The 72,089-nt window shown below is 41.2% G+C and overlaps 1 protein-coding gene across 1 annotated transcript; it reads right to left on the bottom strand.

Moving 5' to 3' along the window:
- Positions 1 to 36,424: 36,424 nt before the first annotated feature.
- LOC129829337 (probable C->U-editing enzyme APOBEC-2) lies at positions 36,425 to 53,142 on the bottom strand. The gene is made up of 4 exons (XM_055891006.1): positions 52,733 to 53,142; positions 40,638 to 40,818; positions 39,608 to 39,778; positions 36,425 to 36,604 (listed from the first exon to the last, which is right to left on the bottom strand). Exons 1-4 carry the CDS (start codon positions 53,071 to 53,073, stop codon positions 36,425 to 36,427), a joined length of 873 nt encoding a protein of 290 aa, XP_055746981.1. The 5' UTR covers positions 53,074 to 53,142.
- Between the last annotated feature and the right edge of the window lie 18,947 nt (positions 53,143 to 72,089).

Below are 72,089 nucleotides of genomic sequence, written 5' to 3'. Positions count from 1 at the left end.
AACGCCAGGGTTGTGGGTTCATTCCCCACGGGGGGACCAGGATGAATATGTATGAACTTTCCAATTTGTAAGTCGCTCTGGATAAGAGCGTCTGCTAAATGACTTAAATGTTAAATGTAAATGTAATCGGACTGCTAACACGCTCCTCAGGGCGAATGCAGTGCATACTACGTCAAACCAACAGCTCTCCCTCTTCACTCTCCTCCAATTTGTCCAATAACTCCTCGACAGTCTCTGACTCACCCCTCAACTTCGCCGACTGCTCCATGTGGCCCCCCCCCCCAAAAAAAATTGGGGGTTTCTGTGGCCTACCTCCCCGACGTCGTTGCTGTCCTCTCATGCTCCAAGGCGACTCCCGCCAAGGAAGGCGATCCTGTCCTGCCAGGATTTCCTCCCAAGTCCAGGATCCCTTCCCATCCAGGATCTCTTCCCAAGTCCAGGATACTTCCTCCTCCTGGGCACGCTGCTTGGTCCTTTGTTGGTGGGATCTTCTGTCACGTTCGTCGTAAGGATGAGACCAAGGCGCAGCGTGCTTAGAGTTCCACATCATTTTAATAAACTGAAACTCACCTAACAAGACAACAAAGAACAACTGAAACATGATGCTACTGATGTGCACTAAGGTAACTATACGTAGACAAGATCCCACAACACAAACAAGGAAAATGGCTACCTAAATATGATCCCCAATCAGAGACAACGATAAACAGCTGTCTCTGATTGGGAACCATATCAGGCCAACATAGACATACAAAACCCCTAGACATACAACACCACTAGACATACAAAAACCCTAGACATACAAAACGCCTAGACATACAAAACTAGCGTACCCACCCTAGTTACACCCTGACCTGACCAAAATATATAGAAAAACAGATCTAACGTCAGGGCGTGACATTACTTCAACTCTATGGCCTATTTATTGCCTTACCTCCCTTATCCTACCTCATTTGCACACACTGTATATTGACTTGTTCTATTGTATTATTGACTGTACGCTTGTTTATTCCATGTGTAACTCTGTGTTATTGTTTGTGTTGCACTGCTTTGCTTTATCTTGGCCAGGTCGCAGTTGTAAATGAGAACTTGTTCTCAACTAGCATACCTGGTTAAATAAAGGTGAAATACATTTTTTTAAATAAACTCGCTCACCGAGTCAGCATTTACGTCAATGTTATTGTCTGAGGCTACCCGGAACATATCCCAGTCCACCTTATCGAAGCAATCTTGATCCGATTGGTCAGACCAGCGTTGGATAGACCTAAGCACAGGCGCTTCCTGTTTTAGTTTCTGCCTATAGGAAGGGAGCAAGAAGATGGAGTCATGGACGGATTTGCCTGAAAGAGGGCGGGGGAGGGCCTTGTGTGGATCACAGAAGTTTGAAAAGCAACGATCAAGCGTGTTACTCACTTGTGTACTGCAATCGATATGCTGATAGAATTTAGGTAGCCTTGTTTTTAAATTAGCTTTGTCCCCAGCTACAATTAATGCAGCCTCAGGATATATGGTTTCCAGTTTGCTTAAAGTCCAGTGAAGTTTGTTGATGGTCGTCTTGGTATCCCCTTGCGGGAGGATATACACGGATGTGATGATATACCCAGCTGTGACGATAACCGAGGAGAGTTATCTTGGGAGATATTACGGTCTGCATTTGATTGTGATGAATTCTAGGTCAGGTGAACAAAAGGGCTTGAGTTCTTGTATGTTGTTACAATTACACCATGAGTCGTTAATCATGAAACACACACCCCCGCCCTTCTTACCAGAGAGATGTTTATTCCTGTCGGTGCGATGCACTGAAAATCCCGTTGGCTGTACGGACTCTGACAGCATGTCTCCAGCTAGCCATGTTTCCTTGAAACAGAGTATGTTACAATCCCGGATATCTCTTTGGAAAACAACTCTTGCCCTGATTTCGTCGACTTTGTTAACGAGGAACTGGACATTAGCGAGTAATATACTCAGAAGCGGTGTGTCTTTATCTGTATATACCTCTGTGTGTTTGTTTGGGTTGGGGTCTATATGCCTGTTGGGGGGGGTTTGGGGTTAGAACGAAGTCAAAGGAGGGGTCTATATGCCTGTTGGGGGGGGGTTTGGGGTTAGAACGAAGTCAAAGGAGGGGTCTATATGCCTGTTGGGGGGGGTTTGGGGTTAGAACGAAGTCAAAGGAGGGGTCTATATGCCTGTTGGGGGGGGGTTTGGGGTTAGAACGAAGTCAAAGGAGGGGTCTATATGCCTGTTGGGGGGGGTTTGGGGTTAGAACGAAGTCAAAGGAGGGGTCTATATGCCTGTTGGGGGGGTTTGGGGTTAGAACGAAGTCAAAGGAGGGGTCTATATGCCTGTTGGGGGGGGTTTGGGGTTAGAACGAAGTCAAAGGAGGGGTCTATATGTGTGTGTGTGTGTGTGTGTGTGTGTGTGTGTGTGTGTGTGTGTGTGTGTGTGTGTGTGTGTGTGTGTGTGTGTGTGTGTGTGTGTGTGTGTGTGAGGGGGGTTAGGACGAAGGAGCGGTCTATATGCCTGTGTGTGGGGGGGGGGGGTGTTGGAATGAAGGAGGGGTCTATATGCCTGGGGTGGGGGATTAGAATGAAGGAGGGGTCTATATGCCTGGGGGGGGGGGGATTAGAATGAAGGAGGGGTCTATATGCCTGGGGGGGGGGGGATTAGAATGAAGGAGGGGTCTATATGTCTGGGGCGGGGGGTTGGAATGAAGGAGGGGTCTATATGCCTGTGTGTGTGTGGGGGGGGGGGGTTGGAATAAAGGAGGGGTCTATATGCCTGGGGGGGGGGGGGGGGGGGGATTAGAATGAAGGAGGGGTCTATATGCCTGGGGGGGGGATTAGAATGAAGGAGGGGTCTATATGCCTGGGGCGGGGGGTTGGAATGAAGGAGGGGTCTATATGCCTGGGGGGGGGGGGATTAGAATGAAGGAGGGGTCTATATGCCTGGGGGGGGGGGATTAGAATGAAGGAGGGGTCTATATGCCTGGGGGGGGGGATTAGATTGAAGGAGGGGTCTATATGCCTGGGGCGGGGGGTTGGAATGAAGGAGGGGTCTATATGCCTGTGACGCTATGATTATCACCCTATAATTATGACCCTTCGATTTTCACCCTATGAATCTGGTCTCTTGTCCTCTGGTCTCTTTCCCTCTCAGTCTCTTTCCCTCTCAGTCTCTTTCCCTCTCAGTCTCTTTTCCTCTGGTCTCTTGTCCTCTCAGTCTCTTTCCCTCTCAGTCTCTTTCCCTCTCAGTCTCTTTCCCTCTCAGTCTCTTTCCTTCTGGTCTCTTGTCCTATCCCTCTGGTCTCTTTCCCTCTCAGTCTCTTTCCCTCTCAGTCTCTTTCCCTCTCAGTCTCTTTCCCTCTCAGTCTATTTTCCTCTGGTCTCTTGTCCTCTCAGTCTCTTTCCCTCTCAGTCTCTTTTTCTCTGGTCTCTTTTCCTCTGGTCTCTTGTCCTCTCAGTCTCTTTTCCTCTCAGTCTCTTTCCCTCTCAGTCTCTTTTCCTCTGGTCTCTTGTCCTCTCAGTCTCTTTCCCTCTCAGTCTATTTCCCTCTCAGTCTCTTTCCCTCTCAGTCTCTTTTCCTCTGGTCTCTTGTCCTCTGGTCTCTTGTCCTCTGGTCTCTTGTCCTCTGGTCTCTTGTCCTCTGGTCTCTTGTCCTCTCAGTCTCTTTTCCTCTGGTCTCTTTACCTCTGGTCTCTTGTCCTCTGGTCTCTTGTCCTCTCCCTCTGGTCTCTTGTCCTCTGGTCTCTTGTTCTCTCCCTCTGGTCTCTTGTCCTCTGGTCTCTTGTCCTCTCCCTCTCAGTCTCTTTTCCTTTGGTCTCTTTCCCTCTCAGTCTCTTTCCCTCTGGTCTCTTTCCCTCTCAGTCTCTTTCCCTCTCAGTCTCTTTCCCTCTCAGTCTTTTTCCCTATCAGTCCTATGATTATGACCCTATAATTATGACTCTATGATTATGACCCTATAATTATGACCCTATGATTATGACCATCTGATTATGACCCTATGATTATGACCCTATGATTATGACCCTATAATTATGACCCTATGATTATGACCATGTGATTACTTCCGGACATTACTTCCGGACACACTTCCGGCGCCGAAAAGAGATGGCTGCCTCGCTTCGTGTTCCTTGGAAAATATGCAGTATTTTGTTTTTTTACGTGTTATTTCTTACATCGGTACCCCGGGTAATCTTAGGTTTCATTACATACAGTCGGGAGGAACTACTGAATATACGATTAACGTCAACTCATCATCGTTCCTACCAGGAATATGACTTTCCCGAAACGGATCCAGTGTTTTGCCTTCCACACAATACAATGGATCTGATCCCAGCCGGCGACCCTGTGCGACGCCGAAAAAGGGGAAAACATGGCGGTCTCGTGGTCAGGCTTCGGAGACGGGCACATCGCGCTCCACTCCCTAGCATACTACTCGCCAATGTCCAGTCTCTTGACAATAAGGTTGATGAAATCCGAGCACGGGTAGCATTCCAGAGAGACATCAGGGATTGCAACGTGCTCTGCTTCACGGAAACATGGCTAACTCAAGGGACGCTAACGGAGTCGGTGCAGCCAGCTGGTTTCTTCATGCATCGCGCCGACAGAAACAAACATCTTTCCGGTAAGAAGAGGGGCGGGGGGGTATGCCTTATGATTAACGAGAAGTGGTGTGATCATCATAACAACACACAAGAACTCAAGTCGTTCTGTTCACCTGATCTAGAACTCCTCACAATCAAATGTCGACCGCATTATCTACCAAGGGAATTCTCGTCAATCATAATCACAGCCGTATACATTCCCCCCCAAGCAGACACATCGATGGCCCTGAACGAACTTTATCTGACTCTTTGTAAACTGGAAACCACACACCCTGAGGCTGCATTCATCGTAGCTGGGGATTTTAACAAGGCTAATCTAAAAACAAAACTCCCTAAATTCTATCAGCATATCGATTGTGCTACCAGGGCTGGAAAAACACTAGACCATTGTTATACTAATTTCCGCGACGCTTATAAGGCCCTCCCCCGCCCCCCTTTCGGAAAAGCTGACCACGACTCCATTTTGTTGATTCCAGCCTACAAACAAAAACTCAAACAACAAGCTCCCGCGCTCAGGTCTGTTCAACGCTGGTCCGACCAATCTGAATCCACGCTTCAAGACTGCTTCGATCACGCAGATTGGAATATGTTCCGCATCGCGTCCAACAACAATATTGACGAATATGCTGATTCGGTGAGCGAGTTCATTAGGAAGTGCATTGACGATGTCGTACCCACAGCAACGATAAAAACATTCCCAAACCAGAAACCGTGGATTGACGGCAGCATTCGCGTGAAACTGAAAGCGCGAACCACTGCTTTTAACCAGGGCAAGGTGACCGGAAGCATGACCGAATACAAACAGTGTAGCTATTCTCTCCGCAAGGCAATCAAACAGGCCAAGTCTCAGTACAGAGACAAAATCGAGTCGAAATTCAACAGCTCAGACACAAGAGGTATGTGGCAGGGTCTACAGTCAATCACGGATTACAAAAAGAAAATCCGCCCCGTCGAGGACCAGGATGTCTTGCTCCCAGACAGGCTAAACAACTTTTTTGCCCGCTTTGAGGACAATACAGTGCCACTGACACGGCCCCCTACCAAAACCTGCGGGCTCTCCTTCACTGCAGCCGAGGTGAGTAAAACATTTAAACGTGTTAACCCTCGCAAGGCTGCAGGCCCAGACGGCATTCCCAGCCGCGTCCTCAGAGCATGCGCAGACCAGCTGGCTGGTGTGTTTACGGACATATTCAATCAATCCTTATCCCAGTCTGCTGTTCCCACATGCTTCAAGAGGGCCACCATTGTTCCTGTTCCCAAGAAAGCTAAGGTAACTGAGCTAAACGACTACCGCCCCGTAGCACTCACTTCCGTCATCATGAAGTGCTTTGAGAGACTAGTCAAGGACCATATCACCTCCACCCTACCGGACACCCTAGACCCACTCCAATTTGCTTACCGACCCAATAGGTCCACAGACGACGCAATCGCAACCACACTGCACACTGCCCTAACCCATCTGGACAAGAGGAATACCCATGTGAGAATGCTGTTCATCGATTACAGCTCAGCATTTAACACCATAGTACCCTCCAAACTCGTCATCAAGCTCGAGACCCTGGGTCTCGACCCCGCCCTGTGCAACTGGGTCCTGGACTTCCTGACGGGCCGCCCCCAGGTGGTGAGGGTAGGTAACAACATCTCCACCCCGCTGATCCTCAACACTGGGGCCCCACAAGGGTGCGTTCTGAGCCCTCTCCTGTACTCCCTGTTCACCCACGACTGCGTGGCCATGCACGCCTCCAACTCAATCATCAAGTTTGCGGATGACACTACAGTGGTAGGCTTGATCACCAACAACGACGAGACGGCCTACAGGGAGGAGGTGAGGGCCCTCGGAGTGTGGTGTCAGGAAAATAACCTCATACTCAACGTCAACAAAACAAAGGAGATGATTGTGGACTTCAGGAAACAGCAGAGGGAGCACCCCCCTATCCACATCGACGGGTCAGTAGTGGAGAAGGTGGAAAGTTTTAAGTTCCTCGGTGTACACATCACGGACAAACTGAACTGGTCCACCCACACAGACAGCGTTGTGAAGAAGGCGCAGCAGCGCCTCTTCAACCTCAGGAGGCTGAAGAAATTCGGCTTGTCACCAAAAGCACTCACAAACTTCTACAGATGCACAATCGAGAGCATCCTGTCGGGCTGTATCACCGCCTGGTACGGCAACTGCTCCGCCCACAACCGTAAGGCTCTCCAGAGGGTAGTGAGGTCTGCAGAACGCATCACCAGGGGCAAACTACCTGCCCTCCAGGACACCTACACCACCCGATGTCACAGGAAGGCCATAAAGATCATCAAGGACAACAACCACCCAAGCCACTGCCTGTTCACCCCGCTATCATCCAGAAGGCGAGGTCAGTACAGGTGCATCAAAGCAGGGACCGAGAGACTGAAAAACAGCTTCTATCTCAAGGCCATCAGACTGTTAAACAGCCACCACTAACATTTAGCGGCCGCTGCCAACATACTGACTCAACTCCAGCCACTTTAAAAATGGGAATTGATGGAAATTATGTAAAAATGTACCACTAGCCACTTTAAGCAATGCCACTTAATACAATGTTTACATACCCTACATTACCCATCTCATATGTATATATACTGTACTCTATATCATCTACTGCATCTTGCCATCTTTATGCAATACATGTACCACTAGCCACTTTAAACTATGCCACTTTATGTTTACATACCCTACAGTACTCATCTCATATGTATATACCGTACTCTATACCATCTACTGCATCTGCCATGCCGTTCTGTACCACCACTCATCCATATATCTTTATGTACATATTCTTTATCCCTTTACACTTGTGTGTGTGTGTAAGGTAGTAGTGTGGAATTGTTAGGTTAGATTACTGTTGGTTATTACTGCATTGTCGGAACTAGAAGCACAAGCATTTCGCTACACTCGCATTAACATCTGCTAACCATGTGTATGTGACTAATAAAATTAGATTTGATTTGATTTGATTTTATGACCCAATAATTATGACCATGTGATTATGACCTTATAATTAAGACCCTATGATTATGACCCTATAATTATGACCCGATGATTATGACCCTATGACCCTATGATTATGACACTATGATTGTGACCCTATGATTATGACTCTATGTTTATGACCATATGATTATGACCCTTTAATTATGACCCTATGATCCTATAATTATGACCTTGTGATTATGACCATATGATTACGACCCTATAATTATGACCCTATGGCCCTGTTATTATGACCATATGATTATGACCCTATAATTATGACCATATGATTATGACCCTATAATTATGACCATATGATTATGACCCTATAATTATGACCATATGAGCATGACCCTATGATTATGCCCCTATGCCCCTATGATTATGACCCTATGATTATGACCCTATGATTATGACCCTATCATTATGATCCTATGATTATGACCCTATCATTATGACCATATGATTATGCCCCTATGCCCCTATAATTATGACCCTATGATTATGACCCTATGAATTTGACCTTATGATTATGACCCTATGATTATGAACCTATAATTATGACCCTATGATTATGACCCTATGATTATGACCCTATGATTATGACCCTATAATTATGACCCTATGATTATGACCCTATGAATTTGACCTTATGATTATGACCCTATGATTATGACCCTATGATTATGACCCTATGATTATGACCCTATGATTATGACCCTATGATTATGACCCTATGATTATGACCCTATAATTATGACTCTATGTTTATGACCCTATAATTATGACCCTATGATTATGACCCTATGAATTTGACCTTATGATTATGACCCTATAATTATGACCCTATTACTTGTGACCCTGTGATTATGACCCTATGAATTTGACCTTATGATTATGACCCTACAATTTTGACCCTATGATTATGACCAGATGATTAGCACCCTATGACCCAATGATTATGACTATATTTATGACCCAATGAACCTATGATTATGACCTTATGATTATGGCCCTATGCTTATGACCCTATAATTATGACTCTATAATTATGACCCAATGATTATGACTCTATATTTATGACCCTATGAACCTATAATTATGACCCTATGATTATGACCATATGATTATGACCCTATAATTATGACCCTATGGCCCTATTATTATGATCCTATGATTATAACCATTTAATTATGACCCTATGATTATGACCCTATAATTATGACCCTATGATTATGAACCTATGATTATGACCCTATGATTATGACCCTATAATTATGACTCTATAATTATGACCCTTCGATTATGACCCTCCGATTATGACCATATAATTATGACCCTATGATTTTGACCCTATAATTATGACCATATGATTATGACCCTATTATTATGACGATATGATTAGGACCCTATGACCCTATGATTATGACCCTATGATTAAGACCCTACAACTATGACCCTTCAACTGTGACCCTATAATTATGACCCTATGATTATAGCCCTATAATTATGACTCTAGGATTTTGACCCTATAATTATGACCCTATAATTATGACCCTATGATTATGACCCTATGATTATAACCCTATAAGTATGACCCTATGATTATGACCTTATAATTATGACCATACGATTATGACCCTCCGATTATGACCCTATAATTATGACCATATGATTATGACCCTATAATTATGACCCTCCGATTATCACCCTATGATTATGACCCTATAATTATGACCCTATAATTATGACCCTATGATTATGACCCTATAATTATGACTCTATAATTATGACCCAATGATTATGACTCTATATTTATGACCCTATGAACCTATAATTATGACCCTATGATTATGACCTTGTGATTATGACCCTATGATTATGACCATATGATTATGACCCTATAATTATGACCCTATGGCCCTATTATTATGATCCTATGATTATAACCATTTAATTATGACCCTATGATTATGACCCTATAATTATGACCCTATGATTATGGCCCTATAATTATGACAATACGATTATGACCCTATAAATATGATCCTATGATTATGACCCTATAATTATAACCCTTCGATTATGACCCTCCGATTATGACCCTATAATTATGACCCTATGATTTTGACCCTATAATTATGACCATATGATTATGACCCTATTATTATGACGATATGATTAGGACCCTATGACCCTATGATTATGACCCTATGATTATGACCCTACAACTATGACCCTTCAACTGTGACCCTATAATTATAGCCCTATAATTATGACTCTAGGATTTTGACCCTATAACTATGAACCTATAATTATGACCCTATGATTATGACCTTGTGATTATGACCCTATAAGTATGACCATATGATTATGACCATATGATTGTGACCCTATAAGTATGACCTTATAATTATGACCATACGATTATGACCCTCCGATTATGACCCTATAATTATGACCATATGATTATGACCATATGATTGTGACCCTATAATTATGACCCTCCGATTATCACCCTATGATTATGACCCTATAATTATGACCCTCCGATTATCACCCTATAATTATGACTCTATGATTATGACCCTATAATTATGACCCTATAATTATGACCCTACAACTATGACCCTGTGATTATGCCCCTATGATTATGACCCTATTACTTGTGACCCTATGATTATGACCCTACAATTTTGACCCTATGATTATGACCAGATGATTAGCACCCTATGACCCAATGATTATGACTATATTTATGACCCTATGAACCTATGATTATGACCTTATGATTATGGCCCTATGATTATGACCCTATAATTATGACTCTATATTTATGACCCTATGACCCTATATTTATGACCCTATGAACCTATGATTATGACCTTATGATTATGGCCCTATGATTATGACCCTATCATTATGACTCTATATTTATGACCCTATGAATCTATAATTATGACCCTATGAACCTATGATTATGACCTTGTGATTATGACCCTATGATTATGACCCTATAATTATGACTCTATATTTATGACCCAATGACCCTATGATTATGACCCTATAATTATGGCCCTATAATTATGACAATACGATTATGACCCTCCGATTATGACCCTATAAATATGATCCTATGATTATGACCCTATAATTATGACCCTTCGATTATGACCCTCCGATTATGACCCTATAATTATGACCCTATGATTGTGACCCTATAATTATGACCATATGATTATGACCCTATGATTATGACCCTACAACTATGACCCTATAATTATGACCCTATGATTATAGCCCTATAATTATGACTCTAGGATTTTGACCCTATAATTATGACCCTATAATTATGACCCTACACCTAGGACCCTAGAATTATGACCCTATGATTATGACCCTATGATTATAACCCTATAAGTATGACCCTATGATTATGACCTTATAATTATGACCATACGATTATGACCCTCCGATTATGACCCTATAATTATGACCATATGATTATGACCATATGATTATGACCATATGATTATGACCCTATAATTATGACCCTCCGATTATGACCCTATAATTATGACCATATGATTATGACCATATAATTATGACCCTATGATTATGACCCTATGATTATGACCCTATAATCATGACCATATAATTATCACCCTATAATTATGACCCTATGATTATCACCCTATAATTATGACCATTTGATTATGACCCTATGACCCTATGATTATGACCCTACAACTATGACCCGATAATTATGACCCTATGATTATGACTCTATAATTATGACCCTATAATTATGACCCAATGAGTAAGACCCTATGATTATGACCCTATGATTGTGACCCTATAAATAAGACCATATGATTATGACCCTATAATTATGACCATATTATTATGACCCTATAATTATGACCATATGATTATGACTCTATGATTTTGACCCTATAATTATGACCATATGATTATGACTCTATGATTTTGACCCTATAATTATGACCCTATAAGTATGACCCTACAACTATAACCCTACACCTAGGACCCTGTATTTATAACCCTATGATTATGACTCTATGATTGTGACCCTATAATTATGACTATAATTATGACCCTATGATTATGCCCCTATAATTATGACCCTATTGTTATGATCCTATGATTATGACCCCATGACCCTATGATTATGACCAGATGATTAGCACCCTATGACCCAATGATTATGCCCCTATAATTATGATCCTATAATTATGATCCTATCATTATGATCCTATGATTATTACCCTATAATTATGACCCTATGATTATGATCCTATAATTTTGACCCTATGATTGACCATATGATTATTACCCTACGACCCATTGCTTTTGACTCTATATTTATGACCCTATGATTATGACCCAATGATTAAGACCCTGTGATTATAACCAGATGATTATGACCCTATGACCTTATTATTATGACCCTGTGATTATGACCAGATGATTAGCACCCTATGACCCAACGATTATGACTCTATAATTATGACCCTATGACCCTATTATTATGATCCTATGATTATGACCCTTTAATTATGACCATATGATTACTACCCTATGATTATGACCCTATGACCCTATTATTATGACCCTGTGATTATGACCCTTTAATTATGACCCTATAATGAATACCCTATGATTATGACCCTATGACCCTATTATTATGACTCTATGATTATTACCCTATGATTTTGACCTTATACAAAATATAATGTGTAGTATTTAGGATGATATTTATACAGAATGCATACTGATTAATAGAAATTTGGAGAATGTATCTACAAACTTTTAATTAGTACTGAAATCCTTTATATTTATGCGGTTAGTTAATATAGTTTAACATTTTTAAGTTATTTGATGAAGTGTTTATTTGACATATAAACTAGTTGTCCTTCCAGAAACACCTGAAACCCCACCTCTTTAAGGAATACCTGTAACGGTCCTGACCTGTTTTATGTTGTTTTTGTATGTGTTTAGGTCAGGGCATGTGTTTTGGGTGGGCAGTCTATGTTATCTGTTTCTATGTTGGTTGTGGTTGCCTGGTATGGCTCTTAATTAGAGGCAGGTGTTTTGCGTTCTCCTCTAATTAAGAGTCATATTTAGGTAGGGTGTTCTCACTGTTTGTTTGTGGGTGATTGTCTCCTGTGTCGTCGAATGTATGTACCATACGGGACTGTTTGGCTGTTCGTTTATTTTGATGTCGTCTGTTTCCTGTCCGTGAGTTTACGTTTAGTTATGCAAGTTTATGTTCAGGTTTCGTCGACGTCGTTTTCTTGTTTTGTATATTTGAAAGTGTTTTGTTTCGTGTTGCCGTCGGTTTAAATAAAAGATGGCTTATTTCCCAAATGCTGCATTTTGGTCTGATGATCCTTCTCTCCTCTCCTCGTCCGAGGATGAGGAGGGAGACAGCCCTAACAGAATCACCCACCAAACTAGGACCAAGCGGCAAGGGAATGCTCAACAGTGCAACAAGGACTCCTGGACTTGGGAGGAGATCCTGGATGGTAGAGGACCTTGGGCTCAGCCAGGGGAATATCGCCGTCCCAAGGAGGAGTTGGAAGCAGCGAAGGCTGAGAGGCGCTGGTATGAGGAGGCAGCGCGGCGACGCGGTTGGGAGCCCGTGAGTCAGACCCAAAAATTTCTTGGGGGGGGGCACACGAGGAGTGTGGCAAAGCCGGGTAGGATACCCGAGCCAACTCCCCGTGCTTACCGTGGAGGTAGAAGGCGTCGTACTGGTAAGACACCGTGTTATGCGGTAAAGCGCACGGTGTCCCCAGTACGCGTGCTTAGCCCAGTGCGGGCTATTCCACCTTGCCGCACTGGGAGGGCTAGGTTGGGCATCGAGCCGGATGTCATGAAGCCGGCCCAACGCATCTGGCCACCAGTGCGTCTCCTCGGGCCGGCATACATGGCACCAGCCTTACGAATGGTGTCCCCGGTTTGCCAGTATAGCCCAGTGCGGGCTATTCCACCTCGCCGCACTGGCAGGGCTACGGGCACCATTCAACCTGGTAAGGTTGGGCAGGCTCGGTGCTCAAGAGCACGTGTCCTCCTTCACGGTCCGGTATACCCGGTGCCACCTCCATGTACCAGTCCTCCGGTGGCAGCCCCCCGTACCAGGCTGTCTCTCCGGGTTCTCTCTCCAGCTGTTTCCTCCTCTCCAGCGCAGCCAGTGCCTAGACCACGCACCAGGCTGTCTCTCCTTCTCCTCCCTACAGAGCCGTCCTGCCATGACCAGCCAGAGCTGTCCTGCCATGATCAGCCAGAGCCGTCCTGCCATGACCAGCCAGAGCCGTCCTGCCATGACCAGCCAGAGCCGTCCTGCCATGACCAGCCAGAGCCGTCCTGCCATGACCTGCCAGAGCCGTCCTGCCATGACCTGCCAGAGCCGTCCTGCCATGACCTGCCAGAGCCGTCCTGCTATGACCTGCCAGAGCCGTCCTGCTATGACCTGCCAGAGCCGTACAGCCAGGACCTGCCAGAGCAGTCCAGCCAGGACCTGCCAGAGCCGTCCAGCCAGGACCTGCCAGAGCCGTCCAGCCAGGACCTGCCAGAGCCGTCCAGCCAGGACCTGCCAGAGCCGTCCAGCCAGGACCTGCCAGAGTCCCTCAGCCAGGATCTGCCAGAGTCCCTCAGCCAGGATCTGCCAGAGTCCCTCAGCCAGGATCTGCCAGAGTCCCTCAGCCAGGATCTGCCAGAGTCCCTCAGCCAGGATCTGCCAGAGTCCCTCAGCCAGGATCTGCCAGAGTCCCTCAGCCAGGATCTGCCAGAGTCCCTCAGCCAGGATCTGCCAGAGTCCCTCAGCCGGGACCTGCTCCTTATCCCGGTGCTGCCCCTTATCCCGGTGCTGCCCCTTATCCCGGTGCTGCCCCTTGTCCCGGTGCTGCCCCTTATCCCGGTGCTGCCCCTTATCCCGGTGCTGCCCCTTGTCCCGGTGCTGCCCCTTGTCCCGGTGCTGCCCCTTGTCCCGGTGCTGCCCCTTGTCCCGGTGCTGCCCCTTGTCCCGGTGCTGCCCCTTGTCCCGGGGCTGCCCCTTGTCCCGGGGCTGCCCCTTGTCCCGGTGCTGCCCCTTGTCCCGGTGCTGGCCGTTCATTTAGGGGATGTTAGTTTTAGGGTGGTCATTGGGAGGGGAAGAGAGAAGCGGGGAGTGACTATGGTGGTGTGGGGACAGCGTCCAGAGCCGGAGCCACCACCGTGGTCAACTGCCCACCCAGACCCTCCCCTGGACTTTGTGCTGGTGCGCCCGGCGTTCGCACCTTGAGGGGGGGGGTTCTGTAACGGTCCTGACCTGTTTTATGTTGTTTTTGTATGTGTTTAGGTCAGGGCATGTGTTTTGGGTGGGCAGTCTATGTTATCTGTTTCTATGTTGGTTGTGGTTGCCTGGTATGGCTCTTAATTAGAGGCAGGTGTTTTGCGTTCTCCTCTAATTAAGAGTCATATTTAGGTAGGGTGTTCTCACTGTTTGTTTGTGGGTGATTGTCTCCTGTGTCGTCGAATGTATGTACCATACGGGACTGTTTGGCTGTTCGTTTATTTTGATGTCGTCTGTTTCCTGTCCGTGAGTTTACGTTTAGTTATGTAAGTTTATGTTCAGGTTTCGTCGACGTCGTTTTCTTGTTTTTGTAAATTTGAAAGTGTTTTGTTTTTCGTGTTGCCATCGTCGTATTGAAATAAAAGATGGCTTATTTCCCAAATGCTGCATTTTGGTCTGATGATCCTTCTCTCCTCTCCTCGTCCGAGGAAGAGGAGAACGACAGCCCTAACAATACCTAGGATAGGATAAAGTAATCCTTCTAACCCCCCCCCCCCTTAAAAGAGTTAGATGCACTATTGTAAAGTGGTTGTTCCACTGGATATCATAAGGTGAATGCACCAACTTGTAAGTCGCTCTGGATAAGAGCGTCTGCTAAATGACTTAAATGTAAATGTAAATGTTGTAATCTACTCTGTGTTGATTTTTAAAAGATCAATATTGTAAAGATTTCATATTATAAATTATATTAATCTCATTTATTCATTGTCCCCTCAACAATTATGCCTACTTTCATTCCTTCCTGTCTTCCTGTAGTTGATGAGTCTGTCTGTCTTCCATTCCTTCCTGTCTTCCTGTAGTTGATGGGTCTGTCTGTCTTTCATTCCTTCCTGTCTTCCTGTAGTTGATGGGTCTGTCTGTCTTCCATTCCTTCCTGTCTTCCTGTAGTTGATGGGTATGTCTGTCTTTCATTCCTTCCTGTCTTCCTGTAGTTGATGAGTCTGTCTGTCTTCCATTCCTTCCTGTCTTCCTGTAGTTGATGGGTCTGTCTGTCTTTCATTCCTTCCTGTCTTCCTGTAGTTGATGGGTCTGTCTGTCTTCCATTCCTTCCTGTCTTCCTGTAGTTGATGGGTATGTCTGTCTTTCATTCCTTCCTGTCTTCCTGTAGTTGATGGGTCTGTCTGTCTTTCATTCCTTTCTGTCTTCCTGTAGTTGATGGGTCTGTCTGTCTTTCATTCCTTCCTGTCTTCCTGTAGTTGATGGGTCTGTCTGTCTTCCATTCCTTCCTGTCTTCCTGTAGTTGATGGGTCTGTCTGTCTTCCATTCCTTCCTGTCTTCCTGTAGTTGATGGGTCTGTCTGTCTTTCATTCCTTCCTGTCTTCCTGTAGTTGATGGGTCTGTCTGTCTTCCATTCCTTCCTGTCTTCCTGTAGTTGATGGGTCTGTCTGTCTTTCATTCCTTCCTGTCTTCCTGTAGTTGATGAGTCTGTCTGTCTTCCATTCCTTCCTGTCTTCCTGTAGTTGATGGGTCTGTCTGTCTTTCATTCCTTCCTGTCTTCCTGTAGTTGATGGGTCTGTCTGTCTTCCATTCCTTCCTGTCTTCCTGTAGTTGATGGGTCTGTCTGTCTTTCATTCCTTCCTGTCTTCCTGTAGTTGATGGGTCTGTCTGTCTTTCATTCCTTCCTGTCTTCCTGTAGTTGATGAGTCTGTCTGTCTTCCATTCCTTCCTGTCTTCCTGTAGTTGATGGGTCTGTCTGTCTTTCATTCCTTCCTGTCTTCCTGTAGTTGATGGGTCTGTCTGTCTTTCATTCCTTCCTGTCTTCCTGTAGTTGATGGGTCTGTCTGTCTTTCATTCCTTCCTGTCTTCCTGTAGTTGATGACACTTTGCTTCTTGAAAGTACAATATCTTGGAAACTTGACTGATGACATACGAAACATTTTGGGATTGTATCTATCAACAGCGGACTCATTTTTTTAAATACCAAAAGAAAATGTTTTAGTGGAGTTTGGGGGTGGAGCTCAATATACAATATGTTTCCTGTTTTATTTAGACAGGGAGTCAATGCTGAGACCAAGGTGTCTTTATTTAGACAGGGAGTCAATGCTGAGACCAAGGTGTCTTTATTTAGACAGGGAGTCAATGCTGAGACCAAGGTGTCTTTATTTAGACAGGGAGTCAATGCTGAGACCAAGGTGTCTTTATTTAGACAGGGAGTCAATGCTGAGACCAAGGTGTCTTTATTTAGACAGGGAGTCAATGCTGAGACCAAGGTGTCTTTATTTAGACAGGGAGTCAATGCTGAGACCAAGGTGTCTTTATTTAGACAGGGAGTCAATGCTGAGACCAAGGTGTCTTTATTTAGACAGGGAGTCAATGCTGAGACCAAGGTGTCTTTATTTAGACAGGGAGTCAATGCTGAGACCAAGGTGTCTTTATTTAGACAGGGAGTCAATGCTGAGACCAAGGTGTCTTTATTTAGACAGGGAGTCAATGCTGAGACCAAGGTGTCTTTATTTAGACAGGGAGTCAATGCTGAGACCAAGGTGTCTTTATTTAGACAGGGAGTCAATGCTGAGACCAAGGTGTCTTTATTTAGACAGGGAGTCAATGCTGAGACCAAGGTGTCTTTAGTTAGACAGGGAGTCAATGCTGAGACCAAGGTGTCTTTATTTAGACAGGGAGTCAATGCTGAGACCAATGTGTCTTTATTTAGACAGGGAGTCAATGCTGAGACCAAGGTGTCTTTATTTAGACAGGGAGTCAATGCTGAGACCAAGGTGTCTTTATTTAGACAGGGAGTCAATGCTGAGACCAAGGTCTCTTTATTTAGACAGCGAGTCAATGCTGAGACCAAGGTGTCTTTATTTAGACAGGGAGTCAATGCTGAGATCAAGGACTCTTTATTTAGACAGGGAGTCAATGCTGAGACCAAGGTGTCTTTATTTAGACAGGGAGTCAATGCTGAGACCAAGGTGTCTTTTGTCAGACAGGGAGTCAATGCTGAGACCAAGGTGTCTTTATTCAGACAGGGAGTCAATGCTGAGATCAAGGTCTCTATATTTTGACAGGGAGTCAATGCTGAGACCAATGTGTCTTTATTTAGACAGGGAGTCAATGCTGAGACCAAGGTGTCTTTATTTAGACAGGGAGTCAATGCTGAGACCAAGGTGTCTTTATTTAGACAGAGAGTCAATGCTGAGACCAAGGTGTCTTTATTTAGACAATGAGTCAATGCTGAGATCAAGGACTCTTTATTTAGACAATGAGTCAATGCTGAGATCAAGGACTCTTTATTTAGACAGGGAGTCAATGCTGAGATCAAGGACTCTTTATTTAGACAGAGAGTCAATGCTGAGACCAAGGTGTCTTTATTTAGACAATGAGTCAATGCTGAGATCAAGGACTCTTTATTTAGACAGGGAGTCAATGCTGAGACCAAGGTGTCTTTATTTAGACAGGCAGTCAATGCTGAGAACAAGGTGTTTTTATTTAGACAGGGAGTCAATGCTGAGACCAATGTGTCTTTAGTCAGACAGGGAGTCAATGCTGAGACCAAGGTGTCTTTATTCAGACAGGGAGTCAATGCTGAGACCAAGGTGTCTTTATTTAGACAGGGAGTCAATGCTGAGATCAAGGTCTCTATATTTAGACAGGGAGTCAATGCTGAGACCAAGGTGTCTTTAGTCAGACAGGGAGTCAATGCTGAGACGGAGGTGTCTTTAGTCAGACAGGGAGTCAATGCTGAGACCAAGGTGTCTTTATTCAGACAGGGAGTCAATGCTGAGACCAAGGTGTCTTTATTCAGACAGGGAGTCAATGCTTAGACCAAGGTGTCTTTATTTAGACAGGGAGTAAATGCTGAGACCAATGACTCTTTATTTAGACAGGGAGTCAATGCTGAGATCAAGGTGTCTTTATTTAGACAGGGAGTCAATGCTGAAACCAAGGTCTCTTTATTTAGACAGGGAGTCAATGCTTAGACCACGGTCTCCTTTTTTTTTACAGGGAGTCAATGCTGAGACCAAGGTGTCTTTATTTAGACAGGGAGTCAATGCTGAGACCAAGGTGTCTTTATTCAGACAGGGAGTCAATGCTTAGACCAAGGTTGTTTTGTTTTGACAGGGAATCAATGCTGAGACCAATGACTCTTTATTTTGACAGGGAGTCAATGCTGAAACCAAGGTCTCTTTATTTAGACAGGGAGTCAATGCTGAAACCAAGGTCTCTTTATTTAGACAGGGAGTCAATGCTGAGACCAAGGTGTCTTTATTTAGACAGGGAGTCAATGCTGAGACCAAGGTGTCTTTATTCAGACAGGGAGACAATGCTGAGACCAAGGTGTCTTTATTCAGACAGGGAGTCAATGCTTAGACCAAGGTTGTTTTGTTTTGACAGGGAATCAATGCTGAGACCAATGACTCTTTATTTAGACAGGGAGTCAATGCTGAGACCAAGGTCTCTTTATTTAGACAGCGAGTCAATGTTGAGACCAATGTCTCTTTATTTTGACAAGGAGTCAATGCTTAGACCAAGGTGTCTTTATTTAGACAGGGAGTCAATGCTGAGACCAAGGTGTCTTTATTTAGACAGGGAGACAATGCTGAGACCAATGTCTCTTTATTTAGACAGGGAGTCAATGCTGAAACCAAGGTCTCTTTATTTAGACAGGGAGTCAATGCTTAGACTAAGGCCTCTTTATTTTGACAGGGAGTCAATGCTGAGACCAAGGTGTCTTTTTTCAGACAGGGAGTCAATGCTGAAACCAAGGTCTCTTTATTTAGACAGGGAGTCAATGCTGAAACCAAGGTCTCTTTATTTAGACAGGGAGTCAATGCTGAGACCAAGGTGTCTTTATTCAGACAGGGAGTCAATGCTTAGACCAAGGTTGTTTTGTTTTGACAGGGAATCAATGCTGAGACCAATGACTCTTTATTTAGACAGGGAGTCAATGCTGAGACCAAGGTGTCTTTATTTAGACAGGGAGTCAATGCTGAGACCAAGGTGTCTTTATTTAGACAGGGAGACAATGCTGAGATCAAGGTGTCTTTATTTAGACAGGGAGTCAATACTGAGAACAAGGTCTCTTAATTTTGACAGGGAGTCAATGCTGAGACCAAGGTGTCTTTATTCAGACAGGGAGTCAATGCTGAAACCAAGGTCTCTTTTTTTACAGGGAGTCAATAATCAGATCAAGGTGTCTTTATTTAGACATGGAGTCAATACTGAGACCAAGGTGTCTTTATTCAGACAGGGAGTCAATACTGAGACCAAGGACTCTTTATTTAGACAGGGAGTCAATGCTTAGACCACGGTCTCTTTTTTTTTACAGGGAGTCAATGCTGAGACCAAGGTGTCTTTATTTAGACAGGGAGTCAATGCTGAGACCAAGGTGTCTTTATTCAGACAGGGAGTCAATGCTTAGACCAAGGTTGTTTTGTTTTGACAGGGAATCAATGCTGAGACCAATGACTCTTTATTTTGACAGGGAGTCAATGCTGAAACCAAGGTCTCTTTATTTAGACAGGGAGTCAATGCTGAAACCAAGGTCTCTTTATTTAGACAGGGAGTCAATGCTGAGACCAAGGTGTCTTTATTTAGACAGGGAGTCAATGCTGAGACCAAGGTGTCTTTATTCAGACAGGGAGACAATGCTGAGACCAAGGTGTCTTTATTCAGACAGGGAGTCAATGCTTAGACCAAGGTTGTTTTGTTTTGACAGGGAATCAATGCTGAGACCAATGACTCTTTATTTAGACAGGGAGTCAATGCTGAGACCAAGGTCTCTTTATTTAGACAGCGAGTCAATGTTGAGACCAATGTCTCTTTATTTTGACAAGGAGTCAATGCTGAGACCAAGGTGTCTTTATTTAGACAGGGAGTCAATGCTGAGACCAAGGTGTCTTTATTTAGACAGGGAGACAATGCTGAGACCAATGTCTCTTTATTTAGACAGGGATTCAATGCTGAAACCAAGGTCTCTTTATTTAGACAGGGAGTCAATGCTTAGACTAAGGCCTCTTTATTTTGACAGGGAGTCAATGCTGAGACCAAGGTGTCTTTTTTCAGACAGGGAGTCAATGCTGAAACCAAGGTCTCTTTATTTAGACAGGGAGTCAATGCTGAAACCAAGGTCTCTTTATTTAGACAGGGAGTCAATGCTGAGACCAAGGTGTCTTTATTCAGACAGGGAGTCAATGCTTAGACCAAGGTTGTTTTGTTTTGACAGGGAATCAATGCTGAGACCAATGACTCTTTATTTAGACAGGGAGTCAATGCTGAGACCAAGGTGTCTTTATTTAGACAGGGAGTCAATGCTGAGACCAAGGTGTCTTTATTTAGACAGGGAGACAATGCTGAGATCAAGGTGTCTTTATTTAGACAGGGAGTCAATACTGAGAACAAGGTCTCTTAATTTTGACAGGGAGTCAATGCTGAGACCAAGGTGTCTTTATTCAGACAGGGAGTCAATGCTGAAACCAAGGTCTCTTTTTTTACAGGGAGTCAATAATCAGATCAAGGTGTCTTTATTTAGACATGGAGTCAATACTGAGACCAAGGTGTCTTTATTCAGACAGGGAGTCAATACTGAGACCAAGGACTCTTTATTTAGACAGGGAGTCAATGCTGAGACCAATGTCTCTTTATTTAGACAGGGAGACAATGCTGAGATCAAGGTGTCTTTATTTAGACAGGGAGTCAATACTGAGAACAAGGTCTCTTTATTTTGAAAGGGAGTCAATGCTGAGACCAAGGTGTCTTTATTTAGACAGGGAGTCAATGCTTAGACTAAGGCCTCTTTATTTTGACAGGGAGTCAATGCTGAGACCAAGGTGTCTTTATTTAGACAGGGAGTCAATGCTGAGACCAAGGTGTCTTTATTTAGACAGGGAGTCAATACAGAGACCAAGGTGTCTTTATTCAGACAGGGAGTCAATGCTTAGACCAAGGTTGTTTTGTTTTGACAGGGAATCAATGCTGAGACCAAGGTGTCTTTATTTAGACAGGGAGTCAATGCTGAGACCAATGACTCTTTATTTAGACAGGGAGTCAATGCTGAGACCGAGGTCTCTTTATTTAGACAGGGAGTCAATGCTGAGACCAAGGTGTCTTTATTCAGACAGGGAGTCAATGCTTAGACCAAGGTCTCTTTTTTTACAGGGAGTCAATGCTGAGACCAAGGTGTCTTTATTTAGACAGGGAGTCAATACTGAGACCAAGGTGTCTTTATTCAGACAGGGAGTCAATGCTTAGACTAAGGCCTCTTTATTTTGACAAGGAGTCAATACTGAGACCAAGGTGTCGTTATTCAGACAGGGAGTCAATACTGAGACCAAGGTGTCTTTATTCAGACAGGGAGTCAATACTGAGACCAAGGTGTCTTTATTTAGACAGGGAGTCAATGCTGAGACCAATGACTCTTTATTTAGACAGGGAGTCAATGCTGAGACCGAGGTTTCTTTATTTAGACAGGGAGTCAATGCTGAGACCAAGGTGTCTTTATTCAGACAGGGAGTCAATGCTTAGACCAAGGTCTATTTTTTTACAGGGAGTCAATGCTGAGACCAAGGTGTCTTTATTTAGACAGGGAGTCAATACTGAGACCAAGGTGTCTTTATTCAGACAGGGAGTCAATGCTTAGACTAAGGCCTCTTTATTTTGACAGGGAGTCAATGCTGAGACCAAGGTGTCTTTATTCAGACAGGGAGTCAATGCTGAAACCAAGGTCTCTTTATTTAGACAGGGAGTCAATGCTGAAACCAAGGTCTCTTTATTTAGACAGGGAGTCAATGCTGAGACCAAGGTGTCTTTATTCAGACAGGGAGTCAATGCTGAGACCAAGGTGTCTTTATTTAGACAGGGAGACAATGCTGAGATCAAGGTGTCTTTATTTAGACAGGGAGTCAATACTGAGAACAAGGTCTCTTAATTTTGACAGGGAGTCAATGCTGAGACCAAGGTATCTTTATTCAGACAGGGAGTCAATGCTGAAACCAAGGTCTCTTTATTTTATACAGGGAGTCAATGCTGAAACCAAGGTCTCTTTATTTAGACACGGAGTCAATGCTGAGACCAATGACTCTTTTTTTAGACAGGGAGTCAATGCTGAGACCGATGTCTCTTTATTTAGACAGGGAGTCAATGCTGAGACCAAGGTGTCTTTATTCAGACAGGGAGTCAATGCTTAGACCAAGGTCTCTTTATTTAGACAGGGAGTCAATGCTTAGACTAAGGCCTCTTTATTGTGACAGGGAGTCAATGCTGAGACCAAGGTGTCTTTATTCAGACAGGGAGTCAATGCTGAAACCAAGGTCTCTTTATTTAGACAGGGAGTCAATGCTGAAACCAAGGTCTCTTTATTTAGACAGGGAGTCAATGCTTAGACCACGGTCTCTTTTTTTTTACAGGGAGTCAATGCTGAGACCAAGGTGTCTTTATTTAGACAGGGAGTCAATACTGAGACCAAGGTGTCTTTATTCAGACAGGGAGTCAATGCTTAGACCAAGGTTGTTTTGTTTTGACAGGGAATCAATGCTGAGACCAATGACTCTTTATTTAGACAGGGAGTCAATGCTGAGACCAAGGTCTCTTTATTTAGACAGCGAGTCAATGTTGAGACCAATGTCTCTTTATTTTGACAAGGAGTCAATGCTGAGACCAAGGTGTCTTTATTTAGACAGGGAGTCAATGCTGAGACCAAGGTGTCTTTATTTAGACAGGGAGACAATGCTGAGACCAATGTCTCTTTATTTAGACAGGGAGTCAATGCTGAAACCAAGGTCTCTTTATTTAGACAGGGAGTCAATGCTTAGACTAAGGCCTCTTTATTTTGACAGGGAGTCAATGCTGAGACCAAGGTGTCTTTTTTCAGACAGGGAGTCAATGCTGAAACCAAGGTCTCTTTATTTAGACAGGGAGTCAATGCTGAAACCAAGGTCTCTTTATTTAGACAGGGAGTCAATGCTGAGACCAAGGTGTCTTTATTCAGACAGGGAGTCAATGCTTAGACCAAGGTTGTTTTGTTTTGACAGGGAATCAATGCTGAGACCAATGACTCTTTATTTAGACAGGGAGTCAATGCTGAGACCAAGGTCTCTTTATTTAGACAGCGAGTCAATGTTGAGACCAATGTCTCTTTATTTTGACAAGGAGTCAATGCTGAGACCAAGGTGTCTTTATTTAGACAGGGAGTCAATGCTGAGACCAAGGTGTCTTTATTTAGACAGGAAGACAATGCTGAGATCAAGGTGTCTTTATTTAGACAGGGAGTCAATACTGAGAACAAGGTCTCTTAATTTTGACAGGGAGTCAATGCTGAGACCAAGGTGTCTTTATTCAGACAGGGAGTCAATGCTGAAACCAAGGTCTCTTTATTTTATACAGGGAGTCAATGCTGAGACCAAGGTGTCTTTATTCATACAGGGAGTCAATGCTTAGACCAAGGTCTCTTTTTTTACAGGGAGTCAATAATCAGATCAAGGTGTCTTTATTTAGACATGGAGTCAATACTGAGACCAAGGTGTCTTTATTCAGACAGGGAGTCAATACTGAGACCAAGGACTCTTTATTTAGACAGGGAGTCAATGCTGAGACCAATGTCTCTTTATTTAGACAGGGAGACAATGCTGAGATCAAGGTGTCTTTATTTAGACAGGGAGTCAATACTGAGAACAAGGTCTCTTTATTTTGAAAGGGAGTCAATGCTGAGACCAAGGTGTCTTTATTTAGACAGGGAGTCAATGCTTAGACTAAGGCCTCTTTATTTTGACAGGGAGTCAATGCTGAGACCAAGGTGTCTTTATTCAGACAGGGAGTCAATGCTGAAACCAAGGTCTCTTTATTTAGACCGGGAGTCAATGCTGAGACCAAGGTGTCTTTATTTAGACAGGGAGTCAATACAGAGACCAAGGTGTCTTTATTCAGACAGGGAGTCAATGCTTAGACCAAGGTTGTTTTGTTTTGACAGGGAATCAATGCTGAGACCAAGGTGTCTTTATTTAGACAGGGAGTCAATGCTGAGACCAATGACTCTTTATTTAGACAGGGAGTCAATGCTGAGACCGAGGTCTCTTTATTTAGACAGGGAGTCAATGCTGAGACCAAGGTGTCTTTATTCAGACAGGGAGTCAATGCTTAGACCAAGGTCTCTTTTTTTACAGGGAGTCAACGCTGAGACCATGGTGTCTTTATTTAGACAGGGAGTCAATACTGAGACCAAGGTGTCGTTATTCAGACAGGGAGTCAATACTGAGACCAAGGTGTCTTTATTCAGACAGGGAGTCAATACTGAGACCAAGGTGTCTTTATTTAGACAGGGAGTCAATGCTGAGACCAATGACACTTTATTTAGACAGGGAGTCAATGCTGAGACCGAGGTTTCTTTATTTAGACAGGGAGTCAATGCTGAGACCAAGGTGTCTTTATTCAGACAGGGAGTCAATGCTTAGACCAAGGTTGTTTTGTTTTGACAGGGAATCAATGCTGAGACCAATGACTCTTTATTTAGACAGGGAGTCAATGCTGAGACCAAGGTCTCTTTATTTAGACAGCGAGTCAATGTTGAGACCAAGGTGTCATTATTTAGACAGGGAGACAATGCTGAGATCAAGGTGTCTTTATTTAGACAGGGAGTCAATACTGAGAACAAGGTCTCTTAATTTTGACAGGGAGTCAATGCTGAGACCAAGGTGTCTTTATTCAGACAGGGAGTCAATGCTGAAACCAAGGTCTCTTTATTTTATACAGGGAGTCAATGCTGAAACCAAGGTCTCTTTATTTAGACAGGGAGTCAATGCTGAGACCAATGACTCTTTATTTAGACAGGGAGTCAATGCTGAGACCGATGTCTCTTTATTTAGACAGGGAGTCAATGCTGAGACCAAGGTGTCTTTATTCAGACAGGGAGTCAATGCTTAGACCAAGGTCTCTTTATTTAGACAGGGAGTCAATGCTTAGACTAAGGCCTCTTTATTGTGACAGGGAGTCAATGCTGAGACCAAGGTGTCTTTATTCAGACAGGGAGTCAATGCTGAAACCAAGGTCTCTTTATTTAGACAGGGAGTCAATGCTGAAACCAAGGTCTCTTTATTTAGACAGGGAGTCAATGCTTAGACCACGGTCTCTTTTTTTTTACAGGGAGTCAATGCTGAGACCAAGGTGTCTTTATTTAGACAGGGAGTCAATACTGAGACCAAGGTGTCTTTATTCAGACAGGGAGTCAATGCTTAGACCAAGGTTGTTTTGTTTTGACAGGGAATCAATGCTGAGACCAATGACTCTTTATTTAGACAGGGAGTCAATGCTGAGACCAAGGTCTCTTTATTTAGACAGCGAGTCAATGTAGAGACCAATGTCTCTTTATTTTGACAAGGAGTCAATGCTGAGACCAAGGTGTCTTTATTTAGACAGGGAGTCAATGCTGAGACCAAGGTGTCTTTATTTAGACAGGGAGACAATGCTGAGACCAATGTCTCTTTATTTAGACAGGGAGTCAATGCTGAAACCAAGGTCTCTTTATTTAGACAGGGAGTCAATGCTTAGACTAAGGCCTCTTTATTTTGACAGGGAGTCAATGCTGAGACCAAGGTGTCTTTTTTCAGACAGGGAGTCAATGCTGAAACCAAGGTCTCTTTATTTAGACAGGGAGTCAATGCTGAAACCAAGGTCTCTTTATTTAGACAGGGAGTCAATGCTGAGACCAAGGTGTCTTTATTCAGACAGGGAGTCAATGCTTAGACCAAGGTTGTTTTGTTTTGACAGGGAATCAATGCTGAGACCAAGGTGTCTTTATTTAGACAGGGAGTCAATGCTGAGACCAATGACTCTTTATTTAGACAGGGAGTCAATGCTGAGACCGAGGTCTCTTTATTTAGACAGGGAGTCAATGCTGAGACCAAGGTGTCTTTATTCAGACAGGGAGTCAATGCTTAGACCAAGGTCTCTTTTTTTACAGGGAGTCAATGCTGAGACCAAGGTGTCTTTATTTAGACAGGGAGTCAATACTGAGACCAAGGTGTCTTTATTCAGACAGGGAGTCAATGCTTAGACTAAGGCCTCTTTATTTTGACAAGGAGTCAATACTGAGACCAAGGTGTCGTTATTCAGACAGGGAGTCAATACTGAGACCAAGGTGTCTTTATTCAGACAGGGAGTCAATACTGAGACCAAGGTGTCTTTATTTAGACAGGGAGTCAATGCTGAGACCAATGACTCTTTATTTAGACAGGGAGTCAATGCTGAGACCGAGGTTTCTTTATTTAGACAGGGAGTCAATGCTGAGACCAAGGTGTCTTTATTCAGACAGGGAGTCAATGCTTAGACCAAGGTCTCTTTTTTTACAGGGAGTCAATGCTGAGACCAAGGTGTCTTTATTTAGACAGGGAGTCAATACTGAGACCAAGGTGTCTTTATTCAGACAGGGAGTCAATGCTTAGACTAAGGCCTCTTTATTTTGACAGGGAGTCAATGCTGAGACCAAGGTGTCTTTATTCAGACAGGGAGTCAATGCTGAAACCAAGGTCTCTTTATTTAGACAGGGAGTCAATGCTGAAACCAAGGTCTCTTTATTTAGACAGGGAGTCAATGCTGAGACCAAGGTGTCTTTATTCAGACAGGGAGTCAATGCTGAGACCAAGGTGTCTTTATTTAGACAGGGAGACAATGCTGAGATCAAGGTGTCTTTATTTAGACAGGGAGTCAATACTGAGAACAAGGTCTCTTAATTTTGACAGGGAGTCAATGCTGAGACCAAGGTATCTTTATTCAGACAGGGAGTCAATGCTGAAACCAAGGTCTCTTTATTTTATACAGGGAGTCAATGCTGAAACCAAGGTCTCTTTATTTAGACACGGAGTCAATGCTGAGACCAATGACTCTTTTTTTAGACAGGGAGTCAATGCTGAGACCGATGTCTCTTTATTTAGACAGGGAGTCAATGCTGAGACCAAGGTGTCTTTATTCAGACAGGGAGTCAATGCTTAGACCAAGGTCTCTTTATTTAGACAGGGAGTCAATGCTTAGACTAAGGCCTCTTTATTGTGACAGGGAGTCAATGCTGAGACCAAGGTGTCTTTATTCAGACAGGGAGTCAATGCTGAAACCAAGGTCTCTTTATTTAGACAGGGAGTCAATGCTGAAACCACGGTCTCTTTTTTTTTACAGGGAGTCAATGCTGAGACCAAGGTGTCTTTATTTAGACAGGGAGTCAATGCTGAGACCAAGGTGTCTTTATTCAGACAGGGAGACAATGCTGAGACCAAGGTGTCTTTATTTAGACAGGGAGTCAATGCTTAGACCAAGGTTGTTTTGTTTTGACAGGGAATCAATGCTGAGACCAATGACTCTTTATTTAGACAGGGAGTCAATGCTGAGACCAAGGTCTCTTTATTTAGACAGCGAGTCAATGTTGAGACCAATGTCTCTTTATTTTGACAAGGAGTCAATGCTGAGACCAAGGTGTCTTTATTTAGACAGGGAGTCAATGCTGAGACCAAGGTGTCTTTATTTAGACAGGGAGACAATGCTGAGACCAATGTCTCTTTATTTAGACAGGGAGTCAATGCTGAAACCAAGGTCTCTTTATTTAGACAGGGAGTCAATGCTTAGACTAAGGCCTCTTTATTTTGACAGGGAGTCAATGCTGAGACCAAGGTGTCTTTTTTCAGACAGGGAGTCAATGCTGAAACCAAGGTCTCTTTATTTAGACAGGGAGTCAATGCTGAAACCAAGGTCTCTTTATTTAGACAGGGAGTCAATGCTGAGACCAAGGTGTCTTTATTCAGACAGGGAGTCAATGCTTAGACCAAGGTTGTTTTGTTTTGACAGGGAATCAATGCTGAGACCAATGACTCTTTATTTAGACAGGGAGTCAATGCTGAGACCAAGGTCTCTTTATTTAGACAGCGAGTCAATGTTGAGACCAATGTCTCTTTATTTTGACAAGGAGTCAATGCTGAGACCAAGGTGTCTTTATTTAGACAGGGAGTCAATGCTGAGACCAAGGTGTCTTTATTTAGACAGGAAGACAATGCTGAGATCAAGGTGTCTTTATTTAGACAGGGAGTCAATACTGAGAACAAGGTCTCTTAATTTTGACAGGGAGTCAATGCTGAGACCAAGGTGTCTTTATTCAGACAGGGAGTCAATGCTGAAACCAAGGTCTCTTTATTTTATACAGGGAGTCAATGCTGAGACCAAGGTGTCTTTTTTTACAGGGAGTCAATAATCAGATCAAGGTGTCTTTATTTAGACATGGAGTCAATACTGAGACCAAGGTGTCTTTATTCAGACAGGGAGTCAATACTGAGACCAAGGACTCTTTATTTAGACAGGGAGTCAATGCTGAGACCAATGTCTCTTTATTTAGACAGGGAGACAATGCTGAGATCAAGGTGTCTTTATTTAGACAGGGAGTCAATACTGAGAACAAGGTCTCTTTATTTTGAAAGGGAGTCAATGCTGAGACCAAGGTGTCTTTATTTAGACAGGGAGTCAATGCTTAGACTAAGGCCTCTTTATTTTGACAGGGAGTCAATGCTTAGACTAAGGCCTCTTTATTTTGACAGGGAGTCAATGCTGAGACCAAGGTGTCTTTATTCAGACAGGGAGTCAATGCTGAAACCAAGGTCTCTTTATTTAGACCGGGAGTCAATGCTGAGACCAAGGTGTCTTTATTTAGACAGGGAGTCAATACAGAGACCAAGGTGTCTTTATTCAGACAGGGAGTCAATGCTTAGACCAAGGTTGTTTTGTTTTGACAGGGAATCAATGCTGAGACCAAGGTGTCTTTATTTAGACAGGGAGTCAATGCTGAGACCAATGACTCTTTATTTAGACAGGGAGTCAATGCTGAGACCGAGGTCTCTTTATTTAGACAGGGAGTCAATGCTGAGACCAAGGTGTCTTTATTCAGACAGGGAGTCAATGCTTAGACCAAGGTCTCTTTTTTTACAGGGAGTCAACGCTGAGACCATGGTGTCTTTATTTAGACAGGGAGTCAATACTGAGACCAAGGTGTCGTTATTCAGACAGGGAGTCAATACTGAGACCAAGGTGTCTTTATTCAGACAGGGAGTCAATACTGAGACCAAGGTGTCTTTATTTAGACAGGGAGTCAATGCTGAGACCAATGACACTTTATTTAGACAGGGAGTCAATGCTGAGACCGAGGTTTCTTTATTTAGACAGGGAGTCAATGCTGAGACCAAGGTGTCTTTATTCAGACAGGGAGTCAATGCTTAGACCAAGGTTGTTTTGTTTTGACAGGGAATCAATGCTGAGACCAATGACTCTTTATTTAGACAGGGAGTCAATGCTGAGACCAAGGTCTCTTTATTTAGACAGCGAGTCAATGTTGAGACCAATGTCTCTTTATTTTGACAAGGAGTCAATGCTGAGACCAAGGTGTCTTTATTCAGACAGGGAGTCAATGCTGAAACCAAGGTGTCATTATTTAGACAGGGAGACAATGCTGAGATCAAGGTGTCTTTATTTAGACAGGGAGTCAATACTGAGAACAAGGTATCTTAATTTTGACAGGGAGTCAATGCTGAGACCAAGGTGTCTTTATTCAGACAGGGAGTCAATGCTGAAACCAAGGTCTCTTTATTTTATACAGGGAGTCAATGCTGAAACCAAGGTCTCTTTATTTAGACAGGGAGTCAATGCTGAGACCAATGACTCTTTATTTAGACAGGGAGTCAATGCTGAGACCGATGTCTCTTTATTTAGACAGGGAGTCAATGCTGAGACCAAGGTGTCTTTATTCAGACAGGGAGTCAATGCTTAGACCAAGGTCTCTTTATTCAGACAGGGAGTCAATGCTTAGACTAAGGCCTCTTTATTGTGACAGGGAGTCAATGCTGAGACCAAGGTGTCTTTATTCAGACAGGGAGTCAATGCTGAAACCAAGGTCTCTTTATTTAGACAGGGAGTCAATGCTGAAACCAAGGTCTCTTTATTTAGACAGGGAGTCAATGCTTAGACCACGGTCTCTTTTTTTTTACAGGGAGTCAATGCTGAGACCAAGGTGTCTTTATTTAGACAGGGAGTCAATACTGAGACCAAGGTGTCTTTATTCAGACAGGGAGTCAATGCTTAGACCAAGGTTGTTTTGTTTTGACAGGGAATCAATGCTGAGACCAATGACTCTTTATTTAGACAGGGAGTCAATGCTGAGACCAAGGTCTCTTTATTTAGACAGCGAGTCAATGTAGAGACCAATGTCTCTTTATTTTTACAAGGAGTCAATGCTGAGACCAAGGTGTCTTTATTTAGACAGGGAGTCAATGCTGAGACCAAGGTGTCTTTATTTAGACAGGGAGACAATGCTGAGACCAATGTCTCTTTATTTAGACAGGGAGTCAATGCTGAAACCAAGGTCTCTTTATTTAGACAGGGAGTCAATGCTTAGACTAAGGCCTCTTTATTTTGACAGGGAGTCAATGCTGAGACCAAGGTGTCTTTTTTCAGACAGGGAGTCAATGCTGAAACCAAGGTCTCTTTATTTAGACAGGGAGTCAATGCTGAAACCAAGGTCTCTTTATTTAGACAGGGAGTCAATGCTGAGACCAAGGTGTCTTTATTCAGACAGGGAGTCAATGCTTAGACCAAGGTTGTTTTGTTTTGACAGGGAATCAATGCTGAGACCAAGGTGTCTTTATTTAGACAGGGAGTCAATGCTGAGACCAATGACTCTTTATTTAGACAGGGAGTCATTGCTGAGACCGAGGTCTCTTTATTTAGACAGGGAGTCAATGCTGAGACCAAGGTGTCTTTATTCAGACAGGGAGTCAATGCTTAGACCAAGGTCTCTTTTTTTACAGGGAGTCAATGCTGAGACCAAGGTGTCTTTATTTAGACAGGGAGTCAATACTGAGACCAAGGTGTCTTTATTCAGACAGGGAGTCAATGCTTAGACTAAGGCCTCTTTATTTTGACAAGGAGTCAATACTGAGACCAAGGTGTCGTTATTCAGACAGGGAGTCAATACTGAGACCAAGGTGTCTTTATTCAGACAGGGAGTCAATACTGAGACCAAGGTGTCTTTATTTAGACAGGGAGTCAATGCTGAGACCAATGACTCTTTATTTAGACAGGGAGTCAATGCTGAGACCGAGGTTTCTTTATTTAGACAGGGAGTCAATGCTGAGACCAAGGTGTCTTTATTCAGACAGGGAGTCAATGCTTAGACCAAGGTCTCTTTTTTTACAGGGAGTCAATGCTGAGACCAAGGTGTCTTTATTTAGACAGGGAGTCAATACTGAGACCAAGGTGTCTTTATTCAGACAGGGAGTCAATGCTTAGACTAAGGCCTCTTTATTTTGACAAGGAGTCAATACCGAGACCAAGGTGTCGTTCATCAGACAGGGAGTCAATACTGAGACCAAGGTGTCTTTATTCAGACAGGGAGTCAATACTGAGACCAAGGACTCTTTATTTAGACAGGGAGTCAATACTGAGACCAAGGACTCTTTATTTAGACAGGGAGTCAATACTGAGACCAAGGACTCTTTATTTAGACAGGGAGTCAATACTGAGACCAAGGTCTCTTTATTTTGACAAGGAGTCAATGCTGACATGTAGATGGGGTTGTAGGACATGTAGAAGTGGTTGTAGCACTTGTAAATGTAGTTGTATGGCATGTAGATGGGGTTTTAGACCATGTAAATGTGGTTGTAGGACGAGTAGATGTGTTGGTAGAATGTGTAAATGAGGTTGAAGGACGTGCAGGACGTGTAGATGGGGTTGTAGGTCGTGTAGATGTGGTTGTAGGACGTGTAGATGATGTTGTAGGACGTGTAGATGATGTTGTAGGACGTGTAGATAGGGTTGTAGGATGTGAAGATGGGGTTGTAGGACGTGTAGATGGGGTTGTAGGATGTGTAGATGGGGTTGTAGGACGTGTAGATGTGTAGATAGGGTTGTAGGATGTGTAGATGTGGTTGTAGATGTGGTTGTAGGACGTGTGGATGTGTAGATAGGGTTGTAGGATGTGTAGATCTAGTTGTAGGATGTGTAGATGTGTAGATAGGGTTGTAGGATGTGTAGATGTGGTTGTAGATGTGGTTGTAGGATGTGTAGATGTGTAGATAGGGTTATAGGATGTGTAGATGGTGTTGTAGGACGTGTCAATGGGATTGTAGGACATGTAGATGGGGTTGTAGGATGTGTAGATAGGGTTGTAGGACGTGTAGATGTGTAGATAGGGTTGTAGGATGTAAAGATGGGGTTGTAGGATGTGTAAATTGGGTTGTAGGTTATGTAGATGGGGTTGGAGGGCATGTATGTGGGGTTGTAGGATGTGTAGATGTGTAGATAGGGTTGTAGGATGTGTAGATGTGTAGATAGGGTTGTAGAATGTGTAGATGTGGTTGTAGATGTGGTTGTAGGATGTGTAGATGTGTAGATAGGGTTGTAGAACGTGTAGATGTGGTTGTAGGATGTCTAGATAGGGTTGTCGGACATGTAGTTGGGATTGTAGGATGTGTAGATGTGTAGATAGGGTTGTAAGATGTGTAGCTGGGGTTGTAGGATGTGTAAATGGGGTTGTAGGATGTGTAGAAGGGGTTTTAGGATGTGTAGATGGGGTTGTAGGATGTGTAGATGGGGTTGTAGGATGTGTAGAAGGGGTTTTAGGATGTGTAGATTGGGTTGTTGGTTGTGTAGATGGGGTTGTAGGATGTATAGATGGGGTTGGAGGATGTGTAGATGTGTAGATAGGGTTGTAGGATGTGTAGATGGGGTTGTAGAATGTGTAGACGTGTAGATAGGGTTGCGGGGTGTGTAGATGCGGTTGTAGAACGTGTAGATGTGGTTGTAGGATGTGTAGATGTGTAGCTAGGGTTGTCGGACGTGTAGATGGGATTGTAGGATGTGTAGATAGGGTTGTAGGATGTGTAGATGGAGTTGTAGGATGTGTAGATGGGGTTCTAGGAGGTGTAGATGTGTAGATGGGGTTCTAGGATGTGTAGATGGGGTTTGAGGACGTGTAGATGGGATTGTAGGATGTGTAGATGGGGTTCTAGGATGTGTAGATGTGTAGATGGGGTTGTAGGACGTGTAGATGGGGTTGTAGGATGTGTAGATGGGGTTGTATGATGTGTAGATGGGGTTGGAGGATGTGTAGATGGGGTTGTATGATGTGTAGATGGGGTTGGAGGATGTGTAGATGGGGTTGTATGATGTGTAGATGTGTAGATGGGGTTGTAGGATGTGTAGAAGGGGTTGTAGGATGTGTAGAAGGGGTTTTAGGATGTGTAGATGTGTAGATGGGGTTCTAGGATGTGTAGATGGGGTTGGAGGACGTGTAGATGGGGTTGTATGATGTGTAGATGTGTGGATAGGGTTGTAGGATGTGTAGATGGGGTTGTTGGATGTGTAAATGGGGTTGTAGGATGTGTAGATGGGTTGGAGGACGTGTAGATGGGGTTGTATGATGTGTAGATGTGTAGATAGGGTTGTAGGATGTGTAGATGGGGTTATTGAATGTGTAAATGGGGTTGTAGGATGTGTAGATGGGATTGTAGGATGTGTAGATGGGGTTCTAGGATGTGTAGATGTGTAGATGGGGTTGTAGGACGTGTAGATGGGGTTGTAGGATGTGTAGAAGGGGTTTTAGGATGTGTAGATGTGTAGATGGGGTTCTAGGATGTGTAGATGTCTAGATGGGGTTGGAGGATGTGTAGATGGGGTTGTAGGATCTGTAGATGGGGTTCTAGGATGTGTAGATGTCTAGATGGGGTTGGAGGATGTGTAGATGCGGTTGTAGGACGTGTAGATGGGGTTTTAGGATGTGTAGATGGGGTTGTATGATGTGTAGATGTGTAGATGGGGTTGTAGGACGTGTAGATGGGGTTGTAGGATGTGTAGATGGGGTTGTAGGATGTGTAGAAGGGGTTTTAGGATGTGTAGATGGGGTTGTAGGATGTGTAGAAGGGGTTTTAGGATGTGTAGATTGGGTTGTTGGTTGTGTAGATGGGGTTGTAGGATGTATAGATGGGGTTGGAGGATGTGTAGATGTGTAGCTAGGGTTGTCGGACGTGTAGATGGGATTGTAGGATGTGTAGATAGGGTTGTAGGATGTGTAGATGGAGTTGTAGGATGTGTAGATGGGGTTGTAGGATGTGTAGATGGGGTTCTAGGAGGTGTAGATGTGTAGATGGGGTTCTAGGATGTGTAGATGGGGTTTGAGGACGTGTAGATGGGATTGTAGGATGTGTAGATGGGGTTCTAGGATGTGTAGATGTGTAGATGGGGTTGTAGGATGTGTAGATGGGGTTGTAGGATGTGTAGATGGGGTTGTATGATGTGTAGATGGGGTTGGAGGATGTGTAGATGGGGTTGTATGATGTGTAGATGTGTAGATGGGGTTGTAGGATGTGTAGAAGGGGTTGTAGGATGTGTAGAAGGGGTTTTAGGATGTGTAGAAGGGGTTGTAGGATGTGTAGATGTGTAGATGGGGTTCTAGGATGTGTAGATGGGGTTGGAGGACGTGTAGATGGGGTTGTATGATGTGTAGATGTGTAGATGGGGTTGTATGATGTGTAGATGTGTAGATGGGGTTGTAGGATGTGTAGAAGGGGTTTTAGGATGTGTAGATGTGTAGATGGGGTTCTAGGATGTGTAGATGGGGTTGGAGGACGTGTAGATGGGGTTGTATGATGTGTAGATGTGTAGATAGGGTTGTAGGATGTGTAGATGGGGTTGTTGGATGTGTAAATGGGGTTGTAGGATGTGTAGATGGGATTGTAGGATGTGTAGATGGGGTTCTAGGATGTGTAGATGTGTAGATGGGGTTGTAGGACGTGTAGATGGGGTTGTAGGATGTGTAGAAGGGGTTTTAGGATGTGTAGATGTGTATATGGGGTTCTAGGATGTGTAGATCGGGTTGGAGGACGTGTAGATGGGGTTGTAGGATCTGTAGATGGGGTTCTAGGATGTGTAGATGTGTAGATGGGGTTGGAGGATGTGTAGATGGGGTTGTAGGACGTGTAGATGGGGTTTTAGGATGTGTAGATGGGGTTGTAGGATGTGTAGATGGGGTTGTAGGACATGTAGATGGGGTTGTAGGATGTGTAGATGGGGTTGTAGGATGTGTAGATGGGGTTCTAGGATGTGTAGATGTGTAGATGGGGTTGTAGGATGTGTAGATGTGTAGATGTGTAGATGGGGTTGTAGGACGTGTAGATAGGGTTGTAGGATGTGTAGATGGGGTTGTTGGATGTGTAAATGGGGTTGGAGGACGTGTAGATGGGGTTGGAGGACGTGTAGATGGGGTTGGAGGACGTGTAGATGGGGTTGTAGGACGTGTAGATGGGGTTGTAGGATGTGTAGATGGGGTTGTAGGATGTGTAGATGGGGTTCTAGGATGTGTAGACGTGTAGATGGGGTTGTAGTTGTAGTCAGGGTGTGGGGGTGTGAAATGGTTTTGACTGCACCTGAAACAGAAACACACAGAGAAAACAAATACAAAAAGGAAACGTTAATACTATTTCTCTGTGTGTGTGCATGTGCGTGCATGTATCTACCTTTACTTGAGGATGTTGTTGAGTCTGTACTGGTAGTATTGGTAGTTGTCCTGGCAGTCCTCCCAGGGGTTAAAGGTCATGTCCTCCTCCTTCTCTACAAACGTTTCCCAGACAGACAAGAAGTCAGACGGCTTCATCATCCTAATCCTCACACCCAGTGACGCCAGGCACCGCAGCCCCACCTAGCACACAGAGACACAAACACACACACACACAGCACGCACATGTACTGTATGAGAGAGAGTGAGTCTATTTTGGTATTTGGTATTTTATTAGGATCCCCATTAGCTGTTGCAAAAGCAGCAGCTACTCTTCCTGGGGTCCACACAAAACATGAAACATGACATAATACAGAACATTAATAGACAAGAACAGCTCAAGGACAGAACTACATACATTTTCAAAAAGGCACACCTCCATATCAATACATACACACAAACTATCTAGGTCCAATAGGGGAGAGGTGTTGTGCCGCGAGGTGTTGCTTTATCTGTTTGTTGAAACCAGGTTTGCTGTTCGTTTGAACAATATGAGATTGAAGGAAGTTCCATGAAATAAGGGCTATATATAATATGGTACGCTTACTTGAATATGTTCTGGATTTGGGGACTGTGAAAAGACCCCTGGTGGCATGTCTGGTGGGGTAAGTGTGTGTGTCAGAGCTGTGTGTAAGTTGACTATGCAAACAATTTGGGATTTTCAACACATTAATGTTTCTCATAAAAAGAAGAAGTGATGCAGTCAGTCTCTCCTCAACTCCTAGCCAAGTCAGACTGGCATGTATAGTATTTATAAGCGGTTTGATATTCAAGGTTTTTTACATGATGTATCTAGCATTGAATGGAATAGAATGGAATTAATCCCTGATGTTGAACGCATTCCAGGATGTATGCAATAGGCCCCTTTTAAAACATTCAGGATTAAGGGCAGAGAGAACCCTTGGTTTACTAAGGAACAAAAATCATAAGGGAACTAAATGCTATGTGGGCTAAAGCAAGAGGGACTGGTTTGGCAGATGATTGGATGGCTTTTAAACTTCTTCCAAATATGGGTGTGGCTATGATCCGTAAATTGAAAGCAGACCACTACCTGAAATCTACTTCACATCCATCCAAATTTTGGCAAGTAGTGAAGGGTTTGGAGTGCAGAAAAGATACACAGCTTCCTAAACAATTGTTGGTCGACACACAGATTGTAACTGAGAGAACCTCCATTCTGAAAGCCTTGAATCAGCATTTTTTAGATGCAGGCAGTTTATTTGAAAAGGTCAAAGGTATAATTGAGCCCCCTATAAATTTACCTGACACCCCTGTGCACTCCTTCACCAGGTTCTCCTTTTCATCCTTCGCTGTTTCAGAAGTGTGTAAAGCCCTGAAAGAAATTGATTTAAATAAATTCCCTGTCCCTGATGAACTAGACCCTCCTACACCTAGCTGCAGACATCATGGCTCCCCCCTTAACATGTATTTTTAACTTGATGTTAAGGAAATCCCCAAGTTATGGAAATCTGCTTTTGTACTGCCTCTCCTGAAAGGTGGAGATCCTTCGCTACTTGACAACTATCGACCCATATCAACGCTGTCTGTACTGTCTAAGGTACTGGAGTCCTTAGTTAGTAGGCAGCTGAAGACCTACTTCCAAGAAAACAACATCTTAAATGGAATCAGGTTTTAGGTCTGGCCACAGCACTGTTTCAGCAACATTGAAGGTTTTAAATGACATCCACTGTGCTCTTGATAAGAAGTTACATTGTGTGTCTGTCTTTATTGATTTGTCGAAGGCTTTTGACACCGTGGACCATGCTGTGTTAGTGCAAAGGTTAAAATGTTGTGGAATTACTGGTCATGCTCTAGATTGGTTTATAAATTACCTATCAAATCGTACACAATGTGTAATGGCGGATGGTCGTAAATCTGAGTCCATAGAGGTGTGCTCAGGTGTGCCGCAAGGTTCTACTTTGGGCCCACTGTTGTTCATTTTGTATATCAACAACATTGGGGATCTTAATGAAACAGCGGATGTTATATCAACAACATTGAGGATCTTATTGAAACAGCAGATGTTAATTTTTATGCAAACGATACTGTTCTTTATTCAAGTGGTAGTAGTTTATCTTTAGCTTTTGAAAATGCCCAAAGAGCATTTAACATCATACAACAGAATCTGTATGATTTAAAGCTGATTCTAAATTCAGGTAAAACAAAATGCATGCTATTTCAAATGCCAGGCATGTTACAAATCAGGTCATTGCTACATTGGCTGGACATACTATAGAGCAAGTTAAAGTGTACAATTATTTGGGTGTGTGGGTTGATGACAAGCTGAGCTTCACTGTGCATGTAGAGAACTTGATAATGAAGCTCAAGCTGAAGATAGGATTTTATTACTGGCATAAGGCTTGTTTTTCTTTTGAGGCCAGGAAGGAGCTGGTACGATGTACATTACTGTCGGTTTTAGATTTTAGTGATGTTATATATATGCACTTGATTCAGTGTATCATGCAGCCCTCAGGTTCATTACAAATCAGAAACGTCTAACACATCATTGTGATCTCTACAGCGCTATTGGCTGGTCGTCATTGACCTTGCGTAGGCTTAAACACTGGTATACACTGATTTATAAGGCCATATTGGGTAAAATGCCATTTTATCTCTATTCTTTATTAGTCAGGTCAGTAAATAAATAAAAATGACGGTCCCATTCTGATTTGCTTCTAACAGTACCAAAAATTAGAACAGGTCCTGGTAGAAATAGTTTAAGTTACTCAGCACCGTGGTCCTGGAATTCTCTCCTGAACATTTTAAAATGTGATGATCTAGTTTCGTTGGTGGAGTTTAAACACTTGATTGATGTACATATCATATAAGAGTGTAATTGTTTTTAGGCCAGCTGTTTTTAGTCAAGATGTTTGTGTTTTTAATATGTAATTGTTGTACTGCATGTGTGTCTATAGTTTTGTTTAATGTTGTGTTAGTGTATGTAAGTTGGTGTGTCTGAAACGTTGTTCTCCCTGCTGCTATTGGACCAGGTCTCTATTGGAAAAGAGATATTATCTCAATGAGAAAAAAGCTATATAAATAAAGATAAAATAAAAAAATAAGAAATATCATCCCTCTGATTACAATGAAGAGCAAGACCTGCCGCTCTGCTGCCCATCTCTGTGTGTGTGGGAGGGGGATTGGCACCTCTATCTCAGGCTCCTCCCACAGGAAGAGGCGGGACATGAGGAGGTAGAGGCGGAGCTTCTTTCTCTGTCTGAGGACATCGGCCATCTTGGTGAGGCAGGCTGCACAGGGACTGGAAGATACGTACCACCTGACCTCGTATTCCTGGGAGGAGTCATAGTGGGGGAGGACCTGTGAGCGAGAAGGGGAGAATATGTGTCATAGAGTTGGTACGAGGGTACACCTAGAGGGGGAATATGTGTCATAGAGTTGGTAGGAGGGTACATCTAGAGGGGGAATATGTGTCATAGAGTTGGTAGGAGGGTACACCTAGAGGGGGAATATGTGTCATAGAGTTGGTAGGAGGGTACACCTAGAGGGGGAATATGTGTCATAGAGTTGGTACGACGGTACACCTAGAGGGGGAATATGTGTCATAGAGTTGGTACGAGGGTACACCTAGAGGGGGAATATGTGTCATAGAGTTGGTACGACGGTACACCTAGAGGGGGAATATGTGTCATAGAGTTGGTATGAGGGTACACCTAGAGGGGGAATATGTGTCATAGAGTTGGTACGAGGGTACACCTAGAGGGGGAATATGTGTCATAGAGTTGGTACGAGGGTACATCTAGAGGGGGAATATGTGTCATAGAGTTGGTACGAGGGTACACCTAGAGGGGGAATCTATGTCCTTTTCACTTCTTTGACAGAATGGGCAGCACCATTGAGGGCTTTCTCCATTGTCAAGTAGTCAATTTCGTGAGAAAAGGTCCATACCGCCGTGTTGGAGTGTGTTTAGTCTGAACAGGTATCAAGCCAAGGTTGTTGATTTATGGCTATCTCCTGTTTGCTCAGGAGTATTATTCATTGGCTGACCCCTCCTGCTGACCTGGATGGAATTCTGTGATATCTGTGAACCCAGTTGACTACTTCAATATGGAGAAAGCCCTCAATGGTGCATCCCACACTAAAACTGGCTTGATGGTGCGTCCTGCGATAAAACAGCCATTGATCCAAGTGAGCCCTCCATCCAACTTTATGTTGTTACCCGTGTGAAGAAGGCCGTCTCTACGTGTGCGGTGGCGTGTTCGTCCTCCATGTATCCCTGTAGTGGATCAGTGGCGCCCTCCGGAGTCTCCACTCGGTAACATAGCAAAGTCTTATTACGACCAGATGAATACTCAACGTTCCGGAATTGGAACTTAAAGTAGAACGGACTCATCTGCTCCCTGTGGGGAGAAGGGAGAGGGAGGGAGAGAAAAAGAAGGAGATAAAGAGAGAGAGGATAAGCTAAAGGTGGCGACCTGCTGGTTGAGGTCAAATAAGCCTCCAAGCCGAATATTCCCTGCCATGACCCGGATTTGAAACAGGGTTGCTGCAGCCACAACACAGAGTACTAACTGGTGCAAACAGAGGAGATGATCATGGACTTCAGGAAACAGCAGAGGGAGCACCCCCTATCCACATCAAAGAGACAGCAGTGGAGAAGGTGGAAAGTTCCTCGGCGTATACATCACTGACAAACTAAAATGGTCCACCCACAAAGACAGTGTGGTGAAGAAGGCGCAACAGCGCCTCTTCAACCTCAGGAGGCTGGAGAAATTCGGCTTGTCACCAAAAACACTCACAAACTTGTACAGATGCCCAATCGAGAGCATCCTGTCGGGCTGTATCACCGCCTGGTACGGCAACTGCTCTGCCCACAACCGTAAGGCTCTCCAGAGGATAGTGAGGTCTGCACAGCGCATCACCGGGGGCAAACTACCTGCTCTCCAGGACACCTACAGCACCCAATCTCACAGGAAGGCCAATAAGCTCATCAAGGAAATCAACTACTCGGGCCACTGTCTGTTCACACCGCTACCATCCAGAAGGCGAGGTCAGTAAAGGTGCATCAATGCTGGGACTGGGAGACTGAAAAACAGCTTCTATCTCAAGGTCATCACACTGCTGAACAGCAATCACTAACTCAGAGAGGCTGCTGCCTACATTGAGACCCAATCACTGGCCACTTTAACAAATGGATCACTAGTCACTTTATACAATGCACTCTAAATAATGCAACTTTAATAATGTTTGCATATCTTACATATCACATGTATATACTGTATTTTATACCATCTATTGCACCTTGTCTATGCCGCTCAGCCATCGCTCATCCATATACTTACATGTACATATTCTCATTCACCCCTTTAGGTTTGTGTGTATTAGGTAGTTGTTGGGGAATTGTTAGATTACTTGTTAGATATTACTGCACTGTTGGAACTAGAAGCACAAGCATTTCGCTACACTCGCATTAACATCTGCTAACCATGTGTTTGTGACCAATAACATTTGATTTGATAACTACTAAAGGATCACAGCACTCTACTGGAGGACATGGCTAACACAGAGTTCCAAACCCTAACAGTATCCCTTACCCTCTTTTGATTAAACCCTGAAAATATAAATGTTATAAATGAAGCCCTCAGGGCCTCAGAGTTAGTGGTAGTGCCCAGGGAGAGAGGTAAGGGGTGTATTGGGACCGGCTGTCATGGTAACAGTCACTGCTAATGAATGAAATCAAATCAAATTTTATTTGTCACATGCGCCGAATACAACAGGTGTAGACCTTACCGTGAAATGCTTACTTACAAGCCCTTAAACTTCTTATGGCTGGGTTAAGTAGCTTGGAAGAATAAGGTGTCCAGAGAAAACTGCCTGCTACTCATTCCCAGAAGCTAAGATATGCATATTATTAGTAGATTTGGATAGAAAACACTCTGAAGTTTCTAAAACTGCTTGAATGATGTCTGTGAGTATAACAGAACTCATATTGCAGGCAAAAACCTGGAAATAAAATCCAACCAGGAAGTTGGAAATCTGAGGTTTGTAGTTTTTCAACTCATCGCCTATTGAATATACAGGGGATATTGGTCATATTGCACTTCCTAAGGCTTCCACTAGATGTCAACAGTCTTTAGAACCTTGTTTGATGCTTCTACTGTGAAGGAGGGGGGAAAGAGGGCTCTTTGAGTCAGGGGTCTGGCAGAGTGCCATGAGCTGACCACGCGCTTTCACGTGAGAGTTAGCTTGCGTTCCATTTCATTTCTGAAGACAAAGGAATTCTCCGGTTGAAACATTACTGAAGATTTATGATAAAAACATCCTAAAAATGGATTCTATATATCGTTTGACATGTTTCTACCGACTGTAACGGAACTTTTTGACTTTTCGTCTGCTCCTAGTGAACGCGCTTCGTGAGTTTGGATTTTTTTACCAAACGCGCTAACAAACGGAGCTATTTGGACATAAATGATGGACATTATCGAACAAAATAAACATTTATTGTGGAACTGGGATTCCTGGGAGTGCATTCTGATGAAGATCATCAAAGGTAAGTGAATATTTATAATGTTATTTCTCACTTCTGTTGACTGTACAATATGGCTAATATCTTTTAGCTTGTTTGGGCTCTGAGCGCCGTACTCAGATTATTGCATGGTTTGCTTTTTCCGTAAAGCTTTTTTGAAATCTGACACAGCGGTTGCATTAAGGAGAAGTATATCTAAAGTTCCATGTGTAACACTTGTATTTTCATCAACATTTATGATGAGTATTTCTGTAAATTGATGTGGCTCTCTGCAAAAAAATCACATACACGTATTGTGTAACATGAAGTCCTATGAGTGTCATCTGATGAAGATTATCAAAGGTTAGTGATTAATTCTATATTTTTTCTGATTTTTGTGACTCCTCTCTTTGGCTGGAAAAATGGCTGTGTTTTTCTGTGACTTGGCTCTGAACTAACATACTCGTTTGTGGTGCTTTCGCCGAAAAGCCTATTTGAAATCGGACACTGTGGTGGGATTAACAAGAAGTGTATCTTTAAAATGGTGTGAAATAATTGTATGTTTGAGGAATTTTAATTATGAGATTTCTGTTGTTTGAATTTGGCGCCCTGCACTTTCACTGGCTGTTGTCATATCAATCCCGTTAGCGGGATCTCAGCCCTAAGTTAACTTCTTGATGCTAGGGGTCAGATTTTTTTATAAAAAAAAAAAATTATGTTCCCAAGTTAAACGGACTATTTCTCAGGCCCAGATCGTAGAATATGCATATCATTTACAGATTAGGATAGAAAACACTCCAAAGTTTCCAAAACTGTCAAAATATTGTCTGTGAGTATAACAATACTGATTTTGCAGGCGAAAACCTGAGGAAATCTAACCCGGAAGTGATTTTTTTGATTTTTTTATCTGTGTTTCATTGCCCGTCCCTCTTCCATTTAAAGGGGTATCAACCAGATTCCTTTTCCAATGGCTTCCTCAGGCTGTGACCAGGCTTTAGACATAGTTTCAGGCTTTTATTTTGAAAAATGAGCGAGATTTTTCAAAAGTAGTCAGGTGTCCTTTGATTAGTTCCTTCGCGCGAGAGGGGTAGCTCTCAATTTTTTTTCTCTCTTTTATTGAATAGGTTACGGTCCGGTTGAAATATTATCGATTATGTTTGTTAAAAACAACCTGAGGATTGATTATAAAAAACATTTGACATGTTTCTACGAACATTACGGATACTTTTTGGAATTTTCGTCGAACGGAACGAAGCTGTGGTTTTCTGAACATAACGCGCAACCCAAACAGCGTTTTTTTGTTATAAAACTAATATTTATCGAACAAAAACAACATTTATTGTGTAACTGGGAGTCTCGTGAGTGCAAACATCCGAAGATTATCAAAGGTAAGCGATTAATTGTATTGCTTTTCTGACTTTCGTGACCATGCTAATTTGGGGCTAGCTGTTCTAGCATTTATTGAAACACTCACAAAAACTTGGATTGCTTTCGCTGTAAAGCATATTTTCAAAATATGAGACGATAGGTGGATTAACAACAAGCTAAGCTGTGTTTTGGTATATTTCACTTGTGATTCCATGATTATAAATATTTTTAGTAATATTTTTGAATCTGATACGTCTGTGAATTTTCTTCTGCCTTTCAGCACAGGAACGAGGCTGTAGTTTTCTGAACATAACGCGCAACCCAAATGGCGTGCAATTCAGCAGTTGTTTAGGAAAATAATCTGTGCGCAGAGAGGTTAAACTCATCGCCTATTCAATTCACTGTAATATATGGATCTGTTTGCACTTCCTACGCCTTCCACTAGATGTCAACAGTCTGTAAAATGCTGAATGAAGCCTATACTGTGATGTGGGACCGGATGGGAGGTGTTTGAGTCAGTGGTCTGGCAGATTGCCAGTTCTTGGTCATGTGCATTCCTCATGATATCACCATGCGTTCCATTACTTATAGAGACTGAAAAGAATTCTCCGGTGGAACCTTATTGGATATAAATGATAACAACATCCTGAAGATTGATTCTCTACTAAGTTTGACCAGTTTATTCGACTTGTAATATAACTTTTTGAAGTTTTCGTCCGACGTTTGCCTGCATCTGCGCGAGCGTTTGGACACGTGTATTACTATTGGAATATTATTGGAATATGTTCCGCATTGCGTCCAACAACAATATTGACGAATATGCTGATTCGGTGAGCGAGTTCATTAGGAAGTGCATTGACGATGTCGTACCCACAGCAACGATTAAAACATTCCCAAACCAGAAACCGTGGATTGACGGCAGCATTCGCGTGAAACTGAAAGCGCGAACCACTGCTTTTAACCAGGGCAAGATGACCGGAAGCATGACCGAATACAAACAGTGTAGCTATTCTCTCCGCAAGGCAATCAAACAGGCTAAGTCCCAGTACAGAGACAAAATCGAGTCGCAATTCAACAGCTCAGACACAAGAGGTATGTGGCGGGGTCTACAGTCAATCACGGATTACAAAAAGAAAACCAGCCCCGTCGCGGACCAGGATGTCTTGCTCCCAGACAGGCTAAACAACTTTTTTGCCCGCTTTGAGGACAATACAGTGCCACTGACACGGCCCCCTACCAAAACCTGCGGGCTCTCCTTCACTGCAGCCGAGGTGAGTAAAACATTTAAACGTGTTAACCCTCGCAAGGCTGCAGGCCCAGACGGCATTCCCAGCCGCGTCCTCAGAGCATGCGCAGACCAGCTGGCTGGTGTGTTTACGGACATATTCAATCAATCCTTATCCCAGTCTGCTGTTCCCACATGCTTCAAGAGGGCCACCATTGTTCCTGTTCCCAAGAAAGCTAAGGTAACTGAGCTAAACGACTACCGCCCCGTAGCACTCACTTCCGTCATCATGAAGTGCTTTGAGAGACTAGTCAAGGACCATATCACCTCCACCCTACCGGACACCCTAGACCCACTCCAATTTGCTTACCGACCCAATAGGTCCACAGACGACGCAATCGCAACCACACTGCACACTGCCCTAACCCATCTGGACAAGAGGAATACCCATGTGAGAATGCTGTTCATCGATTACAGCTCAGCATTTAACACCATAGTACCCTCCAAACTCGTCATCAAGCTCGAGACCCTGGGTCTCGACCCCGCCCTGTGCAACTGGGTCCTGGACTTCCTGACGGGCCGCCCCCAGGTGGTGAGGGTAGGTAACAACATCTCCACCCCGCTGATCCTCAACACTGGGGCCCCACAAGGGTGCGTTCTGAGCCCTCTCCTGTACTCCCTGTTCACCCACGACTGCGTGGCCATGCACGCCTCCAACTCAATCATCAAGTTTGCGGATGACACTACAGTGGTAGGCTTGATTACCAACAACGACGAGGCGGCCTACAGGGAGGAGGTGAGGGCCCTCGGAGTGTGGTGTCAGGAAAATAACCTCACACTCAACGTCAACAAAACAAAGGAGATGATTGTGGACTTCAGGAAACAGCAGAGGGAGCACCCCCCTATCCACATTGACGGGTCAGTAGTGGAGAAGGTGGAAAGTTTTAAGTTCCTCGGTGTACACATCACGGACAAACTGAATTGGTCCACCCACACAGACAACGTCGTGAAGAAGGCGCAGCAGCGCCTCTTCAACCTCAGGAGGCTGAAGAAATTCGGCTTGTCACCAAAAGCACTCACAAACTTCTACAGATGCACAATCGAGAGCATCCTGTCGGGCTGTATCACCGCCTGGTACGGCAACTGCTCCGCCCACAACCGTAAGGCTCTCCAGAGGGTAGTGAGGTCTGCAGAACGCATCACCGGGGGCAAACTACCTGCCCTCCAGGACACCTACACCACCCGATGTCACAGGAAGGCCATAAAGATCATCAAGGACAACAACCACCCAAGCCACTGCCTGTTCACCCCGCTATCATCCAGAAGGCGAGGTCAGTACAGGTGCATCAAAGCAGGGACCGAGAGACTGAAAAACAGCTTCTATCTCAAGGCCATCAGACTGTTAAACAGCCACCACTAACATTTAGCGGCCGCTGCCAACATACTGACTCAACTCCAGCCACTTTAAAAATGGGAATTGATGGAAACTATGTAAAAATGTACCACTAGCCACTTTAAACAATGCCACTTAATATAATGTTTACATACCCTACATTACCCATCTCATATGTATATACTGTACTCTATATCATCTACTGCATCTTGCCATCTTTATGTAATACATGTACCACTAGCCACTTTAAACTATGCCACTTTATGTTTACATACCCTACAGTACTCATCTCATATGTATATACCGTACTCTATACCATCTACTGCATCTTGCCTATGCCGTTCTGTACCACCACTCATTCATATATCTTTATGTACATATTCTTTATCCCTTTACACTTGTGTGTGTATAAGGTAGTAGTTGTGGAATTGTTAGGTTAGATTACTTGTTGGTTATTACTGCATTGTCGGAACTAGAAGCACAAGCATTTCGCTACACTCGCATTAACATCTGCTAACCATGTGTATGTGACTAATAAAATTTGATTTGATTTGATTTGATTTGCTAGCAAAAGTAGCTAATTGGACATAAGTAATGGACATTATCGAACAAAACAACAATTTATTGTGGAACTAGGATTCCTGGCAGTGCATTCTGATGAAGATAATCAAAGGTAAGGAAATATTCATGATGTAGTTTCGTATTTCTGTTGATGTGTGCTTTTTACGTAAAGTTTTTTTTTCGGTTGCATTAAGTACAAGTGTATCTTTAATTCTGTGTAAAACATGTATCTTTCATCAAAGTTTATGATGAGTATTTCTGTTATTTGACGTGGCTCTCTGCAATTACTCCGGATATTTTGGAGGCATTTCTGAACATGGCGCCAATGTAAACCGAGATTTGTGGATATAAATATGCACATTATCGAACAAAACATAAATGTATTGTGTAAAATCATGTCCTATGAGTGTCATCTGATGAAGATCATCAAAGGTTAGTGATTCATTTTATCTCTATTTCTGCGTTTTGTGACTGCTATCTTTTGCTGGGAAAATGGCTGTGTTTTTCTGTGTCTATGTATTGAGCTAACATAATTGTTTGGTGTGCTTTCCCCGTAAATCCTTTTTGAAATCAGGATTTTTGATTTTTATAGTAATATATTTGAATTTGGCGTCCTACATTTTTTCTGGATTTTTCCCAGAGAAGTTAACAAGAAGTTAAGCTTTATTTTGATGTATTACACTTGTGATTTAACGAAAGTTAAATATTTATAATTCTGTAGTTTGAATTTCGCTCTTTGCAATTTCATCGGATGTTGTCGAGGTGTCCCGCTAGCGGCATGCCTTTCCCAAAGATTAATGAGGGCAAACTTAAATCCGGTTTACCTCATTTCTACCAGCATGTTAAATGTGCAACCAAAGGGAAAACAACTCTAGACCACCTTTACTCCACACACAGAGACGCGTACAAATCTCTCCCTCGTCCTCCATTTGTCAAATCTGACCATCATTCTATCCTCCTGATTCCTGCTTACAAGCAAAAACTAAAGCAGGAAGCACCAGTGACTTGGTCAATAAAAAAGTGGTCAGATGAAGCAGATGCTAAACTACAGGACTGTTTTGCTAGCACAGACTGGAATATGTTCCGGGATTCTTCCAATGGCATCGAGGAATACACCACATCAGTCACTGGCTTCATCAATAAGTACATTGATGATTTCATCCCCACGGTGACTGTACGTAGATACCCCAACCAGAAGCTATGGATTACAGGCAACATCCGCACTGAGCTAAAGGGCAGAGTTGCCGCTTTCAAGGAGCGGGACTCTAACCCGGAAGCTTATAAGAAATCCTGCTATGCCCTCCGACAAATCATCAAACAGGCAAAATGTCAATACTGGACTAAGATTGAATCATACTACACCGGCTCCGACGCTCGTCGGATGTGGCAGGGCTTGCAAACTATTACAGACTACAAAGGGAAGCACAGCCGCGAGCTGCCCAGTGACAAGAGCCTACCAGATGAGCTAAATTACTTCTATGCTCGCTTCGAGGCAAGTAACACTGAAACATGCATGAGAACATCAGCTATTCTGGACGACTGTGTGATCACGCTCTCCGCAGACGATGTGAGTAAGATCTTTAACCTCTTGGCAAACGGATGCCTTTAACGGGATCATTTTCGTAAACAACCGCTGAATTGCAGAGCGCCAAATTCAAAGAAAATACTAAAAAATATGTATTTTCATGAAATCACAAGTGAAATATACCAAAACACAGCTTAGCTTGTTGTTAATCCACATATCGTGTCAGATTTTGAAAATATGCTTTACAGCGAAAGCAATCCAAGCGTTTGTGAGTTTATCGATCACTAGACAAAACATTACGAACAGCTAGCAGCAATGTAGATTGGTCACGAAAGTCAGAAAAGCAATCAAATGAATCGCTTACCTTTGATGATCTTCGGATGTTTGCACTCACGAGACTCCCAGTTACACAATAAATGTTCCTTTTGTTTGATAAATATTAATTTTATATCCAAAAACCTCCATTTGGTTGGTGCGTTATGTTCAGAAATCAACAGGCTCGTCAACAGACAAATTCCAAATAGTATCCGTAAAGTTCGTAGAAACATGTCAAACGTTTTTTATAATCAATCCTCAGGTTGTTTTTAACATAAATAATCGATAATATTTCAACCGGACGGTAAACTATTCAATACAATAGATAAAGAAAATGTCGAGCTACAACTTTCGCGCGCATGAACTAATCGAAGGACTTACAGCTATCCACTGACGCGTTTTGATAAATCTCTCTAATTTTTCATAATAAAAGCTTGAAACTATGTTCACCACCTGTGGAAGCCATTGGGAAAGGAATCTGGTTGATATCCCTTTAAATGGAGGATAGGCAGGCAATGGAACAGGGGTTTTCAAAATAAGAGGGACTTCCGGGTTGGTTTTCTTCAGGTTTTTGCCTGCAAAATCAGTTCTGTTATACTCACAGACAATATTTTGACAGTTTTGGAAACTTTAGAGTGTTTTCTATCCTAATCTGTCAATTATATGCATATTCTAGCATCTGGACCTGAGAAATAGTCCATTTACCTTGGGAACGTTATTTTTCCAAACATAAAAATTCTGCCCCCTAGCTGAAAGAAGATAACTAACTTGCCTAGTTAAATAAAGGTTACACCAAGAGCATAACATTTCTGCACACTAATTTTCTAATTCTTGTCTAACCAATACCCAAACAGAGATTAAGTGAAAATAAAAATCTCATTGATTTATCAAGACCAGTCCCCATGCTTGCCTCAGAGCAGCGCGAAACGGTGCTAAAATAGTTGTAGGCTTTTGCTTCTAACTTCAATTTGCTCTTTAAATAAATAACACTGACACCATTTTTAACAGCACATTACTCAACACTAGTGAGACTCATTTCAACTATGGTAGGCCTACAGCATATCGAGAGAAAAAAAATTCAATGACGTGAGGATTGGAGAACTCTAAATTAATATCTAAGTGGCATTTTCTGTTAGATATTCTCAGCCCTAAGGGGCTTTTATATAATTTTAAATTAATTAATAATAACAATAATAATCGCTTTGCTGAAAAAGTAACGATATTTTGGAGATTTCGTTTTCATTTAACATCGACCAGCCTCAGAATTCTCACTTCCTGTTTGGATTTGTTCTCAGGTTTTTGCCTGCCATATGAGTTCTGTTATACTCACAGACATCATTCAAACAGTTTTAGAAACTTCCGAGTGTTCCAATAGTAATAATAATATGCATATATTAGCATCTGGGACAGAGTATGAGGCAGTTCACTATGGGCACGCAATTCATCCAAAAGTGAAAATGCTGCCCCCTATATCAAAGAAGTTAATCCAGCCGCTGTGTCAGATTTCAAAAAGGCTTTACGGCGAAAGCACACCATGCGATTATCTGAGGACAGCGCCCCGCATACAAAACCATGAAAAACATATTTCAACCAGGCAGGTGCGACACGAAAGTCAGAAATAGCGATATAATAAATGCCTTACCTTTGATGATCTTCTTCTGTTGGCACTCCAAAAGGTCCCAGTTACATCACAAATGGTCCTTTGATCGATAATGTCCTTCTTTATATCCATAAAAACTCAGTTTAGCTGGCGCGCTTCAGTCAATAATCCCCCCAGTTTCCCTCCATCAAAATGCATACCAAACGTTACCAATACACTTTTCCAAACAAGTCAAACAATGTTTATAATCAAACCTTAGGTACCCTAATACGTAAATAAACGATACAATTTAAGACAAAGAATCGTTATTGTCTTTACCGGAGAAAATACCAAGCACTTGGAAACACTACAGCCAAAATGGGAGCCACCTAGACAAACTACAATTTCAGGCTCATTTTTCCAAAAACCAGCCTGAAACTCTTTCTAAAGACTGTTGACATCTAGTGGAAGCCCTAGGAACTGCAATATAGGAGGATTTCGCCTTATAATAAAAGTGACAGCCATTGAAAACAGTGGTAGGCTGATTTTTTGGGGGGGTTGGGGTGGTTTGTCCTCGAGTTTTCACCTGCCATATCAGTTCTGTTATACTCACAGACATTATTTTAACAGTTTTAGAAACTTTAGAATGTTTTCTATACAAATCTAATTATATGCATATCCTAGCTTCTGGGCCTGAGTAACAGGCAGTTTACTCTGGGCATGCTTTTCATCCGGACGTCAAAATACTGCCCCCTATCCCAAACAAGTTAAAGTCCCCGGCCACTAGGAGCCCCGCCTCTGGATTAGCGTTTTCCTTTTTGCTTAAGGCCTTAATACCATTCATGAATGTGGTCTTAGAGCCAACATCGGTTTGTGGTGGTAAATAGACAGCTACGAAGAATATAGATGAAAACTCTCTTGGTAAACAGTGTGGTCTACTGCTAATCATGAGATACTCTACCTCAGGCGAGCAAAACCTCGAGACTTCCTAAGATTTCGTGCACCAGCTATTGTTTACAAATATACATAGACCGCCACCCCTTGTTTTACCAGAGGCTGCTGTTCTATCCTGCCGAAAAAGCGTAAAATCCGCCAGCTGTATGTTATTCATGTCGTCGTTCTGTTGTTAGGATATAGGTGATCGTAGTTTATCTATTTTATATTCCATTGATTGTACATTGGCTAATCGGACCGATAGTAAAGGGAGATTACACACTCTCCGTCGGATCCTTACAAGGCACCCAGACCTTCGTCCTCGATATCTCCGTCTCTTTCTCCTACGAATGACGGGGATGAAGGCCTTGTCTGGCGTCTGAAGTAAATCCTTCACGTACGACTCGTTGAAGAAAAAGTATTCCTCCAGTACGGGGTGAGTAACCGCTGTCCTGATACCTAGAAGCTCTTTTCGGTCATAAGACACGGTGGCTAAAACACACAATAGCACAATTGGTTAGGGGATCAGAAACGACAACCATCTCCTCTGGCCATCTCCTCCGGCGCCATCTCTGGAGAGACCTGAAAATAGCTGTGCAGCGACGCCCCATCCAACCTGACAGAGCTTAAGAGGATCTGCAGAGAAGAATGGGAGAAACTTCCCAAATACAGGTGTGCCTAGCTTGTAGTGTCATACCCAAGAAGAATTGTGGCTGTAATCACTGCCAAATGTGCTTCAATGAAGTACTGAGTAAAGCATCTGAATACTTATGTAAATGTGTATAAAGTGATGAGAGAGACATGAAACAAACCCCCAGAGAAAGTATATCTGCCTATGTGTGTGTTAGTGAGAAAGAGAGTGCAAAAGAGATTTGTGTGTTGTTGGTGTGTGTTTGGTGAATGTGTTTACCCAGTGACGATCTCCCATGGTGGCAGCTCGATGGTTTCAAACTCTCCATTTGCCGCTTCTCCTTCTGCTACCTCTGTTATCTCCTTCGTTCCACCTGTCTTCTCTCCGCCTCCCTCCTCCTTCCTCACCTCCCCTGGTTGGTGTTGGTATCCTGTCTTCACAACTTGGTATCCTGTCTTCACAACTTGGTATCCTGTCTTCACAACTTGGTATCCTGTCTTCAACACTTTCTCCTTCTCCCGCTCCTCCTCCTGCTCCTCCTGCTCCTTCTCCGGTGGTTTGCTCTCTCCTTTCTTCTCCCTCTTCTTCACTGAAAGCCAGCCTGGGTTGTTGTCAGCCATGACTCTGTGTTTCAGCGTCTGTAATCAAGTGAATTTCAGTTAGAGGGAGACGTGCGCTGTCTGACTTATATAAATATTATTGTGTGTGTGCATTTTGGATGAGACAGTTAGGTGACACCCCCTTTTTCCATGCCTGGCTATTAACAGAAGACTCTAAAGGGGGATGTCAGTAGTGGAATTAATTTACGAATTGTCAGACACACGCACACACAGTGCTATTCTATGTCAGGCTTTTAGGACTGTCAGCAGGCCAGCAACAGGCAAGTTATTAATAACACTACCCGTAGCTGTGTGTGTCTGTGACCAGGGCTCTTTTCCTTCCAGATCTAAAGCCCTTATCACTACATCAAGGTCACACAAACAGACACACATAAACACGTACCCACACAAACACAGAAGGTGTAGAGTGTGCATCTGTGGACAAACAATCAAATCTGTACAGCAATCTGGGGACAGAGTCTGGGGGAGGGGAGGAATGGTGTGTGTGTAGACAATAAAATCTGTACAGCAATCTGGGGACAGAGTCTGGAGGAGGGGAGGAATGGTGTGTGTGTGTAATGGGTTTCTGCACTGCAGATGTAACAACTTGTGGCAAGAGAGAGAGAGAGAGAGGGAGGTGGAGGGGCCAGTTCAATTACAATTTACTCCCTCTCTCTGCCCAGTAATTGATTTCAGAGACAGTTACCAGACTACCCAGAATGCTATGCTTTAGCCTAACTAGAATGTACGGGCAGTCGGGGGGTGAGCTGCTATCTGCTGTTTGTGAAAACATATTCCTAAAACGCATATCACACATCCTATTTAGTAGAAGCTCGTTTGTCTGATGACTCTGATTCAACTGGAATGTAATTACTCCCTATTACCCAGGCTCCTCTCTGCCTCCCCACTGCCAGACACATCTAGAGCCTGAAAAAGAACACACAGACACAAACAAAAAACTAACAAACAAACAAACAAACAAACACAACATCAAACAAAACAGTTAAGGAAAAAAAACACTATAGTCCATGTAGCCTACAGGTTTCAGACCTAAACACTATAGTCCATGTAGCCTACAGGTTTCAGACCTAAACACTATAGTCCATGTAGCCTACAGGTTTCAGACCTAAACACTATAGTCCATGTAGCCTACAGGTTTCAGACCTAAACACTATAGTCCATGTAGCCTACAGGTTTCAGACCTAAACACTATAGTCCATGTAGCCTACAGGTTTCAGACCTAAACACTATAGTCCATGTAGCCTACAGGTTTCAGACCTAAACACTATAGTCCATGTAGACTACAGGGTTCAGACCTAAACACTATAGTCCATGTAGCCTACAGGTTTCAGACCTAAACACTATAGTCCATGTAGCCTACAGGTTTCAGACCTAAACACTATAGTCCATGTAGCCTACAGGTTTCAGACCTAAACACTATAGTCCATGTAGACTACAGGTTTCAGACCTAAACACTATAGTCCATGTAGCCTACAGGTTTCAGACCTAAACACTATAGTCCATGTAGCCTACAGGGTTCAGACCTAAACACTATAGTCCATGTAGCCTACAGGTTTCAGACCTAAACACTATAGTCCATGTAGCCTACAGGTTTCAGACCTAAACACTATAGTCCATGTAGCCTACAGGGTTCAGACCTAAACACTATAGTCCATGTAGCCTACTGGTTTCAGACCTAAACACTATAGTCCATGTAGCCTACAGGTTTCAGACCTAAACACTATAGTCCATGTAGCCTACAGGTTTCAGACCTAAACACTATAGTCCATGTAGCCTACAGGTTTCAGACCTAAACACTATAGTCCACGTAGACTACAGGTTTCAGACCTAAACACTATAGTCCATGTAGCCTACAGGTTTCAGACCTAAACACTATAGTCCATGTAGCCTACAGGTTTCAGACCTAAACACTATAGTCCATGTAGCCTACAGGTTTCAGACCTTAACACTATAGTCCATGTAGCCTACAGGTTTCAGACCTAAACACTATAGTCCATGTAGCCTACAGGTTTCAGACCTAAACACTATAGTCCATGTAGCCTACAGGTTTCAGACCTAAACACTATAGTCCATGTAGCCTACAGGTTTCAGACCTAAACACTATAGTCCATGTAGACTACAGGGTTCAGACCTAAACACTATAGTCCATGTAGCCTACAGGTTTCAGACCTAAACACTATAGTCCATGTAGCCTACAGGTTTCAGACCTAAACACTATAGTCCATGTAGCCTACAGGTTTCAGACCTAAACACTATAGTCCATGCAGACTACAGGTTTCAGACCTAAACACTATAGTCCATGTAGCCTACAGGTTTCAGACCTAAACACTATAGTCCATGTAGCCTACAGGTTTCAGACCTAAACACTATAGTCCATGTAGCCTACAGGTTTCAGACCTAAACACTATAGTCCATGTAGCCTACAGGTTTCAGACCTAAACACTATAGTCCATGTAGCCTACAGGTTTCAGACCTAAACACTATAGTCCATGTAGCCTACAGGGTTCAGACCTAAACACTATAGTCCATGTAGCCTACTGGTTTCAGACCTAAACACTATAGTCCATGTAGCCTACAGGTTTCAGACCTAAACACTATAGTCCATGTAGCCTACAGGTTTCAGACCTAAACACTATAGTCCATGTAGACTACAGGTTTCAGACCTAAACACTATAGTCCATGTAGCCTACAGGGTTCAGACCTAAACACTATAGTCCATGTAGCCTACAGGTTTCAGACCTAAACACTATAGTCCATGTAGCCTACAGGTTTCAGACCTAAACACTATAGTCCACGTAGCCTACAGGTTTCAGACCTAAACACTATAGTCCATGTAGCCTACAGGTTTCAGACCTAAACACTATAGTCCATGTAGCCTACAGGTTTCAGACCTAAACACTATAGTCCATGTAGCCTACAGGGTTCAGACCTAAACACTATAGTCCATGTAGCCTACAGGTTTCAGACCTAAACACTGTAGTCCATGTAGACTACAGGTTTCAGACCTAAACACTATAGTCCATGTAGCCTACAGGTTTCAGACTTAAACACTATAGTCCATGTAGCCTACAGGTTTCAGACCTAAACACTATAGTCCATGTAGCCTACAGGTTTCAGACCTAAACACTATAGTCCATGTAGCCTACAGGTTTCAGACCTAAACACTATAGTCCATGTAGCCTACAGGTTTCAGACCTAAACACTATAGTCCATGTAGCCTACAGGTTTCAGACCTAAACACTATAGTCCATGTAGCCTACAGGGTTCAGACCTAAACACTATAGTCCATGTAGCCTACAGGTTTCAGACCTAAACACTATAGTCCAAGCCTTCTAGAAAGTGTGTGCCCTCAGGCCAGACATTCAACAAGCACAGCACTTACACAAATTACTGATGATTGGCTGAGAGAATTTGCGGCTTTTGACATTATCAATCATAGTCTGCTTCTGGAAAAACATGTGTTATGGCTTTACACCCCCTGCTATATTGTGGATAAAGAGTTACCTGTCTAACAGATCACAGAGGGTGTTTTTTAATGGAAGCCTCTCCAACATAATCCAGGTAGAATCAGGAATTCCCCAGGGCAGCTGCCAAGGCACCTTACTTTTTTCAAACTTTACTAACGACATGCCACTGGCTTTGAGTAAAGCCCGTGTGTCTATGTATGTGGATGACTCAACACTATACACGTCAGTGTCTTTGACTATGCCAGATTGATTGCTATGACATGCTATTCTATAAAATAATTTCTCCGTAATTAATATTACCTGATTGAACTAATCATGTAAATATTAATTAACTAGAGAGGGACACCACGAAATAATATTTATAGAGCTGTTATCTTTCGAATAAACTCTTAAAGATTTAGTAATATTTTACTAAATAGCAGTCACATTAATCGTCATTTTATTCAGTCTCATCTGAAAGTTGTAAGTCCTTTGTTATCTGCAAGAATCCTGGCTAACAAGTTGAATCAGCAATACAAAATTGGGTTTAATTATTTATTTACTAAATACCTAACTAATCACACAGAATCACACATATACAATTAAATCATAACTTGATCACAAATTACGTCATACAGAAAAACGTCCCTAGCGGGCGGAATAGATATGACAGCTTGTTACACAAAGAAAAGGGGCGGGATTTTAGTGAAAGAGCAGGAGACTGGAACAGAGGCGAGCTGTGCTGTCGTAAATACAGTATCTGATGCATTCTAAATTACCGCCCATTTGAAAAAGAAAATGCAATACATATTTACTCTGAGCTGCGCTTCATAGGTTGGTGGTAGATGGACCGTGTCGCCAACCCGAGTCCTCTGTCCTTTGAAGAATGTCTCTGGTTGTCACGGGATACGTTGTAGTAATGTTGTGTGTGGTAGAAGGGGTACTCGGACTGTCCTTCCCAACCTGCGTTTAGCTGTTGCCAACTCAACGGTTAGGAGATATCACTTCTGTAGTGAATACGAGTTCAAAGTTCATACCATTCACAATCAAAGTCCATGCTGATGTTGGCCTAGTTCTGTAGTTATTGTCTGAACTATTCTGACATCGGATCGTCATCCAAAATGTACCCGGAACAGGAAGTTATATTTACATTTACATTTAAGTCATTTAGCAGACGCTCTTATCCAGAGCGACTTACAAATTGGAAAGTTCATACATATTCATCCTGTTGAATATTCTTGTCACTGGCTTTATATAGTGGAGGGAGAGGGGTGTGTCTGAAAAGTTTATAACCCATGCCTCTTCACAGGGGTGGGCCACTGGTTGAGCTGAGGGAAACTTATGAAAGCACAGATCTCTCATTTGGAAGCTAAATCTACATTTAATCTCTTCACAAATAATCTCATATTCAAACATTTCAATTAAACCACAATTCCATGTGAATCCGATACCTCTGACATTTATACTTTCCACAGTAGAGTTTATGTCATTCTATCATTGATGAGAATGTGTCAGAGGGCAACCGAACTGACATAATATACCTTAAGTACCACCGCATATGTTCAGTTGGTCGGATTACCAGAATATAGTTCATTTCCCCCAACTTCTGATGTTACCCAGAATCTCTATGTTAACCCATGGGTTTCCTTATGTCACATCAGTTATAGTGGGGAGAGAGAAAAAGGGGGAAAGAGGTATTTATGACTGTCGTAAACCTACCCCCAACCCAACGTCATGACACATGTCAGCTACTAAAGCGACTGAAATGACTGCAACACTTAACAAAGAGCTGCAGTTAGTTTCAGAATGGGTGGCAAGAAATAAGTTTGTCTTAAATATTTCAAAGACTAAAAGCATTGTGTTTGGGACAAATCATTCACTAAACCCTAAAATTCAACTGAATCTTGTAATGAATAATGTGGAAATTGAGCAAGTTGAGATGACTAAACTGCTTGGAGTAACCCTGGATTGTAAACTGTCATGGTCAAAACATATTGATGCAGTAGTAGCTAAGATGGGGAGAAATCTGTCTATAATAAAGCACTGCTCTGCCTTCTTAACAGCACTGTCAACAAGGCAGGTCCTACAGGCTCTAGTTTATACCTTCTTAACAGCACTATCAACAAGGCAGGTCCTACAGGCCTTAGTTTTGTGGCACCTGGACTACTGTTCAGTCGTGTGGTCAGGTGCCACAAAGAGGGACTTGGGGAAATCACAATTGGCTCAGAACAGGGCAGCACGTCTGGCCCTTAAAAGTACACGGAGAGCTAACATAAATAATATACATGTCAATCTCTCAGGGCTCAAAGAGGAAGAGAGATTGACTTAATCACTACTTGTTTTTGTAAGAAGTGTTGACAAGCTGAATGCACAGAGGTGTCTGTCTAAACTACTGGCACACAGCTCAGACACCCATGACTACCCCTCAAGACATGCCACCAGAGGTCTCTTCACAATCCCCATGTCCAGAACAGACTATGGGAGGTGCACAGTACTACATAGAGCCATGACTACATGGAACTCTAATCCACATCAAGTAACTGATGCAGCAGTAGAATCAGATTTATAAAACAGATAAAAATACACCTTATGGAACAGCGGGCACACAAGAGCTAGCACACGCACTCTCCACACGTACTGTCACGCCCTGACCATAGAGAGCTGTTTATTCTCTGTTGGTTGGGGCGTGATAGTGACTAGGGTGGGTCATCTAGGTGTTTAATGGTTTATGTTGGCCTGGTATTGTTTCCAATCAGAGAGAGCTGTTTATCGTTGTCTCTGATTGGGGATCATATTTAGGCAGCCATTTCCCTTTTGTGTTTCGTGGGATCTTGTCTACAGATAGTTGTGCACACCAGTAGCTTTACGTTTCGTTTTGTTCGGTGTTCATTTAAATAAAAGGAAAATGTACGCCTACCACGCTGCACCTAGGTCCAATCCTTACGACGATCGTACAGTACATTGTAATATTGTGGTATTATACATGTTGTATTGTAGATATGTAGTGGTGGTATTATACATGTTGTATTGTAGTGGTGGTATTATACATGTTGTATTGTAGTGGTGGTATTATACATGTTGTATTGTAGTGGTGGTATTATACATGTTGTATTGTAGTGGTGGTATTATACATGTTGTATTGTAGTGGTGGTATTATACATGTTGTATTGTAGTGGTGGTATTATACATGTTGTATTGTAGTGGTGGTATTATACATGTTGTATTGTAGATATGTAGTGGTGGTATTAAACATGTTGTATTGTAGATATGTAGTGGTGGTATTATACATGTTGTATTGTAGTGGTGGTATTATACATGTTGTATTGTAGTGGTGGTATTATACATGTTGTATTGTAGTGGTGGTATTATACATGTTGTATTGTAGTGGTGGTATTATACATGTTGTATTGTAGTGGTGGTATTATACATGTTGTATTGTAGTGGTGGTATTATACATGTTGTATTGTAGTGGTGGTATTATACATGTTGTATTGTAGTGGTGGTATTATACATGTTGTATTGTAGTGGTGGTATTATACATGTTGTATTGTAGTGGTGGTATTATACATGTTGTATTGTAGTGGTGGTATTATACATGTTGTATTGTAGTGGTGGTATTATACATGTTGTATTGTAGTGGTGGTATTATACATGTTGTATTGTAGTGGTGGTATTATACATGTTGTATTGTAGTGGTGGTATTATACATGTTGTATTGTAGTGGTGGTATTATACATGTTGTATTGTAGTGGTGGTATTATACATGTTGTATTGTAGTGGTGGTATTATACATGTTGTATTGTAGTGGTGGTATTATACATGTTGTATTGTAGTGGTGGTATTATACATGTTGTATTGTAGTGGTGGTATTATACATGTTGTATTGTAGTGGTGGTATTATACATGTTGTATTGTAGTGGTGGTATTATACATGTTGTATTGTAGTGGTGGTATTATACATGTTGTATTGTAGTGGTGGTATTATACATGTTGTATTGTAGTGGTGGTATTATACATGTTGTATTGTAGTGGTGGTATTATACATGTTGTATTGTAGTGGTGGTATTATACATGTTGTATTGTAGTGGTGGTATTATACATGTTGTATTGTAGTGGTGGTATTATACATGTTGTATTGTAGTGGTGGTATTATACATGTTGTATTGTAGTGGTGGTATTATACATGTTGTATTGTAGTGGTGGTATTATACATGTTGTATTGTAGTGGTGGTATTATACATGTTGTATTGTAGTGGTGGTATTATACATGTTATATTGTAGTGGTGGTATTATACATGTTGTATTGTAGTGGTGGTATTATACATGTTGTATTGTAGTGGTGGTATTATACATGTTGTATTGTAGTGGTGGTATTATACATGTTGTATTGTAGTGGTGGTATTATACATGTTGTATTCTAGTGGTGGTATTATACATGTTGTATTGTAGTGGTGGTATTATACATGTTGTATTGTAGTGGTGGTATTATACATGTTGTATTGTAGTGGTGGTATTATACATGTTGTATTGTAGTGGTGGTATTATACATGTTGTATTGTAGTGGTGGTATTATACATGTTGTATTGTAGTGGTGGTATTATACATGTTGTATTGTAGTGGTGGTATTATACATGTTGTATTGTAGTGGTGGTATTATACATGTTGTATTGTAGTGGTGGTATTATACATGTTGTATTGTAGTGGTGGTATTATACATGTTGTATTGTAGTGGTGGTATTATACATGTTGTATTGTAGTGGTGGTATTATACATGTTGTATTGTAGTGGTTGTATTATACATGTTGTATTGTAGTGGTGGTATTATACATGTTGTATTGTAGTGGTGGTATTATACATGTTGTATTGTAGATATGTAGTGGTGGTATTATACATGTTGTATTGTAGTGGTGGTATTATACATGTTGTATTGTAGTGGTGGTATTATACATGTTGTATTGTAGTGGTGGTATTATACATGTTGTATTGTAGTGGTGGTATTATACATGTTGTATTGTAGATATGTAGTGGTGGTATTATACATGTTGTATTGTAGTGGTGGTATTATACATGTTGTATTGTAGTGGTGGTATTATACATGTTGTATTGTAGTGGTGGTATTAAACATGTTGTATTGTAAATATGTAGTGGTGGTATTATACATGTTGTATTGTAGTGGTGGTATTATACATGTTGTATTGTAGTGGTGGTATTATACATGTTGTATTGTAGTGGTGGTATTATACATGTTGTATTGTAGATATGTAGTGGTGGTATTAAACATGTTGTATTGTAGATATGTAGTGGTGGTATTATACATGTTGTATTGTAGTGGTGGTATTATACATGTTGTATTGTAGTGGTGGTATTAAACATGTTGTATTGTAGTGGTGGTATTATACATGTTGTATTGTAGATATGTAGTGGTGGTATTATACATGTTGTATTGTAGTGGTGGTATTATACATGTTGTATTGTAGATATGTAGTGGTGGTATTAAACATGTTGTATTGTAGTGGTGGTATTATACATGTTGTATTGTAGTGGTGGTATTATACATGTTGTATTGTAGTGGTGGTATTATACATGTTGTATTGTAGTGGTGGTATTATACATGTTGTATTGTAGTGGTGGTATTATACATGTTGTATTGTAGTGGTGGTATTATACATGTTGTATTGTAGTGGTGGTATTATACATGTTGTATTGTAGTGGTGGTATTATACATGTTGTATTGTAGATATGTAGTGGTGGTATTATACATGTTGTATTGTAGTGGTGGTATTATACATGTTGTATTGTAGTGGTGGTATTATACATGTTGTATTGTAGTGGTGGTATTATACATGTTGTATTGTAGTGGTGGTATTATACATGTTGTATTGTAGTGGTGGTATTATACATGTTGTATTGTAGTGGTGGTATTATACATGTTGTATTGTAGTGGTGGTATTATACATGTTGTATTGTAGTGGTGGTATTATACATGTTGTATTGTAGTGGTGGTATTATACATGTTGTATTGTAGTGGTGGTATTATACATGTTGTATTGTAGTGGTGGTATTATACATGTTGTATTGTAGTGGTGGTATTATACATGTTGTATTGTAGTGGTGGTATTATACATGTTGTATTGTAGTGGTGGTATTATACATGTTGTATTGTAGTGGTGGTATTATACATGTTGTATTGTAGTGGTGGTATTATACATGTTGTATTGTAGATATGTAGTGGTGGTATTATACATGTTGTATTGTAGTGGTGGTATTATACATGTTGTATTGTAGTGGTGGTATTATACATGTTGTATTGTAGTGGTGGTATTAAACATGTTGTATTGTAAATATGTAGTGGTGGTATTATACATGTTGTATTGTAGTGGTGGTATTATACATGTTGTATTGTAGTGGTGGTATTATACATGTTGTATTGTAGTGGTGGTATTATACATGTTGTATTGTAGATATGTAGTGGTGGTATTATACATGTTGTATTGTAGTGGTGGTATTATACATGTTGTATTGTAGTGGTGGTATTATACATGTTGTATTGTAGTGGTGGTATTATACATGTTGTATTGTAGTGGTGGTATTATACATGTTGTATTGTAGTGGTGGTATTATACATGTTGTATTGTAGTGGTGGTATTATACATGTTGTATTGTAGTGGTGGTATTATACATGTTGTATTGTAGTGGTGGTATTATACATGTTGTATTGTAGTGGTGGTATTATACATGTTGTATTGTAGTGGTGGTATTATACATGTTGTATTGTAGTGGTGGTATTATACATGTTGTATTGTAGTGGTGGTATTATACATGTTGTATTGTAGTGGTGGTATTATACATGTTGTATTGTAGTGGTGGTATTATACATGTTGTATTGTAGTGGTGGTATTATACATGTTGTATTGTAGTGGTGGTATTATACATGTTGTATTGTAGTGGTGGTATTATACATGTTGTATTGTAGTGGTGGTATTATACATGTTGTATTGTAGTGGTGGTATTATACATGTTGTATTGTAGTGGTGGTATTATACATGTTGTATTGTAGTGGTGGTATTATACATGTTGTATTGTAGTGGTGGTATTATACATGTTGTATTGTAGTGGTGGTATTATACATGTTGTATTGTAGTGGTGGTATTATACATGTTGTATTGTAGTGGTGGTATTATACATGTTGTATTGTAGTGGTGGTATTATACATGTTGTATTGTAGTGGTGGTATTATACATGTTGTATTGTAGTGGTGGTATTATACATGTTGTATTGTAGTGGTGGTATTATACATGTTGTATTGTAGTGGTGGTATTATACATGTTGTATTGTAGTGGTGGTATTATACATGTTGTATTGTAGTGGTGGTATTATACATGTTGTATTGTAGTGGTGGTATTATACATGTTGTATTGTAGTGGTGGTATTATACATGTTGTATTGTAGTGGTGGTATTATACATGTTGTATTGTAGTGGTGGTATTATACATGTTGTATTGTAGTGGTGGTATTATACATGTTGTATTGTAGTGGTGGTATTATACATGTTGTATTGTAGTGGTGGTATTATACATGTTGTATTGTAGTGGTGGTATTATACATGTTGTATTGTAGTGGTGGTATTATACATGTTGTATTGTAGTGGTGGTATTATACATGTTGTATTGTAGTGGTGGTATTATACATGTTGTATTGTAGTGGTGGTATTATACATGTTGTATTGTAGTGGTGGTATTATACATGTTGTATTGTAGTGGTGGTATTATACATGTTGTATTGTAGTGGTGGTATTATACATGTTGTATTGTAGTGGTGGTATTATACATGTTGTATTGTAGTGGTGGTATTATACATGTTGTATTGTAGTGGTGGTATTATACATGTTGTATTGTAGTGGTGGTATTATACATGTTGTATTGTAGTGGTGGTATTATACATGTTGTATTGTAGTGGTGGTATTATACATGTTGTATTGTAGTGGTGGTATTATACATGTTGTATTGTAGTGGTGGTATTATACATGTTGTATTGTAGTGGTGGTATTATACATGTTGTATTGTAGTGGTGGTATTATACATGTTGTATTGTAGTGGTGGTATTATACATGTTGTATTGTAGTGGTGGTATTATACATGTTGTATTGTAGTGGTGGTATTATACATGTTGTATTGTAGTGGTGGTATTATACATGTTGTATTGTAGTGGTGGTATTATACATGTTGTATTGTAGTGGTGGTATTATACATGTTGTATTGTAGTGGTGGTATTATACATGTTGTATTGTAGTGGTGGTATTATACATGTTGTATTGTAGTGGTGGTATTATACATGTTGTATTGTAGTGGTGGTATTATACATGTTGTATTGTAGTGGTGGTATTATACATGTTGTATTGTAGTGGTGGTATTATACATGTTGTATTGTAGTGGTGGTATTATACATGTTGTATTGTAGTGGTGGTATTATACATGTTGTATTGTAGTGGTGGTATTATACATGTTGTATTGTAGTGGTGGTATTATACATGTTGTATTGTAGTGGTGGTATTATACATGTTGTATTGTAGTGGTGGTATTATACATGTTGTATTGTAGTGGTGGTATTATACATGTTGTATTGTAGTGGTGGTATTATACATGTTGTATTGTAGTGGTGGTATTATACATGTTGTATTGTAGTGGTGGTATTATACATGTTGTATTGTAGTGGTGGTATTATACATGTTGTATTGTAGTGGTGGTATTATACATGTTGTATTGTAGTGGTGGTATTATACATGTTGTATTGTAGTGGTGGTATTATACATGTTGTATTGTAGTGGTGGTATTATACATGTTGTATTGTAGTGGTGGTATTATACATGTTGTATTGTAGTGGTGGTATTATACATGTTGTATTGTAGTGGTGGTATTATACATGTTGTATTGTAGTGGTGGTATTATACATGTTGTATTGTAGTGGTGGTATTATACATGTTGTATTGTAGTGGTGGTATTATACATGTTGTATTGTAGTGGTGGTATTATACATGTTGTATTGTAGTGGTGGTATTATACATGTTGTATTGTAGTGGTGGTATTATACATGTTGTATTGTAGTGGTGGTATTATACATGTTGTATTGTAGTGGTGGTATTATACATGTTGTATTGTAGATATGTAGTGGTGGTATTATACATGTTGTATTGTAGTGGTGGTATTATACATGTTGTATTGTAGTGGTGGTATTATACATGTTGTATTGTAGTGGTGGTATTATACATGTTGTATTGTAGTGGTGGTATTATACATGTTGTATTGTAGTGGTGGTATTATACATGTTGTATTGTAGTGGTGGTATTATACATGTTGTATTGTAGTGGTGGTATTATACATGTTGTATTGTAGTGGTGGTATTATACATGTTGTATTGTAGTGGTGGTATTATACATGTTGTATTGTAGTGGTGGTATTATACATGTTGTATTGTAGTGGTGGTATTATACATGTTGTATTGTAGTGGTGGTATTATACATGTTGTATTGTAGTGGTGGTATTATACATGTTGTATTGTAGTGGTGGTATTATACATGTTGTATTGTAGTGGTGGTATTATACATGTTGTATTGTAGTGGTGGTATTATACATGTTGTATTGTAGTGGTGGTATTATACATGTTGTATTGTAGTGGTGGTATTATACATGTTGTATTGTAGTGGTGGTATTATACATGTTGTATTGTAGTGGTGGTATTATACATGTTGTATTGTAGTGGTGGTATTATACATGTTGTATTGTAGTGGTGGTATTATACATGTTGTATTGTAGTGGTGGTATTATACATGTTGTATTGTAGTGGTGGTATTATACATGTTGTATTGTAGTGGTGGTATTATACATGTTGTATTGTAGTGGTGGTATTATACATGTTGTATTGTAGTGGTGGTATTATACATGTTGTATTGTAGTGGTGGTATTATACATGTTGTATTGTAGTGGTGGTATTATACATGTTGTATTGTAGTGGTGGTATTATACATGTTGTATTGTAGTGGTGGTATTATACATGTTGTATTGTAGTGGTGGTATTATACATGTTGTATTGTAGTGGTGGTATTATACATGTTGTATTGTAGTGGTGGTATTATACATGTTGTATTGTAGTGGTGGTATTATACATGTTGTATTGTAGTGGTGGTATTATACATGTTGTATTGTAATTGTAGTGGTGGTATTATACATGTTGTATTGTAGTGGTGGTATTATACATGTTGTATTGTAGTGGTGGTATTATACATGTTGTATTGTAGTGGTGGTATTATACATGTTGTATTGTAGTGGTGGTATTATACATGTTGTATTGTAGTGGTGGTATTATACATGTTGTATTGTAGTGGTGGTATTATACATGTTGTATTGTAGTGGTGGTATTATACATGTTGTATTGTAGTGGTGGTATTATACATGTTGTATTGTAGTGGTGGTATTATACATGTTGTATTGTAGTGGTGGTATTATACATGTTGTATTGTAGTGGTGGTATTATACATGTTGTATTGTAGTGGTGGTATTATACATGTTGTATTGTAGTGGTGGTATTATACATGTTGTATTGTAGTGGTGGTATTATACATGTTGTATTGTAGTGGTGGTATTATACATGTTGTATTGTAGTGGTGGTATTATACATGTTGTATTGTAGATATGTAGTGGTGGTATTATACATGTTGTATTGTAGTGGTGGTATTATACATGTTGTATTGTAGTGGTGGTATTATACATGTTGTATTGTAGTGGTGGTATTATACATGTTGTATTGTAGTGGTGGTATTATACATGTTGTATTGTAGTGGTGGTATTATACATGTTGTATTGTAGTGGTGGTATTATACATGTTGTATTGTAGTGGTGGTATTATACATGTTGTATTGTAGTGTAGTGGTGGTATTATACATGTTGTATTGTAGTGGTGGTATTATACATGTTGTATTGTAGTGGTGGTATTATACATGTTGTATTGTAGTGGTGGTATTATACATGTTGTATTGTAGTGGTGGTATTATACATGTTGTATTGTAGTGGTGGTATTATACATGTTGTATTGTAGATGTAGTGGTGGTATTATACATGTTGTATTGTAGTGGTGGTATTATACATGTTGTATTGTAGTGGTGGTATTATACATGTTGTATTGTAGTGGTGGTATTATACATGTTGTATTGTAGTGGTGGTATTATACATGTTGTATTGTAGTGGTGGTATTATACATGTTGTATTGTAGTGGTGGTATTATACATGTTGTATTGTAGTGGTGGTATTATACATGTTGTATTGTAGTGGTGGTATTATACATGTTGTATTGTAGTGGTGGTATTATACATGTTGTATTGTAGATAGTATGGTGGTATTATACATGTTGTATTGTAGTGGTGGTATTATACATGTTGTATTGTAGTGGTGGTATTATACATGTTGTATTGTAGTGGTGGTATTATACATGTTGTATTGTAGTGGTGGTATTATACATGTTGTATTGTAGTGGTGGTATTATACATGTTGTATTGTAGTGGTGGTATTATACATGTTGTATTGTAGTGGTGGTATTATACATGTTGTATTGTAGATGAGTGGGGTATTATACATGTTGTATTGTAGTGGTGGTATTATACATGTTGTATTGTAGTGGTGGTATTATACATGTTGTATTGTAGTGGTGGTATTATACATGTTGTATTGTAGTGGTGGTATTATACATGTTGTATTGTAGTGGTGGTATTATACATGTTGTATTGTAGTGGTGGTATTATACATGTTGTATTGTAGTGGTGGTATTATACATGTTGTATTGTAGTGGTGGTATTATACATGTTGTATTGTAGTGGTGGTATTATACATGTTGTATTGTAATGTAGTGGTGGTATTATACATGTTGTATTGTAGTGGTGGTATTATACATGTTGTATTGTAGTGGTGGTATTATACATGTTGTATTGTAGTGGTGGTATTATACATGTTGTATTGTAGTGGTGGTATTATACATGTTGTATTGTAGTGGTGGTATTATACATGTTGTATTGTAGTGGTGGTATTATACATGTTGTATTGTAGTGGTGGTATTATACATGTTGTATTGTAGTGGTGGTATTATACATGTTGTATTGTAGTGGTGGTATTATACATGTTGTATTGTAGTGGTGGTATTATACATGTTGTATTGTAGTGGTGGTATTATACATGTTGTATTGTAGTGGTGGTATTATACATGTTGTATTGTAGTGGTGGTATTATACATGTTGTATTGTAGTGGTGGTATTATACATGTTGTATTGTAGTGGTGGTATTATACATGTTGTATTGTAGTGGTGGTATTATACATGTTGTATTGTAGAGGTGGTATTATACATGTTGTATTGTAGTGGTGGTATTATACATGTTGTATTGTAGTGGTGGTATTATACATGTTGTATTGTAGTGGTGGTATTATACATGTTGTATTGTAGTGGTGGTATTATACATGTTGTATTGTAGTGGTGGTATTATACATGTTGTATTGTAGTGGTGGTATTATACATGTTGTATTGTAGTGGTGGTATTATACATGTTGTATTGTAGATATGTAGTGGTGGTATTATACATGTTGTATTGTAGTGGTGGTATTATACATGTTGTATTGTAGTGGTGGTATTATACATGTTGTATTGTAGTGGTGGTATTATACATGTTGTATTGTAGTGGTGGTATTATACATGTTGTATTGTAGTGGTGGTATTATACATGTTGTATTGTAGATATGTGTGGTGGTATTATACATGTTGTATTGTAGTGGTGGTATTATACATGTTGTATTGTAGTGGTGGTATTATACATGTTGTATTGTAGTGGTGGTATTATACATGTTGTATTGTAGATATGTAGTGGTGGTATTATACATGTTGTATTGTAGTGGTGGTATTATACATGTTGTATTGTAGTGGTGGTATTATACATGTTGTATTGTAGTGGTGGTATTATACATGTTGTATTGTAGTGGTGGTATTATACATGTTGTATTGTAGTGGTGGTATTATACATGTTGTATTGTAGATGTGGTGGTATTATACATGTTGTATTGTAGTGGTGGTATTATACATGTTGTATTGTAGTGGTGGTATTATACATGTTGTATTGTAGTGGTGGTATTATACATGTTGTATTGTAGTGGTGGTATTATACATGTTGTATTGTAGTGGTGGTATTATACATGTTGTATTGTAGTGGTGGTATTATACATGTTGTATTGTAGTGGTGGTATTATACATGTTGTATGTAGATGAGTGGTGGTATTATACATGTTGTATTGTAGTGGTGGTATTATACATGTTGTATTGTAGTGGTGGTATTATACATGTTGTATTGTAGTGGTGGTATTATACATGTTGTATTGTAGTGGTGGTATTATACATGTTGTATTGTAGTGGTGGTATTATACATGTTGTATTGTAGTGGTGGTATTATACATGTTGTATTGTAGTGGTGGTATTATACATGTTGTATTGTAGTGGTGGTATTATACATGTTGTATTGTAGTGGTGGTATTATACATGTTGTATTGTAGTGGTGGTATTATACATGTTGTATTGTAGTGGTGGTATTATACATGTTGTATTGTAGTGGTGGTATTATACATGTTGTATTGTAGTGGTGGTATTATACATGTTGTATTGTAGTGGTGGTATTATACATGTTGTATTGTAGTGGTGGTATTATACATGTTGTATTGTAGTGGTGGTATTATACATGTTGTATTGTAGTGGTGGTATTATACATGTTGTATTGTAGTGGTGGTATTATACATGTTGTATTGTAGTGGTGGTATTATACATGTTGTATTGTAGTGGTGGTATTATACATGTTGTATTGTAGTGGTGGTATTATACATGTTGTATTGTAGTGGTGGTATTATACATGTTGTATTGTAGTGGTGGTATTATACATGTTGTATTGTAGTGGTGGTATTATACATGTTGTATTGTAGTGGTGGTATTATACATGTTGTATTGTAGTGGTGGTATTATACATGTTGTATTGTAGTGGTGGTATTATACATGTTGTATTGTAGTGGTGGTATTATACATGTTGTATTGTAGTGGTGGTATTATACATGTTGTATTGTAGTGGTGGTATTATACATGTTGTATTGTAGTGGTGGTATTATACATGTTGTATTGTAGTGGTGGTATTATACATGTTGTATTGTAGTGGTGGTATTATACATGTTGTATTGTAGTGGTGGTATTATACATGTTGTATTGTAGTGGTGGTATTATACATGTTGTATTGTAGTGGTGGTATTATACATGTTGTATTGTAGTGGTGGTATTATACATGTTGTATTGTAGTGGTGGTATTATACATGTTGTATTGTAGTGGTGGTATTATACATGTTGTATTGTAGTGGTGGTATTATACATGTTGTATTGTAGTGGTGGTATTATACATGTTGTATTGTAGTGGTGGTATTATACATGTTGTATTGTAGTGGTGGTATTATACATGTTGTATTGTAGTGGTGGTATTATACATGTTGTATTGTAGTGGTGGTATTATACATGTTGTATTGTAGTGGTGGTATTATACATGTTGTATTGTAGTGGTGGTATTATACATGTTGTATTGTAGTGGTGGTATTATACATGTTGTATTGTAGTGGTGGTATTATACATGTTGTATTGTAGTGGTGGTATTATACATGTTGTATTGTAGTGGTGGTATTATACATGTTGTATTGTAGTGGTGGTATTATACATGTTGTATTGTAGTGGTGGTATTATACATGTTGTATTGTAGTGGTGGTATTATACATGTTGTATTGTAGTGGTGGTATTATACATGTTGTATTGTAGTGGTGGTATTATACATGTTGTATTGTAGTGGTGGTATTATACATGTTGTATTGTAGTGGTGGTATTATACATGTTGTATTGTAGTGGTGGTATTATACATGTTGTATTGTAGTGGTGGTATTATACATGTTGTATTGTAGTGGTGGTATTATACATGTTGTATTGTAGTGGTGGTATTATACATGTTGTATTGTAGTGGTGGTATTATACATGTTGTATTGTAGTGGTGGTATTATACATGTTGTATTGTAGTGGTGGTATTATACATGTTGTATTGTAGTGGTGGTATTATACATGTTGTATTGTAGTGGTGGTATTATACATGTTGTATTGTAGTGGTGGTATTATACATGTTGTATTGTAGTGGTGGTATTATACATGTTGTATTGTAGTGGTGGTATTATACATGTTGTATTGTAGTGGTGGTATTATACATGTTGTATTGTAGTGGTGGTATTATACATGTTGTATTGTAGTGGTGGTATTATACATGTTGTATTGTAGTGGTGGTATTATACATGTTGTATTGTAGTGGTGGTATTATACATGTTGTATTGTAGTGGTGGTATTATACATGTTGTATTGTAGTGGTGGTATTATACATGTTGTATTGTAGTGGTGGTATTATACATGTTGTATTGTAGTGGTGGTATTATACATGTTGTATTGTAGTGGTGGTATTATACATGTTGTATTGTAGTGGTGGT

The sequence above is a fragment of the Salvelinus fontinalis genome, chromosome 31 (genome assembly GCF_029448725.1).
Source record: "Salvelinus fontinalis isolate EN_2023a chromosome 31, ASM2944872v1, whole genome shotgun sequence".
Lineage (NCBI taxonomy): Eukaryota > Metazoa > Chordata > Actinopteri > Salmoniformes > Salmonidae > Salvelinus > Salvelinus fontinalis.
This window is presented reverse-complemented; position numbering and strand designations above follow the sequence as displayed.

Excerpts from the sequence above, each read along its gene's own strand:
- LOC129829337 (XM_055891006.1), bottom strand. The coding sequence starts at position 53,073 with ATGGCTGACAACAACCCAGGCTGGCTTTCAGTGAAGAAGAGGGAGAAG. Across the intron at positions 39,779-40,637 it reads AGACGGCCTTCTTCACACGG|GTCCTCCCCCACTATGACTC; the intron begins GTAACAACATAA and ends TCTCGCTCACAG. Across the intron at positions 36,605-39,607 it reads GGGAGGAGCCTGAGATAGAG|GTGGGGCTGCGGTGCCTGGC; the intron begins GTGCCAATCCCC and ends TCTGTGTGCTAG.